Here is a 72089-nt window from a genome sequence, read left to right on the forward strand (position 1 = left end):
AAGGTATTTTGCCTAAACCAAGTAAGACTGTTCAGCACTTTGTCACACAATTACCGTGGGTTGTATCAACACAGAAAGTGTGTTTTATAATTTAGTCATAATGAATTTTTTGACCCACAAATCAATAAACCTGTTACAGACTGAATAATAATATTTGCTTCCTGAAAGCATGTATGATATCAACAAGGTCGCAGTTTACTGTCATTTTTAATAGGGAGAAAAAAACTGTACTCAAGGGGCATTTAACATATTTTGACAAGGTGACCCACAATTATCCATTAACGTTGTATTTGTCTAAGCCCTACTGCATTGATATGCAGGGACCATGTAATAGTTCATTGATGTCCCACTTGGGGGTGGAGAATAAGGCAAGTGGGACCTTTCCAAGGTCTTTCACAGCCAGAATGCATCTTGCTATTGCTGTATTGATTAAACATTTGGATAGTTAATCAAAACGGCTAAGCCCTTTTAACCTGCCATGTGCAGTATACAAAAGAAAGAAAGAAAGGCCTCTAAGAGAAGCCATGAGGCTGTATTTTTCTTATTTTCAAATTTGGTAAAATATATCTTTTCAGACAATAGGATTATAGCAAAATATTATAAAGCATTCAACTTGATCTTGAATTGAAAGACTTGTGGACTTTTCTGTTCATTTCTCAACATTTTTAAAGATTCACTTTGACAAAAATTGTGTATATTTATGGGGTACAATGTGATGTTTTGATGTATATATTACAGAAAGATTAAATCAAGCTAAATAACATATATATCACATCACCAACTTATTTTTTGTGATGAGAATGTTAAAAATCTATTCTTTCAGTGATTTTGAAATATATGATACATTATTATTAACCATAGTCAGAAAGCAGTGCAATAGATGGCTAGAATTTGTTGCTCCAATCTAACTGAAACTTTGTACACTTTGATCAATATTTTACCTTTCTCTCTCTCTCTCTCTTTTCCCCACACCCCAGCTCCAGCCTATGGTAATGACCTTTCTACTGTCTTTGTCCATGAGATCAGCATTTTTAGATTCCACACGTGAGATCAAACAGTATTTGTCTTTCTGTGCCTGCCTTATTTCACTTAGCATAATGTCCTCCAATTTTATCCATATTACTGCAAATGACAGAATGTCCTTTTGTAAGGCTGAATAGTATTTCATTGTGAATATATACCACATTTTCTTCATCCAGTCATCTATTAATGGGGGTTGCTTCCGTATTTTGGCTATTGTGAATAATGCTGCAATAAGCAAAGGAGTATAGATAACTCTTTGACATACTGATTTTAATTCCTTTGGATATATAACCAGAAGTGTCATTGCTGGATTGTAGATTAATTCTATTTTCATTTTTTTCAGGAGCCTCCATACTGTTTTCCAAAGTGGCTATACTAATTAACATTCCCACCAACAGAGTACAACCATTCTCTTTTCTCCACGTTTGCCAACACTTGTTATCATTTGTCTTTTTCAGAGCAGCCTTTCTAACAAGTATGAGGTGATATTTCATGGTGATTTTAATTTGCTTTTTCCTTATGATTAGAGATGCTGACCGTTTTTTAAATATTTGTGTTGGCCATTCATAACTCTTCTCTTCAGAAGGTCTGTTCAGACTGTTTGGCCATTTTTTTTTAACTGGGTTTCTTACTTTCTTGCTATTAAGTTGTTTGAGTTCCCTATATATTTTGGATATTAGCTCCTTATTAGATGTATGGTTTGCAAATACTTCCTCCCAATCCATGGGAGAGTATCTCCTCACCCTGTTGTTTCCTTTGTTGTCTAGAAGTTTTTTAGTTTGATGCAATCCCATTTCTATTTTTCCTTTTGTTGCCTGTGCTTTTGGAGTTCTGTCTAAAAACACCATTGCTCAGATAAACGTCATGGAGCTTTCCCTCTATGTTTCTGTTTTCTTTTTCCTTTTCTTTTTTTTTTTGAGATAGAGTCTCACTCTGTCACCCAGGCTGGAGTGCAGTGGAGCAATCTTGGCTCACTGCAACCTCCACTTCCTGGGTTCAAGTGATTGCCCTGCCTCAGCCTCCTGAGTAGAGCTGGAATTACAGGCATGTGCTAGCATGCCTAGCCAAATTTTGTATTTTTAGTAAAGATGGTGTTTTGCCATGTTGACCAGTCTGGTCTTGAACTCTTGGTCTCAAGTGATGTGCCTGTCTTGGCCTCTCAAAGTGCTGGGATTACAGACGTGAGCCACCATGCCCAGCCTTCCCTATACTTTATTCTAGTCGTTTTATAGTTTCAAGTCTTATGTTTAAGTCTTTCATCCATTTTGAGTTTATTTTGGTGTATCATGTGAGATATGGGTCCAATTTTATTCTTCTACAAGTAGATATCCTGCTTTCTCAGCATCATTTATTGACAAGTCTATCCTTTTCCCATTGCGTGTTCATGGAAACTTTGTCAAAAATCAATTGATTGTAAGTACTTGAGTTTATTTCTGGGATTTCTAACCTGTTCCTTTGGTTGATGTGTCTGTTTTTATTCCATTAACATGCTTGTCTCTGCTTGCTGATAACATAATCTTATATATAGGAAACCCTAAAAATTCCACCAAAAAAAGTATTAAACTGAAAAACAAATTTGGTAAAGTTGCAGGTTAAAAAATCAACATATAAAAATCAGTAACATTACTATATACTAACAATGAACTATCCAAACAATAAAAAAAAGAAAACAATCTTATCTACAATAACATCAAAAATAAAATACTTAGGATTAAAGTTAACCAAGGAAGTGAGAGATCTATGTATATACTAAAAACCATAAAACATTGTAAAGGAAATTGAAGAAGATACAAATAAATAAAAAGATATTTCATGTTCACAAATTGGAAGAATTAACATTGTTAAAATATCCATACTACCCAAAGCAATCTACAAATTGGATACAATTCCTATCAAAATTTCAACGTCATTTTTCACAGAAGTAGAAAAAATTCCTAAAATTTGTATGAAACCAGAGATGACCCTGACTATTCAAAGAAATCTTGAGCCAAAAGAACAAAATTATAGGCATCACCCTCCCTATTTAAAAACATATTAATTATAAAACAATTGTAATAAAAACATTTCTTGACATTTTAAGTGGGTTAAAATCTCACATCTTTGCCAGAATTGAGTCATGTTCTTTACACCCATCTAAGTTCAGTGCACCCTCAGTTTCCTCTTTAGATAGAATACTCTTGATATTCAAAATTGGAGGCCCCCATTTGGGACTCACTGGTTCATTTCTACCCCCTAGATTTTCCCTTCTTGTCACATGAGCCAATATTCTCAGACCCTCTTTCCTCATGTCTAATCTCAAATAATCTCAATGTTTCGTTTCCTTTGTTAAGAATGTAAAGGTATCAGAATTGATTTTTGTACATATAAAACCTTCAATTTTGCTTCCCTTTCTTTCTTCTGTTAAATCTTTTGTCCTCAACTGATTTTTCTTATAACTGAATCATTCTAATTTTCATTTAGGAGACCACCAATCCCTGCCATTCTCCCCTTCAGCTTCTTATCAACCAATAAGTAGCACAGTTATACACCATTCACCTCACATTCTGCCATACAGATCTGTTTAGGACTTCCAATTATATCCTCAATCCATCGTACGTAATAATCAGTACAGTTGTGGTTATTTACACGCTAAGTATTTCACCTGTTTACTTTGTTTAACAATTTCTAACACAGATCAATTTTTCATAAAGTTGTTTGATCATAAGAATCATCAACTCCAATTAGACCTACTTGATCATTATATCCAAGGGTAGGAACTAAAAATGTGTAGTTTAACAAGCACCTAGGGAAGTTCTTAGGATCAGGAAAATGTGTAGTCCACTGACTTAATCCATTCTTCATCCATTTGTTCTGTAAAGCCAAATATACACGAAGTGATAATTAAAAATGCATCTATAACAAGATTTTATTTCATTAAGTACAATTATTGAGCACTTTCTATGTGCAGTAATTTACATATGTTATCTCATTTACCTTGCTGCTAAGTTCATCCTGATTTTGCTTTTTATTGGGATGTACATGATTGTGTGTGTGTGCATGTGTGTGTGTGCACAATTATGTTACATAGATTGTAATGTCTATTTTGAGAAAAGATTTTCTCTCCCTTTTTGGCTTTGACAAAGCAAGTTGCCATGTTGGGAGTTGCCATATGGAGAGAGGTCACAGAGTGGCCCTCTGCCAACAAGCAACAAGAAACTGAGACCCTCAGTTTGGCAGCCTGCAAAGCATTGAATGCTGCCAACATTCATGTGAACTTGAAAGCAGATCCTTCCCTGGGCGAGTCTCAGATGAAACTGCAGCCCCAGCCAACACCTTGATTGCAGCTTTGTGAAACCCTGAAGCAGTGAATTCAGCTAAACTGTTCCCAGACTGCTAAAACCCATAGAAACTGTGAGATAATAAACATGCTAATTTTAGAGTTTGTAGTAGTATTATTACACAGTAACAGATAACTAATACATAATACTTTTATTTCATAGCCATTGTTATTTTGAGTCCCATAACCTTTTAAATTTAGGGGTTCTGATTTAATTACATTGCTAGAAAGTGCTACCATCTCAATTTACCATCATCTGTGCATTTACATTATCATCTAATATGCACCCTAGGAAGTAAGTATTTTATCTACACATGTTATAAAAAAGAAATCCCTATTTTCCACCTACACTTACTCCTAAAAGAATAAGCGCATCATTCATAAGCTAGAACAGTAAAAATGAGTTTGCTTTCAGAGGTGTAAGTTAAATGCAATAAAACAGACTCTCTGCTTATTAAATCAAGGATAATAGGCTAATTTTTATATACAAAAATGGCATTGCAGGTCTAGACATTTGGGCCATGTTACATTTAGGGTGCTTTTTCTATAATTCTTTCAAATTCATTATCCGCCTCTGTGTGCACCCTGAACTCATTATGACCAATGGGTGTACTTTTGTAAAAGCACTGGTTGCAGATGAACCTTCCAGCAGAAATCCAGACATAAAGTAAAACTATTGACACAACGAGGAATAAAATCGTCATCATCTATGTGGTACCTAATCAGCCACAGCTGAGGAGGAAGTGTAAGGAGTGGGGAGAAATAAGACATAAAATGTATGCAATGCAGCAAGCTCAAGATCACAATGGACAGGTTCCTCCGTTTGCTAAAAATAGGGAACCCATTGTGTGGTAATTATCTCCCTAAAGGTTTGGAACAAGATGAGAATCTTGCTCAAAAATAGGTCACTATTAACTGGAAAATATGATTCTAGTCTTAAAAAAAAAAAGACTAGAAAATTAGTGGCGGGCATTAATTTCTTGTTATTTATGAAAGCACTTTGGGAGCAAGGTCCGTTGAGTCTTATTTCCTTTTTATGGAAACAGACACCATTATTCAATTTTGTCCTATCTTTTTATTAATAGGTGTAAAACATCCCCAGGGAGTTTCAAAGCTTCAGTGGAAACCAGAAGCAATATAATAATTCTATACCTAGGTGGCTCTCACTCAGTCTAGGAGTTCTCCAAACCAAAGGAAGCCCAAGCAAGTCTCTGCCGGGCTGGTTCTGTCTTCTCAAGGGGCAAAATGACAATATTATTTGAGCAGTGGTTCCTAGGCACAAGGATTTAACCCATTATCTCACATTCCTTCTATAAGAGTTTCCTTGTTTTGAGTTATGAAAGCCTTCTCTTAGGTGCCTCCTTTAAGATGCACAGTACGCAGGACAATAATAAAGTTCCAAACTGAACTTTTTAATAAAAATAATTTTTATATGCCTGTCTTCCAGGTTGAAAATGTGGGTCAACAGGGGATAGTGGTTTATTGAATGAAGAAAAGAAAAACTAAACCACAAAAAAAGGAGAGGTCACAGAAATACCAGAAAAGATCCTAAAAGAAATTTGCCTGCCTTCACTCTGGACTAACTAAATAGATAACATAAGATATTGTTCATATTTGAATGTCAGACTCTGTTGAGGTCAATCCGCTGAAGAAACCAAATTCTTTTCAGGTGTCATTCACAGATAGTAACCCCGACACTGATGTTAACGTTTATTGTAGCTATTACATATTCTTAGGAATTACTGAAATTTGTGAGTATAAACCCATATAGCATAGAAAGATTAAAATAGTTTAATTAAAGTAAAATAACATCCACTCAGCTATATTAATAGTTGAAAGGGTTCCAGATTTTGTGCCAGAGAAAATGACTGATCTTATCTACTACGTAATACATCTTCTCTAATGATGAATTGGGACAAGATAAGCAGGCAGCCAGAAACTTAGAACACTGATCATAAGGAGATAATTTTGAGGAACTCAACAAAGTTTATTGAAGAAGATAAGAACCTGGACCTCTGTCTCAGGAGGTTACTATTTGAAATTTTAGGGATATCAGTCACCCTTCTCCCTTTGAAGCAGAAAGAATAAAAACAAATAAACAAATAGATGACAGTAGCATGGAAGGAGAAGAGACTGAAAAAGGATGAGAGAGGAGAATATAAATAATTTAGGAGAAACCCAAGAGTTAAGGCACTTTCAAACTATAAGGTTTTATTGGACAGCTATTGTGTCCAGATTGAATGGAGCATTGTTAATGATATCAAAGTAGTTGCAGACTTGATATCTGAACCAAAGAAATTGTCATCTTAGTGGTGTGATGAGCCTGTTATTAACTTTAATTTTTAAAATATTAAAAGAATTGTGATTATGCCATATGGTAGAACCAGACAGAAACGCCTTGATGAGACACCATTTTGTACTGGATGCTTCATCTTGTTCTGCAACTTTGTGATCCAAAATTTTGAGAGAAGTTATCATTTGAGTCTACCTGGTCCATAATAACCATGAAATATGAAAATATATTTACCCTGGGACTTGATTTTTAAATAATTTTAAAATATTGGCTAAGAATAACCAAGAAAATATGACAAAATTAACACAAATACTTGGCTTTAGGGTTTATGTAATCATATATGTTTAAAAAAACACAAATAGTATAAAGTATTGCTTTGGTATTAATTTAGGAAGCAAAAATCTCAGCCATGTACAATTAAGGGTTGCATCCTCATTGTTGTTTTACCCTGAGATTCTTCTCATTTCATGATCCTCTTCCATTTCACTCATTTTAAATATGAACACATAGATAACCTGAGTGGTTTCACATTTCAAGTTGTTCCATGCTGTCCTGTATTGGAATATTACTACCCACTGGGCTCAATCTCTGGGGCTAGCCAAGCTAGGGTGCAAGCCATGCAGGCCAATTTTACAATTTTAAAAGCCGAGTAAAATGAGAGGAAATGTGTAAGGTGAGAATCAGGGAAAGCAAAACCTACTGTTATACCCGGGTGAGACTGGGGAAGCAAATGCAGAAACAACTCTTAAGAGTGTCAAAAGTGAAGCTCAAGACAGCTAGAGAGTCAGGACAGGAGCACTGTAAGAAGTGTAAAAATGTCGCTGCCAGTAATTTGTTGTTACAGGTTCCGGCCACATGGCATAAGACATGGTATATATAGCTCAGTGGTTTATAACCTTGGCTATACAATATAATCACCTGGGGAGCTTCTAAAATCCCAATTCCCAGGCACTACTTCAGAACCCTTTATGTCAGAATCTCTGATTGCTAGGACACAGCAGTAATATTCTGAAAAGTAACAAATCCAATTCCAATGTGTAGCCAATGTTGAGAATCACTGGTATAAAAGTATATTCAAAATGAATTATTTTCTTTTATTGGTAATTAAAAGGCAGTAATTAAAATCCCAAGTCTTTTTGTGATTGTTGTAAATTCATACTTTGAAGAGTCTTCAACATTTGGTTTTTATAGCTCCTCTACTACTGCTCTTAACCCACTACTGGACTCTTGAAGATATCTACCCGCTTCCAATGCACTCTTGGAGGCATACCTGTTGTCTGTTATTTAGGCACAGTCTCTCACTATTTCTTTCTGTACATACTTTTCTCCAGTATCAGTAAGAATAATCTGTGCAAACCAATCTTTTGGTAAAAAGAGAATATTCAAGTTGAATTGTACCCCCCCACCAAAAATCTCACAATGAGCCTCAATCATGGCTGCAATGTTACTTTCTGCATTGACCAAGCAGACGTCCTCCCTGACAGCAGCCAACAATTACATTATTAAATAATTTGAACAACTACAGGTGGGGGTTCAATACTAAAGTCACATGTAAATCAGTGAGCTATAAGTGGCATGAACTATATGCATACTTTCTGAACAAAAGGAAACTAGAAGAACGATAAAATAAATAAATAAAAGCAATTGGAAACAAAGAATCATGAACTATACCTGAAAAAAAACGATAAGTCTGGGTCCTTTGGACAAAGCAAGTGTTATTGGCAATGCATTGTAAACAGATTTTTTAATTATAGTTAGTTTTACTAAAGATAGTAGAAAAGCTAATATCATGTTCCTTAAATAATAGTGAGACTTACACCTTCCATGAGGCCAAAAGCACCTCCACCAAAGATCAGTTGAGCAACGCCTCCACTTCCAGCCACTCCCAGGCTCCGATCTGACACTAGGTAGGAAAGTCCTTGGAACCCTTTACCCATGACTAGCTCATGACAGAATGAGCCCTTGGACAGAGCCTTCATTCACTCCAAAGAGGCTGGGAATGGTAGGTGGGGAGGAATTTTCATGCCTAGGTCGGCTCTGGACCAGCCCAGGCTTGTGGTGCAGAGAAAAACAATAGCAGCTGAATAGCTTGGAAGAGTCCCATGCAAGCCCTGTTTAACACCAGTACCAATTTTACCCCCACCCCAAGGGCTGATATACATTCATTCCATATCCTTTTTCCCCACCTAAGTGACTTTGGCCTCACTTCCCTGTACCCATTCACCATAAGTCATTTCACTTTTCCTCTTATTGTTCTTTCATTTTTGCCTTTATTGAGTAGTTCCCAGTCTGTTATATCGTTCTTAATTTAAATCATAGAGCATCAAACTATGCCATAATCCTGTATATTATGCTATTTGCACCCTCCAGTATCACGCATGCTTCTTTCTGGTACAACTTGTATTTACCAGGTTACTCGTATTTAGTGCATTTCATATTTGTCTACCCATGCCCCTCTTTTTATCATTTTGCCAATTGTTCAAACCTCACTTGTTAAGCCACACAGTGGATGTAAACCTGATCATGAATGGCTCCTCTGCTGACTTCTCAAGGTCATCTTGAATTGTAAGTCAGTCTTCCAAGGTTCTTGTTACGTCTCCCAACTTAGGGTCCTCTGTGAAACTTTATGAGCATGTTCCATATTTTATCATCCAAGTCACTGATAAAATGTTAAATATTACCATCCTAGACAGACCCCTGCAGAACATCATTTTATGTGTCCTTTTAGTTGCCTCTGAAACATTAATAACTTCTTATTGAATATGATCCTTGAACCAATCTGTACCCAACTAAGAGCCAGAAGTGTACTTCCCTAGATTGATAGTGCTATTTTAAATCTATATGCTACAACCCTGAGAAAGGAATTTTGTACCCTTCTAGCCTCTTCAGAGATAGAAAAGATTTTAATTTTATCAGCTTAAAACTGACCAGTCAACACATGCCAAACAATAACCCTGGATAATTTAGCACTCTTCATAAATGTGATATTTTCAAAAAGCTATAAAAAAGAACTCCCTATTAATAACTCTGACTATAAAGGTTCATCACAGGCTACTATTCTTCCCTCTTTGAACTTAATGACAACTCAAGTCAATGCCCTCTTTTTTTCCTTTGTTGCAGCTGCTATTGGGTTGGAAAAGACTGTTGTTGGAAAGGACTGTTGTCCAGGCTCCAAGAAGTCCAGACAAGGTCTCCAGAGACTCTCTATTTTTCCTCCAGATCCTTTTACTGACATTAATGATGAAGCAGCTTTGTCTGTGTCTCTGCCTTGGTTAGCAATGCCTTAGTGACAGGGCAGCTCCAGATGCATTAGATCAGCAGCTGATGCCATCATGCGAATGTCTAACACTTACTTTAGGTAGGTGACACTTCTTAATATTCAATCCTGTCTTCACAATGTCGACTTGTCCCACCATAGATGGCTGTTCTTTTTATCATTATTTTTGAGACTGTTAATGTTTTTGCTTGTGATTCCTCTAAAGAGCATTTAAGAAAAAATAATTATTTATAACCTTTAATGCTAGGAGGGCAGTGTAGTTTGCCTGGAAGAATATGCATCACAGAGTTCTTGTTTAGAAATGGTAATTAATTTTACAGTCAACAGTAGTGTGACACACTGTCTCTGACTAGACGTCCACCATGGCTTCCTGCCAGTCCTTTGGAAGAATATTAATTGACGTCCAGCGCTAAGCAGTCTCTTTGCTGTGTATTTAAATGAAACAAAGTGCTTTAAATTAAACAAATACATTCTAAACTTGCATATTCAATACAAGTTCTGTATCTTGATAGCGCCAAAATACACAGTTGGTTTATATCTTTATTTTTCCTCTTTTTTTTTTTTTTTGTTCTCGTTCTTATACTCCTGACTCACAGAGCCCTACTATTTGCCTTTCTTAATTTTAACTCACTGCTTTTCTTCTAATTTCTTACAATATCTGCTTGGGGTGCATTTCTACAACAAATACTCTATTTCTCCAACAATCCTGAACAATTTACTCCTAGGTTACTGCTCTTTCTCTTTGCAAGGTTTTTCAAGTGACAATCTTCAACGATTTTAGTAACAATGTGCATAGTGTGCTTATTAATTTGCCAAGGATGCCAGATTAAGTTACATGGTGAACATATTTTAAAATAATAATAACAAAATTTTAAATGACCTTGACAATTAGAGAATTGGGCACATAAACCACATTTAGTTTCATGGGAAAATTACATGATCATTCATGCTGAGGGGAGAAAAACAGTCCACGAATTGAGGATGGGAAGTAACAGTTAGATACAATGAGGTTGGGGTAGGGAGGAAGAGGCCTGCTTCTATATAGCCAATGGCCAGGATGATGAATTGGGTATGATGAAGCCAAGATACTCAGATGTGGAAATTGGAACATCACATGGCATGTAAAAAAATACATTCTCTATGTTATTAATTTGTTAGGTTTTTTAAAAAAAACTAGTATTTTTTAAAACAAAACTAACAGATTAATAAATTAGAGATTTATTAATCTCTAATGTCATATAAGCTGCTGCAGTCCCCAGCTTATACGATAAGAACCCTGGAAAAATTCAGGTAGAAAAAGCAGAATTTAAAATGAAGGTTCATTGGTTACAGGTATGTATATTCTCTATGTTCACACAAAAATCAGGTGATGGAGTTTTTCATAATATTCATCACCTGTTTTAAAGCAAACACAAGAGTCATCTGTAATCTACATGATTTTGTTTGGAAAAACATTTTATGAATTAAGTTGTATCATCTGAATACATTATTCACATAATAATATAATTTTAGATCTGGCAGTAAATACCTTTCTTCTTCTTCTTTTTTTTTTTTCTTTATACAGCAGAAGACTTGCTTCATTTAAAATCTTACAGGAAATCCCTGTGTTCAAAAGGAAAAAAAAAAAATCAGTAGGGGATCTGGAGCCCAGCCAGCACTGTCCTCTTTCTCCCAAGAGGGGAAAACTGATCCAAACCGAGGTCTGAACTGGATGGACTCCTCGAGAATCAGAACTTCAATACCAATGATGTAATTGGAACCCAGGTCCCTGGCCCCCCAGTTCCGGGCTCTTTCTACTATTCGACCCTGCCTCCTGCAAAACGTGTCCTATTTTGAGGCACCCTTGTTTATCACAGATTTCTTGTACTCCCCTTTTTTGCAGTCTTTGAAATTTCTTTTCTCGTGTTCTCTCACTTATTTCCCAAAAGCCATTTGTTATGTAACAGATGCATATGTGTTCCTGTTTATAAATATTCTACAGTAAGTCAAGAAAATGTGGGGAAATAAGGGGAAAAGGCTAATAGGACCTTCAAACCCTCTATCTGGAAATGTCGGGAATCTAGGCTATGTCTAAGGGGCAAAGGTCACAAAAGAAGAACAAACCCAGGAAGCTGAACCTGGTCTTGTATGTTTGGATCCCATCTCATTCGTTTTTCCCTTCATTTTCAGTCTGTCCAAAATTAGGATGTTTGGTGTTATGGAGGTTCACCTGGGAAAATCAGGAGGCCGCCAAGTGTAGCTGTGGGATGGTATCACGGTAAGCAAGAAGCTTAAAATCAAATCCGTTACCAGGGAATTGAATCCAGGGAACATGGTTTCATTAAAGAGTATGACTTTATAAATAACTACACATAAATAGACCGCTTTGCCTTAGAGAATAATGTATTTCAAAATTATTATCTACTTAAAATATTTTACCTAAAAGAATTCACAATTAGCTTTCAATATTTAAACAGTACATTAGAAATGGAATGATTATAAATATCAGAAACAAAAGCCACTTCATTACAGTATGAACATATGCTAACATACCACATACTGCTTTTGAATTTAATAATAATATAGTTTATCTTTCTTTAACTGACATAAGGGTTTTGATAATAGCTAATATAAATATATGAAATGTCAAATTTAGAAGATAGTGTTTAAACATTTGTCTTTTAGAGAGTATTTTTAAACTTAACTTTTATTAACTCTGAGAATCAAAGAGAAATATGGTGATGCTAGTGAACCTTTGAAAATCTTTTATTTTATCACTTTTAATGCATGTTTAATATTTAACATTCATCTTATTACAGACAGGAATTGTGAAATGCTTGTGCTGTTTCTAAACAGTTTTAAAGTTCAATGCATAGTCACAATTCAGAGGGGAGATTTCACACATTTATGGAAAATAAGCCATTTTTGCAGTAAAGTTGCAAAGTGTGAAAGAATTCTTGTTTTATCTGCCTTACTTATCATGTTTATGAGTTATTTTGCCTGGAAGTAAATTGACAAGTTGTCAATGAACAATAGACAGTGCCCCAGCTAGGCTTTTCACAGGTTCAGATGCCTTTGGGCAAAAGGGCTGAATCTGTAGTTGCAATCTAGCATATGGAGCACTGAAAAAAGTGGCAACAGGGTGAGAGACATTCCCTGCAAAATGCATGCGGTTGTTGATCTCTAACCAATCTGCTTGGACCACTGTACATTATGAATTCAGGTACCATCATCTTGCCATACAGGAATAGGATTCCTTGCCTCCATATAATAACTTGTTTCTGTTTTATCCTAGTTCACTTTGGTCTACTTTGTCATTTTGAACTATTTTATTTCTCCAAACAATTATTATTAAATATTCATCTTTAGTAATAAAAAGCCATTTCCCCCTAGGTGATTCTCTACTGGAAACTTCCCACAGAATCCCACAGGAAGGAAAACAATCTCAGAGAGCCTTTTTTCAGTGGGTAAGGGTGGACCTTGACTTCTACCTCTAACCACCACATTTTAGGATTACCTGGCTATAACATTTCATGTCCTTTTCTCCCATCTTATGTTTTTCACAATGCTATTGTGAGACTATTTTATGATAACTCATACAGCTGAATAAATTACTAAACAGCTAAGTGGCCTTTCAGTAGATGGCACTCTTTGTTCTGAATCAGCCCAATATTGTTTTGCCACTTCACTGAAAGGCCAGCTGTTCTTTGAAGCTCCTGCCTTCCAGATATGCCACTCTCTAAGACACAGGGATGTGGTTTAGGGTAAAAGTTATGGCTGGGATTTCTAACCCAAGAAACAAGGAGGACACAAAAGACAGCCTCATGAATAAGAGTTCATTAGAAAAAAAAAAAAGCTGAAGTTTGAATATGAGAAAAGCCAAGTCCAGTGTCAGTTATGGATGTGGTTAGATTCATAGAGCCAAGGGTTTTAATGTAGACTTGAAATAAGTTCAGAGAAAGTGCATGTTAGAAAGAAGTGACGTGGAAGGTGACTGGGATTTTATAGGAAAATCTAAAAGTGATGATTACTGACCTTGATGGGCCAGCCAGCTCATGGTGTATGGGAGGGTCAGGCCAGACAAAGCAGGAGTTATATTTCTGCTCTCTAGTGGCTTCTTGTTTATCACACACCCCTTTCTATCTGTCTCCACAGTCATTGATGATTCTTGTACCTGGTTTGCACTCTTTTCCTAATCTCCAGGCAACATCTTGTGTCACTTCCACACTAAGTAGATGATCTCTTCAGTACTTGTAATTCTCCTCCACTGGGAGCTTCTCTAGCCTCTCATCTTCATTTCATTATAACAATGTCTTGGCCACAACCTGGATCTTGTCTCCACTTACGAAATAATTCACTCAGAGAGTGGGGTCTGCTGCTCTATTCACAGTGTTATAATGTATGCATAGTGTTATAATGGGTTCCTGCTACTGTGTTTCCTCAAAACCTACTCTTCACGTTTAATATATTCCCCAACACCTCAACCCCTGCCTATTTTAGTTTCCAACTCCAACTACCTGCATTAATCTCACTGTTAATGTAATAATTTTAGTGACAATATTACCAAAACCTCCAATTCACTCATTCCCATAAGGCAATGTACAGTGGAAAAGAACATTCCTGGAACCAGAGAGAACTATAGGCTTTTGCCACTTTTGAAAACCTGCTATTTCAAACTTTGTTCATCTCTAAATTAGACTCAATGTCTAATGAATACCTTTTTTATTGAGAAATTGCTGCTGCTTTAATGAAATAACACAGATAATATCTCTTCAGATCAGTTTCTTCTCCATCGTCTTCCCTTACTCTTCTGCTGTAACCATCCTGAAAATTCCACATGAGGGATGATCCCTTCTATTCATTTTTATATACTCCTGCTCCTAGGCTTCTGAAGGCACCCAGGAAAATCTCTTAACTATGCTAATAGTTTTTGCAGATTTAGGAATTTCTACTAATTCTTTTTTTTGTGTGTTCATGAATTTATTAATTTATTTATTTATTTATTTATTTATTTATTTATTATACTTTAAGTTCTAGGGTACATGTGCACAGCATGCAGGTTTGTTACATATGTATACATGTGCCATGTTGGTGTGCTGCACCCATTAACTCGTCATTTACATTAGGTATATCTCCTAATGCTATCCCTCCCCACTTCCCCACCCCAAGACAGGCCCCAGTATGTGATGTTCCCCTTCCTGTGTCCAAGTGTTCTCATTGTTCAATTCCCACCTATGAATGAGAACATGCGGTGTTTGGTTTTTTGTCCTTGCAATAGTTTACTGAGAATGATGGTTTCCAGTTTCATCCATATCCCTACAAAGGATATGAACTCATCCTTTTTATGGCTGCATAGTATTCCATGGTTTATATATGCCACATTTTCTTAATCCAGTCTATCACTGATGCACATTTGGGTTGGTTCCAAGTCTTTGCTATTGTGAATAGTGCCACAATAAACATGCGTGTGCATGTGTCTTTATAGCAGCATGATTTATAATTCTTTGGGTATATACCCAGTAATGGGATGGCTGGGTCAAATGGTATTTCTAGTTCTAGATCCTTGAGGAATTGCCACACTGTCTTCCACAATGGTGGAACTAGTTTACGGTCCCACCAACAGTGTAAAACTGTTCCTATTTCTCCACATCCTCTCCACAACTGTTGTTTCCTGACTTTTTAGTGATACCCATTCTAACTGGTGTGAGATGGTATCTCATTGTGGTTTTGATTTGCATTTCTCTGATGGCCAGTGATGATGAGCATTTTTTCATGTGTCTGTTGGCTGCATAAATATCTTCTTTTGAGAAGTGTCTGTTCATATCCTTTGCCCACTTTTTGATGGGGTTGTTTTTTTCTTGTAAATTTGTTGGAGTTCTTTGTAGATTCTGGATATTAGTCCTTTGTCAGATGAGTAGATTGCAAAAATTTTCTCTCATTCTGTAGGTGGCCTGTTCACTCTGTTGGTAGTTTCTTTTGTTGTGCAGAAGCTCTTTAGTTTAATTAGATCCCATTTGTCAATTTTGGCTTTCGTTGCCATTGCTTTTTGGTGTTTTAGACATGAAGTCCTTGCCCATGCCTATGTCCTGAATGGTATTGCCTAGGTTTTTTTCTAGGGTTTTTATGGTTTTAGGTCTAACATGTAAGTCTTTAATCCATCTTGAATTAATTTTTGTGTAAGGTGTAAGGAAGGGATCGAGTTTCAGCTTTCTACATATGGATAGTCAGTTTTCCCAGCACCATTTATTAAATAGGGAATCCTTTCCCTATTTCTTGTTTTTGTCAGGTGTGTCAAAGATCAGATGGTTGTAGATGTGTGGTATTATTTCTCAGGGCTCTGTTCTGTTGCATTAGTCTATATCTCTGTTTTGGTACCAGTATCTTGCTGTTTTGGTTACTGTAGCCTTGCAATATAGTTTGAAGTCAGGTAGCATGATGCCTCCAGCTTTGTTCTTTTGGCTTAGGATTGACTTGGCAATGTGGGCTCTTTTTTGGTTCCATATGAACTTTAAAGTAGTTTTTTCCAATTCTGTGAAGAAAGTCATTGGTAGCTTGATGGGGATGGCATTGAATCTATAAATTACCTTGGGCAGTATGGCCATTTTCATGACATTGATTCTTCCTATCCATGAGGATGGAATGTTCTTCCATTTGTTTGTGTCCTCTTTTATTTCATTGAGCAGTGGTTTGTAGTTCTCCTTGAAGAGGTCCTTCACATCCCTTGTAAGTTGGATTCCTAGGTATTTTATTCTCTTCGAAGCAATTGTGAAGGGGAGTTCACTCATGATTTGGCTCTCTGTTTGTCTGTTATTGGTGTATAAGAATGCTTGTGATTTTTGCACATTGATTTTGTATCCTGAGACTTTGCTGAAGTTGCTTATCAGCTTAAGGAGATTTTGGGCTGAGACGATGGGGTTTTCTAGATATACAATCATGTCTTCTGCAAACAGGAACAATTTGACTTCCTCTTTTCCTAATTGAATACCCTTTATTTCTTTCTCCTGCCTGATTGCCCTGGCCAGAACTTCCAACACTACGTTGAATAGGAGTGGTGAGAGAGGGCATCCCTGTCTTGTGCCAGTTTTCAAAGGGAATGCTTCCAGTTTTTGCCCATTCAGTATGATATTGGCTGTGGGTTTGTCATAAATAGCTCTTATTATTTTGAGATACATCCCATCAGTACCTAGTTTATTGAGAGTTTTTAGCATGAAGGGCTGTTGAATTTTGTCAAAGGCCTTTTGTGCATCTATTGAGATAATCACGTGGTTTTTGTCTTTGGTTCTGTTTATAAGCTGGATTATGTTTATTGATTTGCATATGTTGAACCAGCTTTGCATCCCAGGGATGAAGCCCACTTGATTATGGTGGATAAGCATTTACTAATTCTTGAACACTACCTAACAATTATTGTATCTTTACTTGACTCCTTTTCCTACTCTTCACACCAGCTGATCCAAACCCTTCTCATTCTCTACAAGCCAACTCCTGCCCCACTGTCCCTGGGAAGATGGCTATGTCTCTTCCTTTTCAGAAGGAAGAAAATAGAGTCCATCAAGCATCAAGTACCTCAACGTTGTCCCTGCCTTCTCTTGATAGGTATCTATCATTATCCGCCCTTACTGTTCACTTTTTTTTTAGATGTGGTGCTGTATTCCTTCCCAAGGCCAACTTCTTCAACTACATCCTTTACCCCTTTATCTATCTATTTAGAGTTGCTATGTGGAGCTCATCAATATTTTAAGATGCCCTCATGGCTATGTGGGACCAATTTTAATGTGCAAAGTAGGAAAAGCTTTATCTCTTCTGGTCTGTAACTTAAACTTTACTTGGCCTTTGCTTTCAACCTCTAACCTTTGCCAGTTTTTGCAATAGTTTATAGGAATTAAGTGATTTATATTTTATTTATTCCCTTATCTTCCCACTAGAGGTTGGTGCTAATAAATTGGGAAATGGCCAGGAAGGAGGAAGATGCCAAGCATGGGAGAGAGGAGTTTGTCAGGAAAAACCCGTAAAATGAAATATGTAAGCCAGATAAGCAAAAGCTGACTGTTAATCTCTTTGAAAACAGATATACTCTAGGATGATGTAAAAATTAATTAAGACACAGAAAGCAATCAGAATTATAAAATATGCTCCCCGTTGTTTGAATCCTATTTTCCCATTAAAAGAGTGTTATCCAAGGTGGATAGGTTACCAAAGAACGAAAAGCTCTTGTAATCTTTATGTCTAAAATATAAAAATGAATACCATAATTTTATCTGGATCCTGAAACCTGCATTCTAAGTTCCATCTGAGACCCCAGAAACCCACATTCAAGGAACACTCCTGTAGGGAATTGAGCAGGATGCTTTTTATGTACATGTTTTAGGAGCATTCTCTCAAACAGGGTTTTTTTCCTGCTCTCACACCACAACACGACAACAATCATCAGCACAGACTTCTATGACTAAATTATAGCAGTTTTTCCCCACACACCAAGCATTGGGCACCAGCTGGATGTCCTCCAATGTGATTCCAACAAATCTACCTGTAGATAGATAGTGTCAGATTCGACGGATTGGGGGATCAGTCCCCAAGACTGCCCCTCTTCTGCCACCCAACTCACCAGTCACAAGCCTGAGCCTTCAGAACTTCTGACTGACTGGCTTTAAGTTGGGGTTTTCGTGACCCCCTCTTTGGGTTTGACTAATTTACTAGAGCAGCTCACAGAACTCAGGAAAACACTCACTTACATTTACCAACTTATTATGAAGGATATTAAAAAGGATACAGATGAAGAGGCATGGGAGAAGGGGCAGGGAGCTTCCATTCCCTCCCTGGGCGTGCTACCCTTCAGGAACCTCCTTGTGTTTAGCTATCCAGAAGCTCTCTCAACCCTGTCCTCTTTGGGTTCTGTGGAGGCTTTATTACATGTATATGATTGATTAAATCATTGGCCATTGGTGATCAACTTGACCTTCAGCTCCTCTCCTAGGAGGTAGTGGGGTGGGGCTGAAAGTCCCAAATATTTGTAAATATTTAATTTACAAATTAAATATTGTATTTAATATATAACATTAAATACAATATGTCTCTGTCTATCTGGTGACCAGCCCCATCCTAAAGCTGTTGGTCAACTTTGGCATACAAAAAGACAGCACTTTGGAGAGCCTAAGAATTCTAGGAGTTGTACACCAGAAAACAAGGAAGAAGACCCACTATATGTATTTCACAGCATACAGTGCTGGAAAGCTACAGCAAAAGTAGTTTTCCAGAAATGTAAAAGGGGAGAAGGTAATTGCTCATCTATCTATGGTTATATCTGCATTATATTGGAATACTTCCTGGTTACTTTTACATGTGTCTTCTTTTTTCCTTCATTATTTTTTGTCCCTTTCTCCCTTTGTCCAAATACTCCATTCCTGTTTTATTTGACTTTGTTTTGCTCCATCTCCTCTTGCCTTCTTATTTCTACCCCACTTTCCTATGTGCTCCTATGGACTCCAAGAAGGAGAGAGTTAAGTGGGATCATATGTCTAACTCTCTCATTTTGCAAATGAAGAAATTGAGACCCAAAAGGTTAAGTGGCTTGCCCAATGTCTCATAGTAGTTAGAAGCAGAACCCCAAGGCTACAGTGCAAGTCTTTTGAAACTAATTCTGAATTATTTCTATTACGCCCATAACCTCTGCCATCTCCATCCTTCACAGTGCAGATTGGCTTTCGGACATTTCAGGCATAAGGAGAATAAAAGCAGTGAAGGGCTAGAGTAGTGGCATGGTATGTGTCTCAGACATGTTTGGGGAGTACAATGAGCTCTTGCATCAGCCCACTTTTTCCTGTCATGAAAGGATGCCATACGTCACACCAAGCCCTTTTGCTGTGCCCTTCTTACATGTGACTTCCTTTTCATTAGCATTTCCACCCCTTCCCTCACTGCTGCGCACACACCTTCAGAGACCCCTGTTCAACCATGGACTGCTCTGCCCCTCTCCGTGTACAAGACCCTCTCTCTGTTCTTATTCTCTATAGCATTTATCACCTTGCAAAAGACCATATCACTTATATGTATTATGTGTATTGTTTGTAGTCTGTCTCTTTCTGCAAGAACATAAGCTCCATGAGGGCAGGGATATTTTTCTCTTTAATTCATCAATATATTCCAAGCACCTAGAACAGTGTCTGGTGCATTACAGATGCTCAATATTTATTAAATGAATTGAATGAATGAGCCAGAACAACTGGCACATATAAGACTTCTTCTTCAGGGTTTCTAGAGACTCAAGGGTGTGATTGCAACCAAAACAAATTTAATATACAAAATAATTAAATTGTTCAACTCATCAGCTCTGCTTCTGTGCTCTGTGGGGGGGGATGTGTGTGTATGTGTGTGTGTGTGTGTGTGTGCGTGTTAGTCCATTTTCACACTGCTATAAAGAACTGCCTGAGACTGGGTAATTTATAAAGGAAAGAGGTCTAATCGACTCACAGTTCAGCATGGCAGGGGAGCCCTCAGGAAACTTACAATCATGGCAGAAGGTGAAGGAGAAGCAGGCACCTTCTTCACAAAGCAGCAGGAGGGAGAGAGAGTGAAGGGGCAAGTGCCACTTTTAAACCATCAGGTTTCATGAGAACTCCCTCACTATCACAAGAACAGCATGGGGGAAACTGCTCCGATGATCCAACCAAACCGTGTGTGTGTGTGTGTGTGTGTGTGTGTATGAGAGAAAGAGAGAGAGGGGGGAAGGAGGGAAGAGCTAAGGAGAGAGAGAAAGGTGAAAGAGATAGAGATGGGGTGCAAGAGAGGTGAGAGAGAGACAGAGACAGAGACAGTGAGAGGAAGTGTAAATAAAACACTTATTTTGAAAGCGGGGCAATGTATAAATGATGCACTTTTAAATTTTAAACATGAAAGATGAGTTTTTAGGTGCAACAATTTGTAGTGCTCCCTGTTGGGGTTTCTGGTACCAATAAATCAAACCCCTCTCTTTAGAAACAATTGAGATTTAGTAGGTGGAAATAAAAAGACCATATCTGTTTTATTTTACTGCCAAAAATATGTTAGAAAACAGTCTAGAATGAAAGTATAGATGAACTTGCTACGTGTTGCACCCTGTGTTGAGATTTCCCATCTAGTCACAGGAGGAGCAGGTGGACAGTGCTGGCCTCCTGCTCTGTAGGCAGGGATTGCCCTCAGCAGGGTCACTGGCAGGAAGGAAAGAGGGGAGAGGGGACCAAGAGCTAGAAGCCTGAGGGACACATGCTCACTGATCTTTCCCTCCAGCTCTGTGGGAGGAGGGGACAGGAAGCTTTCTGCCAAATATTTCCAACAGAGCAAAAGTTTCTATTTAATGGGTCATAAATTCCTGAAGTTCTCTATGACATCTCACCGGGTCATAACTTCTTAAAAAAATAAAGAAGAGTCTACAGTCATAAGATGCAGCAATCACTTCAGCAGTTCACCCCAGGCCATGTCTACACCAACCCCATAACCCTCCTCCTCAAAGGAGGAAACTGGAGCCAAAAAAAAAAATCCTCTTCACAGACAGCAAGACAAACCCACTCAGGTCCACTCGAGGGCCAGTCAGTCAGCCGTACATCTGGAGAAAGCCTAGATAACACTCCTTTCCATAAATTATAGAAAATAAATAGAGGTGAAGTATAGCCATAACATGACATCTAACAGAAAAACAACAATCACAAGTAACTGGTGCAGAATTGTCAATGTTGAAGCAAAGCTGAGAGAAGAAATCAAAAGTCTTTTTAAGAAATAGTTTGTAATCACCAAGATCCTCTTTTTTCTTAGAGAACACTTCTTTAAAAATCAACAAGGTTTCCTGACCACGGCTTCTTGGTCACTTTTATGGGAAAGCATATAGTTGGTTTGAGTCCAAGGATTCTGACACAGGCAGTGCTCCTTGAAGTCATTTGAAGAGCAGACTCAAGTCCAGGACTCAGAATGGCTATGTTAGTTCAACATGGTTCCAGTTTTTGTGTAACATTATTCTGGAGTAGGAAGTCACAGGAAAATCAGTATCCCCTGGAATTTTGGAGCTCAAGACAGGTCTAGCATTCACAAGGTGAAGTGTCTGTGGTATAAGCAAAAATGGTGACTTATAGTCATTCAAAACAGTAAACTACTATTTAATGTTCTAAAAAGCTATTTATACAGGTGTGATAAGCTGAATAATGACCCTCACAAGTGTCTATCCCCAATCCCTAGAACCTGTAAATATGTCACCCTAGATGAGAAAAGAAACTTTGCAAATAGGATTAAGCTAAGTATCTTGAGATGGGTCAATTATCCTGAATTATTCTGGTGGACTTGATGTAATCACAAGTGTTCTTATAAGAGGAAGACAGGAGGGCAGAGAGAAGAGAAAGTGACGTAACTACAAAATCAGAGACTGGAATGAGGAAGCCATGAGCCAAGGAATGCTTGGCAGCTGCTAGAAGCTGGAAGAGACAAGAAACAAATTCTTAACTGGAGCCTCCAGAAGGAACTAGCCCTGCCAACACCTTGATTTTAAATGTCTGACATCCAGTTATAAGAGAATAAGTTTGTATTTTTTCCAGCCACTAAGTTTGTGGTACTTTGTTATACAAACTTAATACAAGAGAAAAGTAAAATTTCACAGCAAGTTTTGTCCCAGAAAGAAATTACCTCAGCAAAAGATCCTTTTGGGGAAGAAAAATACCTGATGTGAATTGAACAGTTACAAGAAAGCCTTAAGTTCTTGATCTGTGTTGTGTAAAGCAACAGTATGGATTGTTCTAAGAAGAAATGCAGAAATGAAGATACATCTGGAATTTCCTGGCCTAACTTTACTGATTACAACACAGGCATACCAGAATGCCTTCCAGTCTCTTTGCCTTTCCAGGAAACCATCTTTGGAGAGCAGAAAATACCCACTTTAAAGCTTCCCCAATTTGCAAGGTGGATATTTAGAGAATCATGCCTGAGTCTAATAAAGAAATCACATTTAATCAGATCTCAGGCTCACACTTAACTTCCCCCCAAAGAGAAGAAGGTATATGAATAATCCCCTAGTGTACCAGAGGAATGGCCATGAATTGCGTCTCCCTGCCATGCAATTGAATTACTCTAACCATATGAATATCTGTACAACATGTGTGAGCCAAATTCTTTGCACATAAGGAAAGGTATTTACTTTGTGATGAAGCCATACTGAGCATTTACAATGCGCATCACAGGTTTTGCTAACTTGAAAAATGAAGACAACAGCTATCGCAAATCTCCTTTTGAGAAAATAATGTGGGTATATTCAACAATTATGGCTACATTGCAATTGAAATTAATTGCAGTTTTGCAGACATGAACAAATGTTGCTAACTTTATAGTGTCCTGGCCCTAGAGGTTGACCATGATGATCATATAAATAATTACAAATGTCTCATAACAAAGTGACTCAGCTTCTTTTTTATGATGGTCCTTTTTTTTTTTTTTTTTTTTTTTTTTTAACATGGATTCTCACTCTGTCGCCCAGGCTGGAGTGCAATGGCGCAATCTCGGCTCACTGCAAGCTCCACCTCCCAGGTTCACGCCATTCTCCTGCCTTAGTCTCCTGAGTAGCTGGGACTACAGGCACCCACCACCATGCCCGGCTAATTTTTTTGTATTTTTAGGAGAGATGGGGTTTCACCGTGTTAGCCACGATGGCCTCGATTTCCTGACCTCGTGATCCACCCGCCTCAGCCTCCCAAGTGCGGGGATTATAGGTGTGAGCCACCGCACCTGGCCTGATGGTCCTTTCTAAGATAAATTTGTGTATGTGCTTGAATAGACATAGGCATTATTGCAGCCCCCCTTTCCAGAATGAACAGAAATTAGAACTGAATTTATTAGATAGTTTTCTTTAATATGCACTTGCTCTGCTTTGCTGACCCTTTTATCAAGAGTGCCTTGTTTCTGCCTGCATTAGAAGCATCTGTAATTTCTGTGACATGTGTGGTTCCATCTCACTAGCTACGGCTCTTGTTGGGGCTACTACAAATTTCTAAATTAGTTCAGCCAGAAGGTGCTGTTGGAGAACTGCATCATGAGTTCCAGTAATAGACTGTTCTCCATCACCCAAGAAATCCCCACAGGAGAGAGATCAGGTAGCTCTGAAACAGAAGCAGTTGTGTCCACATCTGGTGCATGTACATTTCTAAATAGTGATGATAACTATGTAATCATTTAATTTCATTTTTTTAGTCCGAAACAGTGAAAGACACTACCGGGGGCTTATATTTGAGCCCTACAGAATGTCAGGAGTTTAGTGGGGTCTTTAATAGTTTAGAGGAAAACTTTTTCAGTCAATGCATATCAGAAAACGTGTGGACTGGCACCCGTCTCCCCAGTCATATATTCATTCAATGAATTTACCAGTAATGCTCGTCTTATTCTTGTTTGAAATATTACTTTTTATCACAAGCAGATATGGATAACAAATGGCTAAGAGCAAAACAGTCCAAAAGTGAAGTCAATATTTACTGATGCAAGATTAATTTATGGGTTTAGAAGGGAGATTAGTAAGTGTACTAGTTGTGTAACTTCGGATAATTTACCTAAATTCTCTGAATCTTGTTTTCCTCATCTATAAAATGGAGATAAAATATAAAATGTATAGGACTGTATGGGATTATAAGGATTAAATTAAACAATACATGTAGTGTTGGGCACTGTGCCTTCCACATGGAAAACACTCAAAAATCATAAATGTTACTAGTTACAATATTATTAATAATAATATTTTACCATTTTAATTGTACTGAATTGGTCCCTAACAAAATTAAAAATTTTATTTTTGTGACTTTATGAAAAGTCCAGGCATAGGGAGACCAGGAGCAGTGTACCAGCTACAGTGTCCTCAATATCCCAGGTTCCTACTATCTTTCCACTCAGACAGCCTTAGGATATGACTCTTGTCCTTGTGATTGCAAGATGGCTCCTTCTCCCTGCCCCACCTCTCCAGTATCATGACAACATTTCAGACCAAAAAAAAAAAAAAAAAAATTAAAGGGTTCATGACCTTTTAAGCCTACCCCGTTTTTAAAGAGTTTTACAAGACGCCACACCTGATGACTTCTGCATGTATCTCTTAGGCCAGAGCCATGTCACATGGCTGGCTTTAGCTTCGAAGAAGGCTGGAAAATGTAACTTTTTAACTGAGCACACTGCCACCACCAAGAAGATTGGAATTCTATTAGTGTACAAAATTGAATGAATTAATATTAGATAGGCAATCAATAGTCACCACTGTGTCCTATAACCAGAGGAATCCAGATGCAACAAAACTATCAGAAAACCAAAGACCCCTCATATAGTTAACACTCTTTTACTTGACCTCTCTCTGACCTCAGAGAGACAATTTTTCATATTTTTGTGGCTTTCTTGTTAATTATTCCACTCCCCTTAAGGGACCTTTTCAATCTGATGGCCCATTAGCACTGAACTGTATGGTTCAAGCCCTAGTTCTCTTTCGAGTCCCTTGAAGAATTTTAGTCATTGATGTCTCGCTGTGACTCTGGGTTCGTATTTGCTGCTCCTTGTAAAATATCTCCATTTGAATTTCCTAAGTTAAATGTGTCAAAATCACCTTCTATTACTCTCTTTCTACCAGACTGCTATCGCCAGCACCCTCAATAGAACAAATAATATGGCCTTTTATTTCTGAACTCTTGTAGTCTTTCTGTGTTTTGTTATATTTTGTTTTTAATCTTTTGCGTGTAACCTCTCACCACGTCTATTACCTCAGCCTCGTTCTGGACCCCTTCTTTTCCCTCTCCTTTTCTCCAACACCGTACCAACTGCCAAGCTTACCACGTCTTTTTGCTAAAGCTCTTAGAGCTAGGCCCTTCTCACTTTCCCCACTGTCCCCAGCCTACACCAGGCAACCATTCTATTCTGTCAAGAATATTACACTGCCACCTCCTTAGCTTCCTGCTTTTTTTCTTGCTTGCCTCTAATCCATTCTCTACACTCAGACAGAACAATCTTCCTAAAATGCAAACTTCATCATGGTGGTGTTCCCCTGCTTAAAAGTTTCCGAAGCCTCCCCAGCTCTCTCAGGATAAAGTTCAAACTTCTTTACATGACATTAAAAAAACCTACATAACCTCATTTTTCCCCACTCACAACCTCATCCTCTAAATTCCAGTTACATGAAATTTTTAAAATCTCTTCTAAAGCACCACGCTCTTTACCTTAGATCCTGTTCATAGTTCTTTCCTTCTTTCTGGGCCATTTCTCACCTTTCTTCTTCCTCTCCCCTTGTCTAACTCACACCCATCCTTTGAGATCCAGCTTATATGTCACTTTCTTCATGAAGCCAGTAGCTGCAACCCTAACCAGATCCTAATATCATTGTACCTGGGTGAACATTACTTCTTTCCAGCCTGATTTCTGATGTTCAGCAATTCCTTCATCAAAAAAAATAAGTCTGACCTTAGTATTACTTTGGTGACTGCATATAGTAAACTCTAGTGATTTCTAATTTGTCTCCCAAAAGTAGGAATAAACTTTAATTCACAGAGGTCAAAACTTTCATTTCCATTTGAGAAGTTTCCCTACACATCCTTTTTATTTTACTTTACTTTACTTTAATTTCCAGGATACATGTGCAGAACGTGCAGGTTTGTTACATAGGTATACATGTGCCATGGTGGTTTGCTACACCTATCAACCCATCATCTAGGTTTGAAGCCCCACATTCATTAGGTATTTGTCCCCCTATACATGTTTTCTAAGTTTGTCTGACTCAGGCAGGCAAACCCAGTGCTATTCATTGCATAGCTAAACTCCTCCCATTTCTGCATACTCTAGAATGTTTTATGTGTCTCAAGATGCCTTCCCCCACCTACTATCCTTAAACACTCCCCCTTTATTCTGATACTTCATAAGGCTTCCTTGTCCACTTAAAGAGTCCTATAAGGGGTTATAGATTAAGCGACAAAATCATTTCAGCACTGTAGGAATGCAAAATAGTAGATGGTTGCAACTATATGTTCATTTTCTTTTCTTCTTTTGATCTGTGGAGGGATTTTTCCCCCTCACTATAACTCATTAAAAGAAGGGATCTTGTCTTTTACATATTTTATAATATAAAGTATATACTACTAAAGAGATCAGTAATAGTGATACAGTTCAATGTTCTAGCTCAGTTGTTTTGTTGAAATCCTTCTAAAAATTAAATAATAACATGGCACATATCTACACGGCTGAGAATATTGTTGTTTTAATATGACTCGAGGGTTTTTTTAGCAGTTGGAAATGCCACACTTGTTTCTTAAGAAATATTTATGCAACCATGAAGTAGGAAACATGATAATAATCAATTAACATAAGAATGGATAACAGGGAATGTAAGATTTATGATAAACGATGTACGAAAGAATGCTAAATTAGACTTGTTGTCGGGCACAATTAGAAGACAATTGTGATGTTTCTCGATGTCAGTATCTTAGATCTGACAAGGATGAGACACCTATATTAGCTGATATCTTCTTAGCCAAAAAGCATACAGTTAAGCATAAGGAATTATGTAATGCTCTCAATAGATTTAAGGAAAATAATGAGCACATTATATTTTAATGTCTTATAAACTGCCAAATTATTAATGATCTGGAGAGATTATTTGTGCTTTTTCATTTAGAAGTTGTTCTGACTTTAATTAAATATCTTCATGCAACAACGAAGCACTCTCTCTACTTCTCTGCTTTGCGTGTGTGGATTAACGGGAGGAATACCTAGAGAGATCTGATATACCCTTTCACTGAAGGAACTAAATGGCTTCAAAATGAAATAACTATGGTGATGGGATCAGGCCTTCAGAGGAGGAGTTAATGCTGAGAGAATGTTGAAAAGAAGAAAAGAGGAGACAGTACTGATTCCTTCCCTAGCAAGTTATTATCTAAAGTTGCTCGCAAAAGTACTTCTAAATAAAAGCCAATAAAGTTCAGGATGTCTTGTTTTCTTCTAATTACTGTCGACCATGTTTTAATGCTTAGAGTTGTTAACAATATGAACTTAGACATATTTATAACTTGTGTGATTTTCCAAAAGCATGTATCAGCCATTTCAGAAAATGTAAAACAGACTGTTGGCAGATTTTTACACAATATTTTTAAAATATATTTCCTTTCTGATTCTTCCAGAAATTAAGTTCTCTTGGATATCACTTTTCTTAGAAGTATTGAAATATTAAAATTTACTTCCTGAGAGTGTAAATTATAGATATTTTTAAAGGAAGACACTTAGTAATTTGATTAAATTACATTGCTAAAATTAATTTGAAGCTAGCAAAAATTATGAAACATTTTGCTACAGCAATTATGGAGAATTGTATGTATCCCTTGACAAGTTTTCAAATTGAACAGAAATATCTGCCTTGTTAGAGATTTTTTAATGTCCTGGCTAAGTTTTCCTTAATTATTTCTCCCCTTCTGTCAGCTGTGTTATTGCCCTACTGGTTTAAAGGTTAAACAAAGTACTAGATCTGTCAAAGTGAGAGAAACCAACTGGTGAGCAGCTATCAGAAGGTAATCAGGGCTAATAGGTACATAATGGCTAGCAGGGTCCTGTTTGCACTCAGCTACATCACCACAGATGGAACATAATTTTCACTGATGTCCCTGTTAAAGAAAACATGGAGCAACCCTGACATTCTGTGGTTAAAACCAAGCAGGTAGGCAGTTCTCATCCTCCTGCCCCCACCCCGGGATACAAAACTGACAAAACTCAAGCTCTGAAAAGACTAGAGCGAGATGCATTTAAGTGGTAAAACTATGATTTCAGAACAGAAATTGCAAACGATGCCCTTACCTGTGTTAATTTTTAAATTAGCAGAATTCCCACAAGAGACATTGGTTTCTTTCATGGATACATGACAATATAGTGTCTCGCACAGGCACTTTTCAAGCAGTATTGATTTAAACACCTGATTTAAGCAAAATAAATCACATAGAGGGAGATAAATATGAAAGTTTAGATAAGCAGAGCTTGCAGGGTACTTGGGTCCTGAAATAATTCTTTCTGCATGTTTTTTTTCTTTTTGTTGTTTATGATGCATTTTCATAAATTATTGCTTTCCCTAACCAACTAACAAACTAAGTGTAAGCTCTAAGTCTTATGAGCTGTTCCGCGGAACAACATCTACACTGTAACTGCTGGCTGTGTGTGATTTTACTGCTTCATCATTTTGACAATTATCTGTTGTGGCTTAAGTGCTTGCAAAGCTTAGTGTAAACAATAATGCAGGGCATTAAAGCATTTATTTACTGTGTGGTAAAACTAATTCTTCTCAGTAGTTCTTGCAACAGCTGACAGGAAATAAAATCTAAGATACATGCAAGAAACAATGGGCTGCTTACAGTAATAGTTTAATCTTTTGGAGGCCACTGAGTAAACCTAGAATAAAGGTTTATTTTTCAATTATATGTATCCATGCATCTTGGAGTTTAACATAATCTTCATGAATAATAACAATACAACATGTGTCTTTGATTTAAATCAAGTAAGGTTGGTACAGACAGTTTCAGAACTGAGTTCAGAGTCTGCAGAACTCAGGAAATGGTAGCACAGGCCTTCTCAGCACAGCCTGGGAGAGAATTTTTTGAGCTCGCCCTTTGGCTTACAAATCCCAGGAAACTTTGTTGAAATAAAATGATCTAAACAAATCAGGAGCCAAAACAGGGACTAAGAGGAGAGATGTCTAACAGTACCAACTCTCCCATCCCATCCCATCCCACCACATCTTGGGGGTTACTGAAAAACATGCAAATCAAAGCTGCAGTAGCTTTCATTTGTCAGCTTGCTTTCTTAGCTTCAGATTGTTCTCCAAGTCAATAGGTTTCCAAGAGTCGTGTTTCCAGCATAGACATTACTATTCATTTTTGTGTTGAATTTTATAATGGAATTGGAACCCTAAGGTTCCCTCTTACCAGTTAAGCAGAATGTTTTTTTTTATGGATTTTGTTCTGTTGTGTTTCCAAGATGCTTCCACGTTGTTTGGAACCTGACTTAAATGAGCCCTTCCAAGCATTCTCAAAAGAAGTTCAAGATCTTTATCTCATGGAAGGGTTCAGGTTTTTCTTTTGTAGAGTCATCGACAATTCTCCCTCATCAGATCAAAACCCCAAAACACCCAATGACAGGTTGATTTTTCAATTTTATACTTAATTTACACAACATAAATTTTTTAGATCTGGTTAGAATTCACACAAAAAGAATTCATCATGGGTGCATTACAGGGAAGTTTTAAGCAATATTATCTTGCAAAAAAGAAATCTGCTTCTTATCTTCCTCAGGTTAAAAAGAAAATCTAGATTTAAAAAGACTGCTAAGTATGGCTACCTTATTAATTGTTACCGATAGACTACACGCAGGTGTTTATCTCCCCCATCCGTGTGTGGAGGGGTGTGCTTGCATGTGGCAGTTGCAGGCCTAGGAAGGACAGTCCTAAAATTTAGGAAGAATAAAAAAAATTCTGCAAGATGGGCTAGAAAGGGCATCAAAAATCTGTCTACTGTCTCACACTGGAGGCTATTTGGTGCATGAAATCCCCACACACTTTAGAGGGTATGGCCATGATCTTTGGAGAGCTAATGATGCTATTCAAATGTATGTTCTCTGGGGAATCCATCACCCATTTTCACCTTGACATGAATTAGTTTATTCGTTGCATGGTTCTGAGGAAATGGAATAAAGATAAGGATGCTAGTAAAGGTCAAGAGAAGGAGGTTTTTTTCCAAGAGGGATTGGCTTGATTGCACCATCTCACTGAAGAGGGCATGCAGGGGCTCCACACATAGGAAAAAATTGAGTCTAGATTTGAGAAAGGAGTGTAGAGTTAAATGAGGTAATGATTTACCAAAAACAAATTCCCCTACTTCATAATTTTCCCTATCATTATGCATAGTTTTTTCTTCTCTCTTCCCTTCTGCATATGTATCAATCTAGATACATACATATACTAGTGAGACAATAAACCCATAAATATTTGTATTTTCACGATATTTTTATTTTCATGATTGCTATTTGCAAATATATTTCTTGATTATACCTGTGAAGTAATGTATATGCAAATAGCAGTAACATTACATAGGCCAACCTGTCTATTTCTCTTCTAAAATAATATACAAGTTTATTGTTAGCTCTCTTTTTTTTAAGAAAGAAATCAGTTATTAATATGTGGATGTGCCCTTATTGACATGAACTAAAGTTTTACAAAAGATGGTAAGTTAAACAGGTAATACAACCTGATTTAATTACAATTACTGATTTTCAGTAAACACTATTTAGTGACAGTGACTTTTTTCTTAAAATATATCTCAGATATTTATTTATAAATATTAAATTCTTTGTTAGGAGAAACATGTATTAGACCATTTTAGGAGTTTATTTATTAAGGTATTATAGCTATTGATGGCAACCTACTTTTGGTAACGATTTTTTATTTTAAAATATATGAAAGCATTGTGAAGTTTTCATCTTCCCAAAAAATATTTACTATCTCTCCTGAAAGATTTAAATAGGGAAAAACTCCTGACTTGTAAAACTCAGTGGTGAGAAAGGACAATGATAGGTTAGTTATTAGGTAGTTTTCACTAGTGACAATTGCAATGAAAGCATGCATATCACAATTTATAATTTCACAGAATTTTACTCACTTGCACAATTCTGCAGTGTTTTCAAAAACAGGAATCCCATTAAACACACCAACAATATAATTTTAATACTTACTCAGGGGCTACATTATAGGTTATGAAATTCATTGAGAAAAATTGGCACTCAGTTTTGGGCATTTTGTTCTTTTTTTTTTCTGGACATAAGTTCTGAAGGAGAAGGAGAAGCAAAATAGGAGTGTTAATCATAAAATCAGTTCAGTATGTTTCATAGATAAGTCTCTCCAGAATATTGGTCAGTTTATAACAGTTAAACATCAAAAGATCTGAGCCTTAAGTACAGAGACCCCAGAGTGAAAGAGCTCAAGTTATAAATGGAATAGCTCCCATATATCAAACATAAGAAAAAAAGAGAAGAAAAAGCTTTTATGTAACAAAGAAAAGTAGAAAAGGTTTTATTTATTTATTTTTAAATGGCCTTTTGTCCTTTTTTTTTTTTTTTTTTTTTTTTGTAATGTTCTCATTGGCATTACCCTTGAACAGGCTTGGGAAAATGTTGTTGTCGCCGGGAAAAAAAATTTTTTTTGCCACCTGTAAGCCATTAGGCCTGGAATGAAAATCAAGCCTGAAAGCTGCCAGTGGCTCTACGTTTAATTTTAAATGAGAAGGGGGGCAAGTCAGAGGCAGAGAGTGACTCTATGAGTCCAAGACCCAAAACAGAACATTTGAGACTCCATGCATTTAATCAGTGCCACCATGTTGCTTGAGCCTACACCTGCAGAATGTGTTGTCTTTGTCATTTGTTCTCGTGGAGAATAAGTGGAACTTCTGGAAGTGAAGCTTCAGGGATTGGAAGCATAATACAGTAGTTACATTAATATTTAATCAACAAAAGCATAACTATATCAACCGTTTTCTGGATGAGAATAATCCTGAATTTAGAAATATACCCCAATTTGCCATCTCCCATCATTCAAGTTAAAATTTTCAGGATCAAAAGTTTCCACAATTTTTTTTCTTGCAGATTGATATGGTATGGTAAAGGGAGGTAGAGTCTAATGGTAGAATTTTGATAGCTTCTGGAATGCTGAGTTTCTATGTGTGATAATTGCCCTTTCATCAAATATAATTGCTTGTGACTAGAAAAACAGTAAAAAAAACTACTGTATAAAACATTCATATAGAAATTAAAACAAGTCAGAGCAAAGAGCAATTTTGTAGCTTTTCTTGTGTCAAGCACTTCAAAAATTGCATTTGCACTTTAATTCTACCTCAGTTGCATTTAGAAATTACGAAATCAGCTTCCAGCTGTCCTTATTATCTAGCATGGGGTCTCAGAGGTGTCTTAACAAAATGAATGTTAAACCCTGTTAAGTGCATTGTAGGAAATTGATCCAAATTAAATGCCTCTATTAAGCAATGACCAATGTATTCATCGTAACACTCTCAAATTTGTTAATGAAAACTTTAAAAATGCTTATAAATATTCTGGTATTTTTTGACTCATTTGTTGAGAAATACTTCCAAGATTTGGTCCTTCTTCATAGTACATAACATATTTAGAAGAACTAACACCCTCATTTAATGTAAAATATCCAACATTCAGTAAAAGTGCAGTGTCTTAGTAGAGCCGATAGGTACAACCAATATGTTTCTTCCTCTATTTCTCAAATCCTTTCCAAACAGACACAATGGTCTTCAATTTTTCCCTTTTTATCTCCTACAAAACATTTCTCCATCAGTTATTCACCTCTATGTTGGTATCTTCTTAATCTCACTGGCTCATTCCCCTATAATCATAAGTAAAAACTGATTTCTTTCTTTCAAAGAATTGAAAACAGGTATTCAAACAAATATTTGTAAGCAAATTTTTATAACAGCACCATTCACACCAGCCAAAATGTGGAAACGACCCACATGTCTATCCACTGATTAACATATAAACAAAATGCAGTGTGCCAATAGAATGGATATAATACTCAATTCTAAAAACAAATAAAGTGCTGATACGTGCTATACATGGATAAACCTCAAAAACAGTATGCTAAGTGAAAGAAATCAGACGCGTATGATTCCATTTATAAGAAATATCCAGAATAGGTAAATCCATGGACAGAAAGGAAATTAATGGTTTCCAGGGCCTGGGGGTAGGGAGTGGGGGAAATAGGGAGCAGTCATTATGTTTTATCAATTGAGTCCCACTCACCAAATCCCCAAGAACATCCATTCCATCTTTAGTTCATTTGACTACAAGCCCTTCCACAGCAGGGACTGTGTCTGTCTTGTTTACCCATTAATAACACAGTATCTAGGACAGTTTCTAGAAAAATAACAGGTACTCAACTAATATTTACTGATTGACATTTAGAAGAAATTTCTTTTCCAGCTTTCTCTCTCTAGAGCATCTGCCATTACTAAGCATTCTCTCCTTCTTGACTTTTATAACATCACCATTTCTGGGTTCTACCTCATTCAACACTGTTTATTTCCATTACCGAATTGTCATTCTAAACCTGTCTTCTCCTTTCCCTGCACATTAAACCTTGATGTCCCCAGGATTTCATCCTCCAGATGTGTTTGTCTCATTTCACTCCATTTCTCACCCAAAGCAATCTCCTGCCCCTTCCCACTTTCATCTACTATTTGATCAATCTCAAATCCATTAAAATGGTCTTTTTCTCACTCATCACCTTAATAAATGTTACTTACCTTTCAGGCCTCAGGTCATTTGTGGCTTCCTAGGAAAGCCAACTTGGAGTTTCCTCCCATTAGCCTTGAAAGATTAGATATCCCTTTTTTTTCTTTATATCACCGTATACTCACCCTTTTGAGAATGCAACCATATTGAGGAGTGTTTGAATACTTATCTTTCTCTCCAAGTAAGCTTCATGAGTGAGAATGAGGAATATGACTTACTTATTGCTATTATCTCCAATGCCTAAAACACAATGAAAAACCAGTTAAAAAATGAATTTATCTGTACCTCCTCCAAACTCTGTTTTTAAGAACATATCCAACACTTAAAACTGCTTATTTGGCCAGCTGTGGTGGCTCATGCCTATAATCCCAGCTCTTTAGGAGGCAGAGGCAGGAGGATAGTTTGAGCCCAGGAGTTCAAGACCTGCCTGGGCAATATAGTGAGACCCTGTTCTCCACAAAAAAGAAAAAAAAAAAAAGAACAACAACAACAACAACAACAACAAAACCCTGCTTATTTGATCTCCCCTGGAGGATCTGCAAGCACTCCAAAGTTGCAGATAAATTCATTATCCCTCTCACACACTAACCAGGCTTTCTAAACTCCTGACATAATAACAACTTCATTCACCATGTTAACCAAACTAAGTATTTGTCAGTCATCTTGACAGTTACTTCTCTTTTGCTCCTAACACTGAGACTCTAGATCCTGATGTCCTGCCTCTTTTTACAATTCATTCTCTCTTCCCAGTTGCTTTGCCACTACATCAGCTCTGATTCTCATCCACCATACTGGCCTTGAGTCACCACAGAAACACTTGAAATTTGTCTTCCTTCCCCCAATCTATACCCCTCCTTTCCAGCCTCCTCACTGCCACCAGAGCTATCTTTCTAAGCAGATCACATTATGTCACTACTTAAAAATCTTCAGTGCCTCCCTGTCACCTACTGGATGAAGTACAAATATCTTCCTGTAATACAAAACATGCTCTGAAACCTAATCATTTACCGTGCTTGCTGTATCTCCCATTCATTCTGATCAAAATATCTCACCCTCATGCCCATACTTAACTAGTCTTTTTAAACAAACCTACAAGTTTCTTTCATGCCTCTATGTCTGCACATGTTCTTATAAAAACTTACCCATCTTTCAAGGTCCAACACAAAGACCCTAACCTATTTGAGGCATTCCCAGCTTCTCCAGAAAGAGTTCCTTCCTTTTTTGTTCGCTGGTAGAGCTCCATCACAATGCATTCTAATTATCACTTTGAACTGATCACATTAAAATTATTTGTTTCTAAGGATTTCTCCCCACCCCCTCTGAAAGCCAGCTCATTTTGTACAAGTCTTCTTGGCTTCTACTGCAGTGCTGGATATAGACTAAGACACTCAATGAATGTTTGATGAATGAATGAGTGTATGTGTGTATACATACATGTATTTATTTACATATATACATATATATAATACATTGAATATGAAAGTAAATTTGATTATATTTGATTTAAAGTATATTTGTAATTTAATACATCTGTGAATTTCCAAGTAAATGTTACACATTCTGAAGTAGTTATTAAAGAATTCACACTATGGACAGATGGTAAAGAATAACTGAGAATCCTGAAGGATACATATGCGCTCACACATTCTCCTTCATTCTCTCTGCCTCACTTATGCCTTCCTGGCCTCACCAAGCCTGTCACTTTTCATCTTCCCACTCTGCCAATTCCCATGATCAGAGAAGGCAAACTGAAAAGGGTGCCATTGGAGGGGGTAATGGGTACAGAAGGGCCATGTAGTCTCAGAGGCTTGGAAAGAATGCTGTTCTATATAATAAAAAGCAAGTATTGTGAAAACCACTCCAATCCACCAAACCTGACAGTTAATGAGTTTCCTGATGCCCATGCATCATGTCAGATTGAGATATGTAGGAAAAGTAAAGCCCTCCAGTTTTCTCATCTTACCTGGGACTGTTATCATATGGAAGTGCACGTTTGTTCTTCCAAGTAGCACCGTTAGAGAGAGTGGTAGCTTTTGTTTGTTTTTCTACCTATGACACTTTATTAGTCACAAAATAGTTGTTAATGATAAAAATGTAAATAAAGCCATATGCCTTGATAATGTTTCAGTATCATCCCAAATCTCTGAATTCAAGGGAGTCCTCTTTTTGTTTTCAAATAATGAATATCATGATAGTCATTATAGATGATAAAAACATCCAAGGAGAAATATGAATGTTTTGAGGGAATAAAGTTTGGAACTACATAAAACACACCAGGAAAATAAAAACTCCTAATTAGAGGCTGTTAATCAATAGTTTTAAATCTGTAATTTAGATATCAAAATATCTAAAATCATCTAGATTTGAAAACCCAAGGATTATTGTGGGAGATGAAAACCAAGCTAACATAATCAAAGTATCAGATATTTACAAAAACACTTGATCACCAATTGATTTGTTATTAATATACTATAACCATAGAGGAAGAGCTCGAACATTTAATACTGCTGATCAGAAGAAAAACGAACATCCAGAATAAAAGTATAAATATCCAAACCACTGTCTTGGGAAGCAATTTAGAAAAGTAAGGCATAATTACTTGAATTATTCAGTTTTCAAGTCACTCTTAATTACTGTCAACACAAATTAATATGTTCTCATTTGTCTTCACGTTTAAATAATAACATCAACAATAACAATGACAAACTCAGAAAGACTCATGGCACCCTGCTCTCTCAAATCTGATGTTGCCCTGAAGAGACCAGTTCATACCTGTAGGCCACCTGTGGATAGGACGATAGATCAACTATTTAGTAGCATAACTACTAAATAAGTTCCCCAAAAGAGGCTATTGAAACAAAGAATAAAAGCAATAAAATTAGATTTATTTCTGGGCAGAGAGAATGGAAAGCAGGAGGGAGATGTTGTGAAACTGAATTTCAGGTAAACCTATTATAGATGAGGGGACTTGTTAGCACTGTGATCTTTCCTCATACCCTATGTCCTTAACTTCTATTAGTGTGAACATTCCAGTTCTTTAAAATACAGCCATATCATTTTTTCAAGATTAATATATAAAAGAGTAAAAGATTGCTCCTGGGCTAGGATCCTGTATGCTAAGTTTCAGCCTGGAGCACATTTTTATAGCTGAGTTATAAACCTTTGAAAATAGGTGTTTAGAATGGAAATGTTAAGAGACTCCTAACTGTAGTGGCACAAATAGTACTGGCATCATTCATCTGGAAAAGGTACATAGGCAGCTATAGTATTAAAGTTGAGATTTCAGATAAAGGAGCTTGAAAGTGGTCAGATTATATTCCATTGAAGATTTAATTGCTCTTTGGAAAAAAGTTACGGTGAATCGGGGTGGGAGGGTGCCGGGGATGGGGTGTCAAGGAAGAGGGAAAGAAAGGTTGATATGTCATTTGTATTCTTTTTTAACATGTCATGGAAATGTTTTATGACAAACTGAGCTAACTAAAACTGACAGCAGCAAATAATGACTGGATCATTACATTGTAATGAATTGTATTGCTCTCAAATTGTGCCTTGCTATTTAACACATTCTGTAAATAAAGTTATGTTGCCCTTATAGGAAACAAATTTTGATTCAGAACACATTATGTCTGTATACACATAGAAGAGGAAAATTGGAGAAAAAAGCAAATTTCTCATTTATATTAGTTGAAAGAGTAGAGCATTTTGAATCCTCTGGATTGTTTTCCTACCTCTATTTTCCTTTTGGAAATAAATTTTCATGTTCTGAAACACAGCACTTCCACTATAAGTTTTGCCTAGTTTATATTGTGTCTCTTGACATTTGGAATATGTTTTGCAATGCACTCTCCTTCCAAATATCTTTTACTTCTGATAAACTCTTCCCTGAAGTTTCCATGGATTCTCAGAAGTATAGTTTTTCACTGACCTACCATTTTTTTTCCTGGACAGATAATATAATAATATGGTTCACAACAAGGTAAATCTATGAGCGTATCTGAGAGTATGATTACTCAATAAGCTTCATATAAAAATAGCTTATGGTAGTGTAGCCAAAATTAGCAATTAGGATTTAAATACTCAAATGATTGAAATCATTCACTTCTATAGCCATTACTTGTCCATAAAAAGAAGATGTGAAGGAGGAGGCAGAGAAAAATTAATCTGTCTCCATGGACAGATTATTTTAAGTAAATTAAATATGTAACAGAGAAGACTATCAAGTTACCACTCAGGTAGCTGGAGATCCAGACCCAAAGAGAAGGCTCTGGACTTGCACTAGTTGTTACTGACACAGTAAGTTAATGGAACCAGTAGATCTTTTGAACACATTCTGGTACATGAATCCTCTAATTTATCAGAAAACTTAAGTTTGTGAATTCCTGTTAAAAAAATTACAGAGGCTTAAATCATGTGATTCCTTGATTTATGTGATCCTTGAGATTTTTACACTCTCTCAAGTTACAGAGAAAAATTATTAAAGTTACTCAGATATTGGGTACTAATCTTTCAGGTGCATATTCAAACCCGATTGGCAAAATCCCTAAGACTTCCTGTTTGAAAATATAGCAAATCCTTTATACGTAATAATCACATATACACAATACAACAATATTTCTAAAACTAGCTTTTCAAACTGCTAGAAAAAGACATTTTAAAAACCTATTGTCTGACACTGTATAAATAAAACCACATGGGTGTTGGTTTCTGTTTTGATTTTTTACTTTCCTATCCTTTTTTGTCATATTGTACAGCTACAAAAATTCAAAACAATTAAATTAATAGGTTTTAATTAACATGTTGCTGATTTAATGTGTATTTAAAAGAATGACTTAGATATCTAAACTTCCTCAAGAGAAGACATAGCATTTGTGTTCACTGTACTTTTCCCAGAATGACTACAAGGTTCAGTATTCTCTTCATCAACAGATAGAGACACTGAACTGAGACTTGGAAGGTTAAAAAAAATCACCCAGCTGTTCACCTCTCAAATATACTTATTTGTGATTTTCAGGATTCTATATTTATCCTCTCTAGGTGTCTCAAATAGTTAAAAGCAAACACAAGAAGCATTTTAAAGAAATATCTCAATTCCTTAGTAATTTTAAATGCTGCAGATTTTAAGAATGCAAAAGTACAGCTAAAAGATTTTTTTTGGGGGTCACATAACCATTCAATGGATCTATTTGTGGCTCTTAATATTTAATAATGTTGTTGCAGGAATTCATTCCTAATCAGGAAATGTGTCATTTGCCCTTGAGCATTGGTCTATGGAGTCTGAGAATAGTGCCAGGCACATTCCATAGGTCATGTAAGGCGGCCACTTAGTGACTAGCTGTTATAAATAAGGGCTCTGGGGTCAAACCTGTCTGTTCTTTGAAGAGGTTGGGAGGTTTCACCCTGAAAGCAACACCAGCCCTCAGTCTGGAAACCAAGTCCCCAAGGAGACCCTGGGCAAGCCTTTCAAACAGCTAGGAGTGAGATAGGAGGAACAGCAAATGTCAACTTACATAAACCCATAAGATAAGAGATGAGAAAATAATGTTCTTTTTGCAAGGGCAGAAGTCTAACTTTCTCAGAAAAATAATGTGCAAAAATGGTGGCACTCAAAAATGTAAAGATCTGGGAAAGTCTAGTAAATAAATCCAGGAGTTGGACTGCTTTATAGGTGGATGAAGAGTTTGGATTAAATAACCTGCCAGAAGGAGAAGGGACACGTGGAGTCTGGCTTTCCCTGTCCCTGAAAGGGGTGTTTTAGAGAGGCTGTGGGCTTTTATACAATGAGGTCAGTAGGAATAGTTGGTCTTATTAAAGAAGTGCTCTGAATAAATAGACCTATTATAAAGACTTCTGCAATGTCACTGATATTTATAGAAAAACACACACCACGGAAAATGCGTAATTCTATCGTCCAACAGATTATGAAATTTAAATTGCCCCCAAAGGTTACCTTTTCAATGCCTACCTCTGACCAATTCTCTCTCAAATTTCTAAGGCCCAGGACTTTATCTCCACAGTCCTCTTCCAGGACCAGTCCACCATCTCCATGTCACTGAGCTAATAACATCATTGTCTCCATTACCTCTTCCATTACTTGTCATTCTCATGTCCTATTCATATTTTATACTCAGCCTTTCTATACCTTTTCCCAGAATCCTAAAACCAAAGTTTACCAGACCAATTACACAGTGAGAGGTGGGACAATATTATTTATATTGTCCCCACTTCCATTTGTGCTATGGAAACATCTTACATTAGAAAGTATATTTTAACCTAAAAAAGTTTTCTCCACTCACGAACGGCTGATTTCACATTACTGTCCTGAGGAATGTATAAAGTAATATATATGTATAAGTAAATATATATACATACATGTATGTATATAAAGTCAGTAAATTTTTTTCTATTTTAAACTCTACTCTATTAATCACAATATCATCTATATATAGCTTAAAGGTAGTATATGATTTATTATGATTTTACATATAATCAAGACTTTGTCATATATGTCCTTGAGGCATTTGCAATAGCTCTGCCCCAAGCATCACTACTTAACAGCACACAGTCTCTAGGTAGAGAACTACTATATCAAGCATTAGGGAGCTGCCTGCATTTGGTAGTCTAGGCAATAATAATAATAATAATCTGACCTAAATCATTATCTCCATCTAATAGAAGTTCCTGCCATGGTACTTTAACAAAATAACCGGACATCAGAGCTAGTTAGCTGAATCTGAGTTTTACTCTTCCCAAGTGTAATGTCCTCCCTGCCATCTAAGCAGGCCATGCTAGCTCTCAGTTGTGATGCCCCACACCTCTGCACTATTACACTGACCTTTCTTTATAGACATCAACATTTACTTGATGTGGGTCGCAATTCCTTCTGGTTCTATTATGGAAAAAAGTAAAAGGTCATTACAGAGTAACCCCATAGGATGAATACTAATGCTGACAAGAGCAGACATCACACAAGTGGGACAGGGGAAAAAATCCTTTCAGTGGCTCTCTGATCGTCATGTTCTCTGTATAAGCAAGTTGGGTCAAAACACTCTCTAGTGGGAGATACTGCTCTAAACAAGGCAGATGTGAATACAAAGAGAAGTATACGAAGATCTTAAGTCTTGACCTGTGAACGGCTAATTTGAATTTGTACTGACTCTTGGAAATGCTCTCTGTCTTGCTGAATGGGGTGGTGCTAAACAAGAGTTCCTCACTTCAGGAACCCAGTGATAGTCATCATGTTTAGGCAAGAACCAAAGAATTTCTTTGTTTCAGAGGGCTCAGAATGAGACATTTTTGTATGTGCATGTTCACCCACCCTGTGGTTTTACAGATACTGACCAACATAATTGCAATCTCTGGAGGATGCTTATGAGGAAGGTCAACACTTACTCACTTTTCCCAAGACAGTCCTAGATTATACCTGTTGTACTGAACACCCCCCTTCGTACTCAAAAGTATCCTAGTTTTGAGGATAACTATATATTTATGCTAATTGCAAAGTATTCCCAAGTGTTAAGCTCTCTAGGACATCACACAGGACTGCAATGTTTACAGCCTAGTTCAGATTTTTTGACTGATTACAGCAGTCCCAGAAGGTCTCTCTAAAATGCATATTCCTGAGCCCAGTTCCAAGGAGAGACTTAGGAACGTGTTTGCTTAACAGGTGCTACAGTTGATTCTTCTAAACGATAAAGTCCAATCATTGCCATTCTCAACAATTCCCAGGAGTCTTTTCCTGTGTGCTATATTTAACTACATAACTATTTTTTACACTTCCTCTTTCTCCTTTGCCTTGGGAAGATTTCCACTTCCTAAACTTTCCCAAGCTTAATCTTGAATCTGAAGTGCTTCTGCACCTACTTTGCCACATTCCACCCACTCACAGACCCTTCCGCAGGGTGTGTTGGAGGTGGATAGTACCAGCGTGCAAGGGCTGGGGGTGCATGTCTCCTCCCAACTCAGTGATGTCATGTTGCTAGCTTAAAATTACCCATGATGAGATTACTGACACCATTCAGCAAACGCTACAAATAAAACCTTCCTCCTTCACCTCTGAAGTCATTTGTTAACATTAACCAGTGCACCACTAGCTAAGCATTTACTGCTAATTATTCCACTACCCCTTTAGACAAACAAAACATCAAATGTTCCCTATAGAGAGCCAGTCTTTGTTTTACTTATGTTTAGGTAAGCCAGAGAAAAGATTCCACATCAGAAAAATAACACAGTTATCACCTATGATATTTTATCAGAAAATATTCATTTTCTAAATAACTGAAAAAATTATTTATACTATAGAATTTTGACTTCAGGTTGAAGCTATCCTCCTGAATTTCAGATTTCCATTCAAGCTTAGAAATTAAAGAATCATTTTTATTATAAATAAGTTTATTTTTATTAATAATGTATAAAATAGATGTATACTTATTATAGAAATACCACATAAACAATTCCTCTTAGCCCCATATAGCCACAGATATCTAGTATCAACCCCTTGTTTGGTTAGCTACACATTTCACCTAATATTTTATCATGAACGTTTTTCTACATTAGTAAGTATACTTTTACATATATATTTGAGTTATATAATGTTCTGTTCTATACATGTCATTTGGTTTAGCTGATAACCTTTTTCTTTAAAATTTTGGTAGTTTCCAAATTTGTGTTATTTAACATAGCAATAATAGGAGTGTTGCTGAAGATGTTTTTGCATATATCTTTAATTGCACTTAGAATAAATTTATTAATGGATAATTGCTCTGTTAAAGGGTACTTATTTTAACACTTTTAGTAAATAATATTAAACTTGTCTTTCAGAAAAATTGTGCCAGCCTGGTGACCTAAGTCACCAGTAGCATGTTGAATTACCCATCTTCTATTGCTGTTAAGAATATATTTATTAAAATATATATGCATATATAAATATATAAATATATATATAATCTAATTGTTTTTATATGTTTCAGCTTTTTCATTCTTTTCTGTAATTCTGTGATTGTGATTCCTTCAATGAAATGATCAAGTCATTAAGAAAATAAAAACGTTGAACTTTCATGAGAGATTCATTAAAGTGGCTTTGGATTAAATTTGACCTTTTAAATATAAGCTTGAACCCCAAACCAATGCAAATACAGAATCTTTTCTCTTATGATCAGAAGCCTCACATTACTTTTTTCCTCAAGAACATACTCCAAGTCTTCAGCAATAGGGTCATTTGCTATTATTAATATTGAGAGAACGAGAGAGAGAAAATTCTCTTTATTTTTTAAGATAGGAAACTAGAAGAGTTCAGGCTTTATAGAATCTGGAGTCTATAGTGGTGAACAATCGTTCAGCCAATAATCACAGTCTAGTAAAAGGGCAGAGTGTTTTTTCCAAAAATACAAAACAATAGCAATCCATAAATTCTATAAAGACAGTTTAAAAGGCACTTAAGCACAGTTAAGTTAATACAAATATTTTAATCTCTTATATGCATGGTTGAGGTTTCCTTAGATTTCAATCCACTTCATTTCTTAAATAGCACATCATTATTTTGCCTAGTTGAAGAACTATCATGTAAATATTGGTATTGTACTTCAAAGGCAAAAACGGCTGTTGATTTTCAACATAAATATTCAAAGATTTCTGATATATTTGATAGTTGTTCAAGTAGGTAAGCTCTGTGGGTAAGAACATTTTACTGGAATATATCCAGTGGTTAAAAAGCTATCATATGCTCTTATTGGATGTTGCTCATTTAGGCATAGAAGAATTAATACCCTTCTCCTGTCGAATAATTCCAAGAGGTAGTATAAACCTGCCTCCTGGGAAACGCACATCTTCTAAAGGAAAAAAATATAAAGGAAGACGACTCAAAATTGTATTCACCTTTTATATGCATGTGACAAATGTTTCTTTTTTCTTCTTGTATGACCATGGCATTCTGGACCACTTATGTGGATTAGGATGTTATGATTTTTAAAATAAAAATATGTTATGCTTATTGAATTAAAGAATGTTAAAGAGTCAACTCTTTCAATTTATGAAATTATTCATGCTGGAGGCAAATCCCTTTGTACTTCATGTCAGAGACCTAGTGGGAATCTTCAAATAGAAATAAGAAGAAGAAATGTCTACTGATTATAACACATTTTCTTTTGAATGAAAATTCAGTGTTTTGTTTACAAAAAGGAACATCTTGCATATCAAGGAAAAGGCCTGATCTTAAACAGAACCCAGTAATACTCACAGCAAACCCAATTAGTAAACCTCTGAAAAGAGCCAGAAGAAAACAGGACTTCCCTCTCTCTCTCTCTCTGTTTATGTCACATTACTAAGTATATCTAAATCCAAACATACATATTTTTCTATCAGCATTAGTCTATGGAGAATTTAGTAGATAAAACAGAAGACGCAGCTTCAAAGACAATACATTTTGTCCTCTCTATACCACTGTTTAATAGAAAACTAACAATGACTATTAAATTCAATCAGCTGTCTTGGGGTTTAAGATCTATTTCTTCCTTTCCTTTTCATGGGGACTTTTTTAACCACTAAATTTTTGTTTATGACTATATGATAAGGAAGTTAGCTATAAGAGAAAAAAAGTTGTAGTATGTTAAAGAAACTTGAAAACACACAAGTATAACATTTATAATAGATAACTAAATTCGTGAAATTGGCCAGTTGCAGTGGCTCACGCCTGTAATCAATCCCAGCACTTCGGGAGGCCAAGGCAGGCAGATCACTTGAGGCCAGGAGTTCGAGATCAGCCTGACCAACATGACAAAACCCCATCTCTACTAAAAATACAAAAATTAGCCAGGCATGATGGTGGGCACCTGCAATCTCAGCTCCTTGGAAGGCTGAGGTATGAGAATCGCTCGAACCTGGAGGGTAGAGGTTGCAGTAAGTCTAGATCACTCCAGCCAGGGCAACAGAGTGAGACTCCGTCTCAAAAAAAAAAAAAAAATTCGTGAAATGGTTATACAAAATGTCTTTGAATGCCCCCAATTTCTAAACATATGTCACTAATCACAGCTACCAATTATATCTAAATGTTCCATTTGTCTACATTCTCAAAAACTGGTGACAACGAAGAAACAAGTTTTGAACATTTACAAGAAATATTACACAACAGTTTCTATACTCGAGGAAATTCACTGAAAACCTTTTATTCTAATTCTTTATAGGACACTAAACCATTTATTATTTTTTCCACCTCTTTTTTTCATCTGCATAAGGTAATCTGGCTAAATGATCTGACCAATCAGAAGAGATGGTTGATACCCCAATGCAGGGGTCCCCAACCCCGAGGCTGCGGGCCAGTACCTGTCCACAGCCTGTTAGGAAACAGGCCGCGGAGCAGGAGGTGAGCTGCCGGCCAGCTAACATTACCGCCTGAGCTCTGCCTCCTGTCAGATAAGCTGCAGCGTTAGATTGGGAGCACGAACCCTATTGTGAATTGTGCATGCGAGGGATCTAGGTTGTGTACCCCTTATGAGAATTTAACTAATGCCTGATGATCTGAGATGTAACAGTTCCATCTGGAAATCATGCCCCTCTGCTACCCATCTGTGGAAAAATTGTCTCACACAAAACCAGTCCCTGGTGACTAAAAGGTTGGTCATCACTGCTTTAATGTCTTAAAAAGTTGTTTCATATCTAAGAAGAGCAACTAAGGAAAGCCAGGGCCCAGCCAAGGTCCCAGCTAGTAAGAAAACCTGCGCTAATCACTGAACAGAGTGATGATGCCAGACTGCAACCCAAAAGCATCATAAGATGAATGGAGCACAGGTGTGCTCTAGTGAAAGGGGCACAGATACTAACATTAGACCATGTGGGTGCAGATTCTGGTTCCATTTTTTGTCACTGTGTAAATTTGAACAACTTATATAATATCAGTGAGATGCCCTTATTCTAACCTGTAAGATGTGAATAATAACAGTTGTTTCTTGACTGTTTCGAGAATTAAATGAGATAATGTGTGTAATGATGTTAGTGCTGTGGCTGGAATAATAAATGTGAGCATTTATCATCATTAAACATCCAACCTATGGTAGTACACATGTTCAGAAAATCAGCCCAATGCATATGACTTCTTCTTAAACAGAAAATGCTAGCTAGAAAAGTTTTTTGTATTTTTCTAATTATTTAAAACTTGTTTCTATACTTTGGGCTCCAGCAGGTCTGAAAATAGATTTAAGAAAGGGTGTTCTGTGGCAAACAAAGGGAGATTGAGACAGTCATCCATCCCTATGCACCCCATCCAACTTGGACAGAGTTAATTTTATAGAGCCGGGACATTTGCAAAACCCTAAAGGGACTGTAGAGTGGCTGCCCTGAGATGTCTCAGGTTCTGTGAAGCAGGCGGTCTTCTGATGGGCTGATAGACCACAGGAGAGGCCTCTAAAGGCCTGCTGGCTCCAGTGTGCATTCTCTATGGTCCCCCCGAGCGTCACCAACTGATTATACACCAAAAGGTGGGTGGGATGTTCAGAATAGGTGACGACTCATAGTTATTTAAAATGCATGTCTATGTTACCTGGAGGGAGCCTCCAAGCCCCCAAGAGCAGATTAGCATAGATTAATTTGTCAGATTAGCTAGCTGACATTTGGGGCCCTGAGGAGAAGAGCAGGAAACTTTCTGTGAGAGGAGCAGAACGGCAGGGAGAAGGGAGGGTGCAGGCCCAGGATAGAGTAGGAGGGAGAAGCTGTGCAAAGAGGAAAGGAGCAGCCACGGCAACCTTCTCCAAACCACACGGCCCACACCTCACCCTGGAAGGAAAGGACTGCTTCACAATGGTGCAGGAGAATTCAACGAGGTCTTTGACAATGTCCCAGCAACTCAGTAGGAAAAAAGAAATCCTCTGTAGAGGACAATGAGTACCTCCTCACTATGAACCAGAATCAGGACACCCAAGGCAAAGTGTTTTGCTTATATTAGGTTCAATAATTTTTAGTAATAGGAACTAGAATCAATTATAGAGGAAAAGGAGCTTTATCAACAAAGGAAAATAAAGTTCTGGGTAAACAAAAGAGAGAGAACTCCATACAGAAAAGTGCCTCAGAAGCACTGTTATAAATCAGGTACCACAGTCTCTGTTTTGCCCTCTCTGTCATAGTTTTGGCTACTGACAATCCACAAAATACTCAATAGGAATCAAGATGATGTATAAGTGCTAACAGTCCCCAATGTATCCCAGGGAGCTGATAGAATTCTAAGTAATATTAAAAGAGCCACTTTAAAATATGTACATATGTTACCCAACTGAAATTTTATTTATCAAAATTAAAATTAATTTTTTGTGGCCAATAGCTATTTTGCAGCATCTAATTTCCCACAGGAAACTTGAAACTTTGAAATTCATTACAGGCCCTTGTGCTATGAAATAAGTATTAAAAATATGAGAAAATGCCCTTCTTGGTCTTAACGAATTTACCAAGTGTCAAAAGCAAATGGTAAATTAATATTTTGGAGCCCAAGAATCAAAACTTGAGAAAAGGCTCAGTTCTTTAAGAAAAAAAGCATATTTTCTCATTTGTTTATTCAAATACTACTTTTTTCAACTTTATAGATAATCCTGGACATCCAGAACTATTTTCCCCACAAGAAAACTACCTGATATTTAGATCTGAATGAGTTGACTAGTTACGAGGTGAGTAAGAAGTAATATTTGCATCTCTTTAAATATCTATGTATATATTTGTCATCACCAAGAGAACCTTTGTTCATTTATGCAAAGCAAACTTCAGCAGAATTTGGAGAGTGAGTCAGAACATCCCTAGGAGCCAAAAAGGCCATTTGCTCTCTCAATCTTTTATACAGAGGATCAAAGCATAATCAAAGGACAGCAGTACCCTTCACTATTTCAATAAATAAACATGAGTGAAAGAAAAACACAGGCAAAAGAATTTAGCCGCTAAAACTCCTTTGCTACATTACATATTCAGCTTTGAGCACAAGTTTTAAAAATACAGTTCAGGCTTGGGAAACATTAGTTTTCAGGCCATCTAGTCAATTTCCTACAAATGTTGAATGGCTAATCATAGAATAATTTCATAGGGCTTTTTGTTGAGTTATTGTTGTTTTGAATGTTCAGTTAAATGATTTACCAATGGAGTCAGCAGTGAAAATTGTTATCACTGGTATAAAACCTTTCTGTTTTTCATCTGGGAGCATAATTTTGTTATTCTTACTCTCTCAGTTGTGTTACTAATGAGTACTAAAAATAATTGTTGTATAACCACTGTTATTCATCACTAAACTTGGAATTTAGAAACTCTAAAAAAGAAAAAAAGCTATTGAGCTATTGACTAGAAAGTCAAGGCATGAGAAGTAGACTGGAAGTGACATAGTTTTGAGGATGAGCTGCCCAACTGCAGCACATTCAACTTCTGTCATTAGGATTTTAAGTTCATGCCCAGTTTACATGGGTGGTATTTAGGAGTTAATGAATTTCTGCCAAAGTGAGTAATGTGGTCCTTTCTCACTGATAAGATTAAGACCAATACCTTTCCCAAGTAGCGTTAAGTAGCAATGAACTTCTTCATCCTTGTGAACAGAGCTTGACAGACATTGTCAGACTCTCATTCCTGAGGTATCATTGTCATTCACTCTGCATTAACCCTGCTAGGAGCTACTGCTGGATTTAGCCTTCAAAGTCTCCTCATTATTTGACAAGTTAGAAGAGGTAGTGGAACTACTAGTAATTGGGGAACTACAACTCTATCCCAGCAAGTGACCTTGTCCCCAAACTAAGCTCTGGCTGGCCCCAGGTAGAACAACCTTAATTGGCAGAGTAGTTATTATTGCGGCTCTTCAACAGGCGTATTCCAGGGAAGGAATGGGAGAGAAGAATTTCAGCACAATGCAGTGCAGATGAAATGCTGATAACTCCATCTGAGGCTGGCATATTGTGTGCAAGTGTCACTAACTTTGGATTTATCTCTGTCACTTATTTTCCATCTTAAAGAAGGACTTGATTTAGAGCTTCAAATAATTACCTCCAAATGAATGAGAGGTGAACATATGCAAACACAATTTTAAGTGGGAGCTGAGGTTTCCTTCTGCCCTCTGACTTTAAAAATCTGATCCCCAGCACAGAGTCAGATTGATATTAAGTTGATATTCAAATAACTTTGGTAAACTTTTAATTCGCTTTTACATTTTTCAGCCCCATATGCTCCCAAGTACCATCTGAAGCTGGAAACTACAAATAATACAAAGACTATTTCTTGGTTCCTAATAGTTAGTTTTCGTGATCAAGTGGATTAAACATTTTAGATCTTACTAGAAAGCTCTGAAAACGGAAAGGTTTGAGTTCTAATGAAACAATTTTCATAAATACCTTAACCTTGAGATGCCATACTACAATTAAAAATAAATCATCATGCAGAAGTTTGTCTAGCACTTTGAACAATGGAATATCTCTTTGGTTAGTTATTATGTAATATTCAAAAAATGGAATATTTTTAAATAATGCTCAAAATCTGTTTGGTTTCTTAAAGCCAAAGCATTGTTATATTAGTCTTTTGACATATAGAAGAATGTATATCTTAACCCAAAACTAGAGTTCAAATATTCCTTTGTAACGTAATTCCAATGGAAAATAGCTCAATGCTCCTCTCCCTGCTGCTAAAGAAAAAAGATCCAGTCTCGTCCATGTACTTTATCATTATGCAGCACTTGCAGAAGTGTGGAATAGGAACATACACAAAGTGTACATGCTTTTGGCTATTTGTCAAAATAACAACTAAGGAAGGTGGCGCTAGCTTTCTCAAATATTTTCCATAAGCTTCCTAAGTGAAATATGTCTTATATTACTCTTTGTTATAAGTAACTTACTAATCTAAGTTGAGTTTTAAAGATTTGGTAAAACTTCAGTGTTTTCAAAAATTATTTACAGTCTATATGCAGCAAAGCAAAAAATTAGAAATGGGGCCATCACTATTACCCTCTGAATTTGTATATTTGTGTGTCCAAGCAGCCATTCAAAATGAATGAGGCAAAGACTAAAAGACAAAAAATATACTTATCTTCAGATTAAAGTATGAGAATATTCAGATAAAGGTACAAGTATAAATCTAAATTATCCAAATCCACTACATTATTCTGTAATATTTGTTTTGCTATCATCAAATAAATATGACCTGTATCAATTTAATTACAAGCAAATGTATATGAAAAGCAAAAATTTCTCACCTTGATATAGGACTACAGGTGTTATATATTTGAGATCTATTAATTCTAAACTAAATCAAATATATTCTTTAGTCTCTGATAGCTTCTATGATTGGCTCTCATGCATGAGAATTGTCATTAAAGCCATGTTCATTTTCTCTCTCTTTTTTTTTTTTTTTTTGCATTGAGTGTAAATCCTAAGCTATTCCAAAATACAGAGAAAAAACAGCAATCTTTGACATGCCCAAGAAACTTCAACATGTGGGATTAGATGTATTAACAAAACATAGGAACCTTAAGTGGTCAGGGAGTTAGGGTAACCCACAGTTCCTATTTGCCCAAGACCGAGAAGGATTCCTGGGACATAGAACTTTGAGTGTTTAGTGTAAAACCAGAACAAGTTGGTCCTCTTCAAGAAGAGAGTACCTTAGCTAAGCTCATATGGATACATTTGTCAAACTTTCCCTCGGCAAATGTGTAGTCAAGCCAAAACAGTTGCTCTTCACCTTAGGGAAATAAAGGATGCAATGGGGAATCTTTCTACAGTGTTGGTTTTAAGATTGTAGAGAATTAGGACAATGAGGAAGTTTCTGCACTCACTTTAGTGGCTTTTTACAAGTACTTTCAATGCATCTTTCAAACTCCTGTTCTTAAACATTGCCAAGCTTTCATTAAAAATACAAGCACTACTGCCAAGACAAGAGAGCTGCACTTTATGCAGAAGTAGTAGAAAGCTAAATACAGTTGTATATATTTTACGTTTTCTATCCCAATAAAACACAATGGTTAGTTATGTTGTTTGCTTTAAAAGTCTCTTAAGATTCTATTTTTTCCTCATGTCCATAAGCTAAGGAATTGTCTGGAGTAATCTATTGCAACAAAATAGGCTGAACCCAGAAAAAAGAGTATGCCAAGGCACTAGGTAATGGTTAAAAGATCGATAAGTATAAGGGTTTGAGCAGAATACATAATAACTTCTCAGTAGTCTTCTAAAGTATCTGAAATCCACAGCTATAGCCCTTGCTGAGTTAAACATTTCAGCCCAGCTTACTAGCACCACAATACGCAGGTAGAAGTAATAAGTAATAATGAGTTTTGGGCCATTGAACACTGTGAATTTTCCCAGTGTACTGCAATTATAGAAACATCTGTGCTAAATAAGTTCCTACTGAAAGCTAGGAGTGTTTAATAATCCTCACAATTTCTCATTATCAACCCTAATAGAAGAGAGAGTAAACTCTGCAAAAGTTTACCATTTTCAAATTGCCAGGAATGTGATCATTTCTGGTACTACATTTCCCTGGACGATAAAAACACCAGAGACAACCTCCTTGGAAAAGAACGTTAAACAGCAGCCTTAATAACATGTACCATAGCACAAGGCAAATTATGCCACTTTCAACAGCCAAACCATTCTTGCTAGAGTATCCCCTGCACTACGACCTGACAACTAGGAGATGGATGTTGCTTCTCAGCTTTCTCTACTGCCTCTGACAGGAGAATGTGGCCTAAAAATACACACAGCTTTCCTCAGATCTGTCCTGACCGCTGAGGCCTCTATTGAGATGGCTCCACACCAGCTGACTGCTTCCCACAGGGCTCATTCCAAAACAAGCCTAGATTTTAGAGCCAGCATCTGAATAATCTTAACAACCACAAAGGGTCGGCTATTGCTACTGAAGGGAATGTCACTGCTCTAGAGGAATATGAGTGACTTGGATGTGACTAGCAATAGCTGAGTAGATGCCTCTTTAATTAGTTTGGGAATAATGCAGCTGATATTACTTTGGAAGAAGGTAGCATGTGAGAGCCAGTGAATCTCCATGGCTGGAACTAGTTTATGGAAAAAAAAAAAGTGGCAAACAGAGCCCATCACAGAGTATGACTGCTTCATTATTAGCAAAGAGAAAAAAAGTTATTTGCATCCAACTCTGTCAAAATAAGAGCTGGCTTGAGTCCTGTGACTGAAGTGATGGCCTCACTGATACCAGACAAGACACTGAAACTTTTAAAACATGGTTAAGATGCTTTGGAACTGTGCTGGTTAGATTTATGTGCTATCACGGGTGGGCCAAGATACTCAGACATGTGGTCAAGCACTGTACTGAATGTTTCTGTGAGGGTGTGTTGAATGAAATTAACATTTTAAGCATTGGACTTTGAGTAATGCAGATTGCACCCCATAATGTGGATGAGCCTGATCCAATCAGTTGAAGAGCTGAATAGCACAGAAAACTAACCTCCATCAAGCAAAGAGGAATCCTCCCGTAGACTGCCTTCCAACTTGATCTGCAGCATCAGCTCTTCCCTGGATCTCCAGCTTGCCAGCTCACCATGAAGACTTTAAATTCACTAGCTCCATAATCACACAAGCTAGTTCTTTAAAATAAATCTTTCTTTAGTTCTGATTCTCTGGAAAGCCCTGACTAATACTGGAACAAAAACAATATTTAGCCTCTATCCAATCTTTCTATTCATTCTACTAATTAATATCAGCAATATCTAATATTTATGTACCAGATAATATGATAAATGTATTACACGGCATATATGATACCGTTACTATCTTCATTTGACAGCAAAAGAGATTGAGGCTTACAGAAGTTGGTTAAGTTGTCCAAGCCCACATCGCTAGTAAGTGATAAAGGCAGGATGCCAGTCCAGATCTGACCCTTCCAGCTCCTGCATTCACCATCTCCATTATCGATTGCCCCTTCAATAAAGCGATAGCAACAAGAGAGATTATCACCAGTCAACGTGGGTTCAAAGCAGATACAATATGTGTTCGAAGTACATATTTTGGTTAGGGGAAAATATTTTCTCTTTGATCACTTTTGTTACTTTTTTTGCAAAGTGGAATCCCAAGGCTGGGATTCAAGCCACAGTGCATGCTCAGTTCAGCTTACTCAACAACTGGATACATTACCTTACTGAAATTATTTATGCTTTTAGACCAATGTCTTACTCATCTGTCAACTGTACACGACCCTGGACAAGTCTCTAAACTTCTCTGAGTGTCAATCTTTTCTCTATTAAAAACATAAAGTATATTCAGGCTAAATAATCTTTCTTATAACCTGGTGATAAAGGAGCCTCAGTTTGAATAGGGAAATATTACTTGCTTTAAAAATTCTCTTGAGAACTAAATAAAAATAAATTTGTAAGTGTAGGGGGAAATGAAAAGGCATTAGGCACATATTTGATCTTCTAAAAATCACTTAAGAGAAAATACTGCCTTGCTCAATGTGGGAACACAAGTAATAATTGGAATAAAGTTTTTATTCCTGTGATTTTGACTCATGAAGCATTTTAACTGGAGAACTTGGTTCAAAGAGGATTTTTTTTTTCTGCTGCTGCTTTGTGGAGATGCTGCTTCCATGAACTCTTATTATAACACATTTCCATGAAGTCTAGTCTTGGAACAGACCAGAATGACCTACAGTTTGTCTCCTGCCCCTGACTCTCCACTCCCCTAAATTGCCCTATCAGGCTCAGCCACTCTGAGAATACCACTAGCACTACATTTGGCTCTGTCATTATTTACATGCTTGTCCCTCTAACCGCGTTCCCATTTGATGATAAGTGCCATAAAGGCAGGAACGATACCTTTCATCCTTCAATACTGACAGCCTAACAGAGTACCTAGCAATCAATTAGATAGTAAGTGCTCATATTTGTGAAATGAGTAAATAAATGATTTAGTGGCTCAAATTACTCTTCAAAATGACCCACGTTGGTATTTTTAAATTATCAAGATAGCTAATTTATCGAGCACTTATTTGTGCTGGCTTTGTTTTAAATGGTTAACGTACAATGTCTCATTTAATCATACTCTATGAGGCAGGTGAAACTTGGGGAAAATTTCATTCACAAACCTGTTTTAAGCAAGTGTGTTTATCTCACTGGCAGCCTACCTAACGGACAACAGGCCAAAATATTTGGGCAAGACTGTTCAAATTCACAATCTGAAATGCTCAAACTACAGTGGTTATTTGCTACTTTCTGGTTGCCCAATATCCATTCTGACTGTGTTGGACAATGAACCCAAAATTCCTTTTAAGAAATTAATTATCCCTCACTGTTTAATAGGAACCTTTTTATAGGAATATAACAGAAAAATATGTGACCGAAGCTCAGCCAACCAAACTCTTTTCTTTTTTTTTTTTTTTTTCAATCTATAGCTTGAGCAGAATGAAGCAAAGACAGCAAGTATGGGAGCATGACAGTTGCAGCCTATACCTTCTAGCAACAATGGTTCCTTCTACCAGAACCTCAGAATTGTTCCCTGCCCTTCCTAAATCTGGTTCTTCAAATTTCCTTTCCACCATAGGAGCCAGTCCAATATTTTTCTCATAAGTTTTCCTTTTTCTTCCCCCACACTGGATAAAGTCAGTTCTGTTGCTTACAACCATAGGGTCTTAATTGACGTTGATGCCTGCCCCTGGAGAGCAGAATCCTCTCCCCACCCCAAGTAACTGCTATTATTTTTGTGGCCCACAGGCAGAAGCATAATAAAGATGCAATTCGCATTCTTGGAAGTTTGATGTTCTCTTTGAAAGATTTGCTTTCAATCAGGGTCTGGGACTAGGATGAAACAAGCAAGTACCAAGAGTGCAAAATAGAAGGCACAACCTTAGGGTCGTGCAGGTCCCAAATCAGCTCCTGAGAGTGAGAACCTCCTGACATTTTGCACCAGTGTGCCTCCTTGACTCACCCTAGTTCAGCTCTGTTCTCAATCTATGTTTACAGACAGAGGTGTGTTTCTTTTATGAGGAAATGTTTCTGGCTGTAGGTCCACGGGACTTCATATTGCACCAATTCTCTCCCAGATACTGCAATTTCAAGGCTGCAGAAGCAGTTGTTGTTTGAGGACTCTCCTGTTAGACATTCACTGAACTTATTATTTTGATTCCATAGCTTAAAACTCTTGAGTGGTAGCCACGTGCTTGGTGAGGGTTCAAGACATTATTAATACTGGAAGAAATAACTGCGTTTTAATATATATATTATATATGTCATTTCTATAATGTTGAATATACTGTTTGCCATGATGTTTTTTAATATCATGTTGGTGATGATGTCTATTTCATACATTATTGGTTTTTATCTCTACTAAAAGAAATCCTACAGCTGAAATTTTCCATGGATCAACAGAGCACATATGGAAATAAAATATGTAGGTCTTGCATCTGTAATAAATAGTTTTTGAAAGAAAGAGGTCATTTCTTCACTTGGTGCAGGCAGCTGGCACAAGCAGAGTAGAAAAAATCAATTTATTTGAATTAGAACTTTGCAAATCCGGGGACTGTTGTGGGGTGGGGGGAGGGGGGAGGGACAGCATTAGGAGATATACCTAACGCTAAATGATGAGTTAATGGGTGCAGCAAAACAACATGGCACATGGATACATATGTAACAAACCTGCACATTGTGCACATGTTCCCTAAAACCTAAAGTATAATAATAAAAAAAAGAACTTTGCAAATATGATTGTATCATAATTACAATGATTCTATCATAGGATGGTGTTCAGCACAGCACTCCTAAGTAGGATATACATTAAAAAAATTGAGTCGTAGCTTTATTCAGAGGTTCTATGTCTATGAATAATTGACTAGGATCTTTAAGAGAATTATATTCTTTTGATTCCTTTCTGTTACTGTATTTGCTTTTTGTTCTGAATTTCCTTTTTTAAATAGTAAACTTCTTGTGTCCTCAGAGTCATCTTTTCCTTCCTTCTTGCCCTATGGCCTCACACTCAATCACTTGCCAAGGCCTGTTCATCGTTTCACTCTCCCAACCATGCCTTCTTTCCATTTCTTCCACTTGGACAAATGCAATAGCCTCCCATTCCCTAACCATCTGAGCCTTCCTTAAACCTTACTGTCTTTCCTTCATGCTCTGAAGCAGTTAATGTATCCCCATTACCTCAAAGAGAAACTACAAAACCCTTTAAATAGCTTTAAAGCACCTCCATGATCTGGCCTTCATTTATCTTATATTTCTGATTTATAGTTTAGTGTTTCTATTCATAAACTACTTGCTGTTCACTATTTGAACTCTCACTTTTCTGCCTGCATAACTTTATCCATGTTATTTCCTTCAATAGGAATGACCTTACAAATTTCCCACAATCATCAAGTCGCAGCTAAAATATCATTTTTTCCATAGAGCTTTTCTTGATCATACCAGCCAGAGAAGTCCTCTGAACATAAAATTATTCCTGGACTTGTTCATGAAGTAGATATTACAAAATTGCCATACCTATTAGATTACATGTACATTAATGTAAAATTCCCTGATTAATTAGCCTTCACTTTCTAATATGGTAAGCCAGCAATGTACTTTGTACACAACAGATGAAGCATGAATATTAATGTATAATGAGTGAATATAAATGTATATTCTGTCATATATATATATATGGCTGGTCCTTATATTTGTTTACAGTTTCTTTTTCTCCTTTAGTTTTACTAAATATTGGCATAACCATCACACCATTTATTCAGCTGTGCACATTCTCAAATAATGTACATTTCCTTAGGTCTTACATGGGTAAATTATTCTATTTTCATGGGATCATATAAAGGAGGAAAATCTGCCACCTCATTCTCAACTCCTTCCACCAGCCCTAGAAGTTCATCTCTTCCAGCCTAACATTAAGATTTTTAGTCAAAGTGTACTATTTCAGACCTGTGGGGTTGCCCCATATTTAGGGGACTCCTGAAAGCTGAGGACTCCCCAGGACTCAACGGGACCAGTGCCATTGTGTTGGCCCTGCCTTTGTTCCCCTGCTGCTCAGATCTGTAGGTTGTCAGACATAAGCAGCCATTTCTCTTATAGGTGCCACAGAACTCAGATTCTAGCAGAAAAGATAAATGCAAAAAGGAAGTATTAGTATCCATTATACTGAGACTGATCCTCAACATTCCAACTTGATAAACATTTAGCTCCACTCCCTTCTGTAACTCTGGTGTGTCAAAGCTCAAAACGGAGCCTGCCACGAGCTGTGACTACAACCTACCAGTGCCTGGTTGTGAAAACTACAATCAGAGCAGTCAAGGACAACATTTCTTAAAACCTATTTAATTCTAACATTTTTGAATGGGTGCTTTTGTTCTGGGTGGAATTGTATCATTTAGAAGGTGAAGAAGAATTTTATTTAATTTTTTTAAAAAGAACTTAGAAGGGTCTTCTACAGTTTCAAAAATTCCCCACAAAAGCTTTATCTTGCGTTTTTAATTAAATTGTACAATATTCTTTTAAGATAAATATTGTAACTTGTAAACTCTTTTTTTTTGCTTTAAGAGGTTTCCTTAATTTTTATTTTATTATTTTATTATTATTATACTTTAAGTTTTAGGGTACATGTGCACAATGTGCAGGTTTGTTACATATGTATCCATGTGCCATGTTGGTGTGCTGCACCCATTAACTCGTCATTTAGAATTAGGTATATCTCCTAATGCTGTCCCTTCCCCCTCCCCCCACCCCACAACAGGCCCCAGTGTGTGATGTTCCCCTTCCTGTGTCCATGTGTTCTCATTGTTCAATTCCCACCTACGAGTGAGAACATGCGGTGTTTGGTTTTTTGTCCTTGCAATAGTTTACTGAGAATGATGGTTTCCATTTTCATCCATGTCCCTACAAAGGACATGAACTCATCATTTTTTATGGCTGCATAGTATTCCATGGTGTATATGTGCCACATTTTCTTAATCCAGTCTATCGTTGTTGGACATTTGGGTTGGTTCCAAGTCTTTGCTATTGTGAATAGTGCCGCAATAAAAATACGTGTGCATGTGTCTTTATAGCAGCATGACTTATAGTCCTTTGGGTATATACCCAGTAATGGGATGGCTGGGTCAAATGGTGTTTCTAGTTCTAGATCCCTGAGGAATCGCCACACTGACTTCCACAATGGTTGAACTAGTTTACAGTCCCACGAACAGTGTGAAAGTGTTCCTATTTCTCCACATCCTCTCCAGCACCTGTTGTTTCCTGACTTTTTAATGATGGCCATTCTAACTGGTGTGAGATGGTATTTCATTGTGGTTTTGATTTGCATTTCTCTGATGGCCAGTGATGATGAGCATTTTTTCATGTGTTTTTTGGCTGCATACATGTCTTCTTTTGAGAAGTGTCTGTTCCTGTCCTTCACCCACTTTTTGATGGGGTTGTTTGATTTTTCTTGTAAATTTGTTGGAGTTCATTGTAGATTCTGGATATTAGCCCTTTGTCAGCTGAGTAGGTTGCGAAAATTTTCTCCCATTTTGTAGGTTGCCTGTTCACTCTGATGGTAGTTTGTTTTGCTGTGCAGAAGCTCTTTAGTTTAATTAGCTCCCATTTGTCAATTTTGGCTTTTGTTGCCTTGCTTTTGTGTTTTAGACGTGAAGTCCTTGCCCATGCCTATGTCCTGAATGGTAATGCCTAGGTTTTCTTCTAGGGTTTTTATGGTTTTAGGTCTAACATTTAAGTCTTTGATCCATCTTGATTAATTTTTGTATAAGGTGTAAGGAAGGGATCCAGTTTCAGCTTTCTACATATGGCTAGCCAGTTTTCCCAGCACCATTTATTAAATGGGGAATCGTTTCCCCATTTCTTGTTTTTGTCAGGTTTGTCAAAGATCAGATAGTTGTAGATATGCGGTGTTATTTCTGAGGGCTCTGTTCTGTTCCATTGATCTAAATCTCTGTTTTGGTACCAGTACCATGCTGTTTTGGTTACTGTAGCCTTGTAGTATAGTTTGAAGTCAGGTAGCGTGATGCCTCCAGCTTTGTTCTTTTGGCTTAGGATTGACTTGGCGATGCGGGCTCTTTTTTGGTTCCATATGAACTTTAAAGTAGTTTTTTCCAATTCTGTGAAGGAAGTCATTAGTAGCTTGATGGGGAAGGCACTGAATCTATAAATTACCTTAGGTAGTATGGCCATTTTCATGATATTGATTCTTCCAACCCATGAGCATGGAATGTTCTTCCATTTGTTTGTATCCTCTTTTATTTCATTGATCAGTGGTTTGTAGTTCTCCTTGAAGAGGTCCTTCACGTTCCTTGTAAGTTTGGATTCCTAGGTATTTTATTCTCTTTGAAGCAATTGTGAATTGGAGTTCACTCATGATTTGGCTCTGTTTGTCTGTGATTGGTGTATAAGAATGCTTGTGATTTTTGCACATTGATTTTGTATCCTGAGACTTTGCTGAAGTTGCTTATCAGCTTAAGGAGATTTTGGGCTGAGACGATGGGGTTTTCTAGATATACAATCATGTCATCTGCAAACAGGGACAATTTGACTTCCTCTTTTCCTAATTGAATACCCTTTATTTCTTTCTCCTGCCTGATTGCCCTGGCCAGAACTTCCAACACTATGTTGAATAGGAGTGGTGAGAGAGGGCATCCCTGTCTTGTGCCAGTTTTCCAAGGGAATGCTTCCAGTTTTTACCCATTCAGTATGACATTGGCTGTGGGTTTGTCATAAATAGCTCTTATTATTTTGAGATACGTCCCATGAATACCTAATTTATTGAGAGTTTTTCGCATGAAGTGCTGCTGAATTTTGTCAAAGGCCTTTTCTGCATCTATTGAGATAATCATGTGGTTTTGGCTTTGATGCTGTTTATATGCTGGATTATGTTTATTGATTTTCATATGTTGAACCAGCCTTGCATCCCAGGGATGAAGCCCACTTGATCATTCTTGATAAGTTTTTGATGTGCTGCTGGATTGGGTTTGCCAGTATTTTACTGAGGATTTTTGCATCAATGTTCATCAAGGATATTGGTCTAAAATTCTCTTTTTTGGTTGTGTCTCTGCCTGGCTTTGGTATCAGGATGATGCTGGCATCATAAAATGAGTTAGGGAGGATTCTCTCTTTTTCTATTGATTGGAATAGTTTCAGAAGGAATGGTACCAGTTCCTCCTTGTACCTCTGGTAGAATTTGGCTGTGAATCCATCAGGTCCTGGACTCTTTTTGGTTGGTAAGCTATTGATTATTGTCACAATTTCAGAGCCTGTTATTCATCTACTCAGAGATTCAACTTCTTCCTGGTTTAGTCTTGGGAGGGTGTATGTGTCGAGGAATTTATCCATTTCTTCTAGATTTTCTAGTTTATTTGCCTAGAGGTGTTTGTAGTATTCTCTGATGGTAGTTTGTATTTCTGTGAGATCGGTGGTGATATCCCCTTTTTCATTTTTTATTGCATCTATTTGATTCTTCTCTCTTTTCTTCTTTATTAGTCTTGCTAGCGGTCTATCAATCTTGTTGATCTTTTCAAAAAAACCAGCTCCTGGATTCATTAATTTTTGGAAGGGTTTTTTGTGTCTCTATTTCCTTCAGTTCTGCTCTGATTTTAGTTATTTCTAGCCTTCTGCTAGCTTTTGAATGTGTTTGCTCTTGCTTTTCTAGTTTTTTTAATTGTGATGTTAGGGTGTCAATTTTGGATCTTTCCTGCTTTCTCTTGTGGGCATTTAGTGCTATAAATTTCCCTCTACACACTGCTTTGAATGTGTCCCAGAGATTCTGGTATGTTGTGTCTTTGTTCTTGTTGGTTCAAAGAACATCTTTATTTCTGCCTTCATTTCGTTATGTACCCAGTACCTCAGATGGAAATGCAGAAATCACCCGTCTTCTGCGTTGCTCACGCTGGAAGCTGTAGACCGGAGCTGTTCCTATTCGGCCATCTTGGCTCCCTCCCCAACTTGTAAACTCTTGAGCTATTTAATCATTGATACAAAATAAAAATAGAAATCCTAAAAACCTCCAGAAAAACGTAAACAAACTATGTATCATTTAACTGGATTAACTAAAGTTAAATGAGAACAAAAGAAAAGATTTTTCATGGGTTAATTTGAGGAGACAACATCAAATAATAATTGACAAAATGTTATAATAGAAATATTGCAATGATTTGAGTGTGAAGGAACTGGTGTTTTTAAAGGAGCATCAAAATTGCTTGCATACCATATGTCAATCTATTATTTGAGTGACATCTGTCAATTGCCTATTTTCCTTTGATGACATTAGATTTAATCAATAACATTTATCTAGATATTATATATGGCAAAAATGTTCCAGAATACAACTATTTATTGGGGAAACACTTTTATTTAGAACAAAATATCATGAAAATTTGACCTTTTTCAGCTTCAAAATGTCTTAATACTGAAGTTCCTAGTGTTAGACCCAAATGAACCCACCATAGCTGACTTTATAGTAACATTATTCTGTAAATGTTGTACTTAAAATCGTAGGTTTCTCCTTCTTAGGTGCTGTTTCATAATCAAGGAGCAAAAAATTTAGTACTGTATTAATTAGAACTCTTTTGAATGCACATGGTAGATAAACCAAGGAAACTCAGCTCTAACAAATGTTTTCTTTCCATCACTTCTGTCTGGCTTCTGCTGTGTCAGCTTCAGTTTCATCTCCACCTATAATTAGGATGACTTCCACAGGCCCCACTTCACTATTTTCCTCTGTCTTAGAAGTCTTAACAGTCTCTTGACATCTTATTCTCTATGATGGGATCACATGCCTATTTCTGAACCAACTCCTGTGGTCCTAAGAGATTCAGAGTCTCATTGGTCAGGTCTGAATTACATGTCATCCTTGGAGCTGAGAATCGAGTCAGCTCTACTCAAATCACAGAAACTGGTTGTGAGAAGGGGAAGAGCCCCCAAATAAAATGGAAGTGGGATAAATGGATGATGTGAAGTTCAAAAAGCAACAAATACCTGTTATGACTAAGAACAATGCAGTCCTGTTCATCAAAGAACCTAGAAGTAATGCCAGTTCTACCACAGTTCTGCAGCCTTGGGAAGGTCACTGCTGGGCTTTTGAGATTTTTTTGGCTCACTCACTGTTTTAGCCTCCTAATCCATAGGAATCCCTCTCCAGTGTCTTCTGCACTGTTCCCAGGATAAGGTCCAAAATCCTGAATACAGCCCTACATGAGCAGCCTCGGTTTACCTCTACAGCTTCATCTCAAAACTCACTCTGAGTGGCACTCTCAGCTCAAACCACCCAGGCCCTTTGTTAATTTCTTGAACAGGTCATGATCTTCCTGTAACAGGGCCTTTGCACACTCTCTACCTATTCCCTAGACAGCTCTCCTTTCTCCTATTTGCTCAGTGAAGCCCTGTTCAACCTTCAGATATTATTCAAGCATTGTTTCCACAAAGAAGTTTTCCTAACACCACTCCTATTGGGGTCACACTCTCCTATAATACTCTCTCATAAATCTTATCATTTAATAACATTCATCATAGTTTTTATTTTATACATATTTTTGTGATCAGTTGATTAATGTTTTCATCCCCCACTAAAGTATAAGCTCCATGAGGAATAGATCTATTTTTGCTTACCACTATTTCCCTGTGCCTAGCACATAGTCAGTACTCAATAAAGATCTGTAGACTCAATGAAGGAATAAATAAAGACACTTTATGACAATGAGTCTCTGAAGTAATCTCTTTCATCTCTGAGTTAGTAGGGTTAAACCAAAAGATTTCAAACCATCAATTCCAGCTCTAAAATTCTCTGATTCTAATTAAACTCTATAAATGCTTCATATTATTAAATGGTTAAATGTTTTTGAATTATACTTCTGAAGAAACCGGTAAATAAATATGCTTATTTAGCCAGTGGATGTTATAAGTCAATAAATTAAGTTGGTGAAATATTGCCATCCAAATTATAACAACCAGTTCTCCATTTCCATTGATTTAGAATTAAATAAATATCCTCTACCCTCATATAAGACCATTTAAGGTAGTTTAAAATCACTGTACGAGTGGTGATTAACAAAATGAACTTTTTTGGAGGACTAAGGCCAGGGCTAGCAATATTATGAGGTAAGGAAACGTTGTCATCCACACGTTTCCTTTTGTCTTCCATTTCTCTTATTTGGGGGCCGTGCACACCCAACTATCTGAGATAAAATGCTCAGTGTCTTCTTTCTCCCCACTGGTTATCCCTATATTAGATCCCCCATACCCACATAAGACCCGTATAATACCCCAACACACACACTGTGAATCACTGTCTTCTAATTCTCCGTTAAAACTTACCTGCCCTTGCCTCTATTTCTTCAGAGCCCTGATCTTTACTGGGTGTCAATGGTTGTAATGGGTAATTAACAAGAAAACTCATCCATTCTAATATGTTATGTAGTTAATTAATGCTACCTCCCTCAAGATAATAGGGCATATGTCCGCTTAAAGGCTTTTAAGAAATGACAGTAATGGCGGAAATTTCAGGCACCACTGCAGGCTGATGAGGGAGATGGATTTTAAAGCATGGGGGCCTCTCATTGATTCTCAAGTTATTCCATGCAGGCAGCTGCCGACTCTGCCCATGAATAAGCCAGTCTCTCTCTAGAGAACTTTATAAACAGCATGAATTTCACTGTTTGACATGGGTAAAGCATAGTTCTCCCAGCAAATAACCTCTTTTAAGGTATCATCTGTTTATGAAGCTGTGGTTTAGATGTTCTCAAGACTAGGATGATACTTTCAGCTTCAAGATTGAACAGGTCAGCCTGCCCTGGGAAATAGATGAATTTGAAGGTATTTTTAAGTAGCTAGCTGATTTACTTATCATTTTCATTTTGGATTCCTATTCAAGCTGTATACTGCTAGAAATGAAAGAGAAAGCTGAAATCTCATTGTGTGCCCTGCTCTCCCAGAATATAATTTTTCCCTCCATCTGTGAATATCCTGTTGATATCAGGGGGAGTCACCACGTGCAGAGAGGGGAGACACATGCCAGGAGAGAGAAGCCCATTATGTAGTTGAGAGCTAATTTTGCTTAATCTTCTTGATCTCCATAAAGAGCATTCTAAGACCCCACAGGATTTAAACAAAAAAGATAAAGATGAAGAGGGACTGCTCAAGCAGAGCCAGTGTAATACTTATTTATTAATGTCGTCCATCACAGTGTGTTTACGCAGCTAACCAAAATTTAAAACTGTCTGATTGAGAACAGAGGAGGAAAACAGATTGCTGTATCAAGGCAAAAACAGTCACTCCATCGCTAGTTACTTATATTTGGAAAATGAAAAGAAATAATATGAGTGCCACATTAAAGACTTCTGCTTCCATTTAAAATGAAAAGAACAATACGTAAAAACATAAATCTGTGACCCTAGGTTTATCTTTAATTAGAAAACTCCTCTTGATAGAGAAACTCTCCACGCTTAATACAGAATTAATATTAAAGGAGGCTTATCCTTCATTTTCTCCAATTTCTTCTGGGGAGGAAGGAGCTGGAACAGGGGATCTCAAAATGGCAGCAGGAGAAGGAAAGCTCACAGCTTAATGAGACCAACTTGGAGAGTAGACTCATTGTATCAGTAATTCAGCTTTGTAAAATACGGTAAAGGCCTCCAGTTCAAGCAAGAGGTAGTGCATTTTGTGGTTGAACTCTTCCAGTGACAAGAAACTCATCACCCCTCAGGCAGCCTATTCTAGTTCTGGATAGCTTAGCACATTAGAAATTTCTCCCTTGTAATATTCTGAAATCTGTGCCCTTGTAATTTTCCTTTATTGCTCCTACTCTGCCCCATGCAGCCAACCACATAGAATGAATCAAATGTGTTTTTCACAGTGTGGGCCCTCAAATATCAGAAGATAGTTTTCTCTGAACACTACCACCTTTTCTTTCTCAGTGCTTTAATCTGCAGCTTTATAGCTATGAGACCATTTCTGAAAATTTTCCTAACTTCCTGAAGCCTTCTTCCTTCCACAGACTTACATCATGAAGCCAAACTTACCTTTTTACTAAATTTTGAAATCTGCTCTCTCTTATGTGGGCTGCTGGTTTACACGTAAGATTGTCTACTTAGGCTAACAATTTTGGATGTTATAAAATGAACAGGCACCTGTCTGGAGAGGAGAAAAATTAGGTCCTTATGTATCTTTGAATCCTCTACAGTGGTCCTCAAAATTTTTGGCACCAGGGACCAGTTTCATGGAAGATAATTTTTCTATAGACCGGGGGATGGTGGGGTGTAGGGGACAGTTTCAGGATGATTCAATTGCTTTACATTTATTGTGTACTTTTTTCTATTATTATTATTACATTGTAATATATAATGAAATAATTATACAACTCACCATAATGTAGAATCTGTGGGCGCCCTGAGCTTGTTTTCCTGCAACTAAATGGTGGCAGATCATCAGGCATTAGATTCTCATAAGGAGCACACAACCTAGATCCCTTGCATTCACAATTCACAATAGGGTTCATGCTCCTGTGAGAATCTAATGCCACCGCTGAGCTGACAGGAGGCAGAGGTCAGGCAGTAATGTGAGTGATGGGGAGCAGCTGTAAATACAGATGAAGCTTTGCTCATTCACCTCCTGCTGTGTAGCCCGGTTCCTAACAGGTCATCAACCTGGGCCCAGGGATTGGAGACCCCTGCCCTATAACACCCGCACCTACTAGCTTTCTTACAAACAAGGACTTTAAAATGCATTAAGTGAATAAATGAATTAACGAAGAGTCCTTATATTCTAATGTTTGCATAAGGCTTGACATCTTATAACTTTAATTCATTATTTATCACAATAAATTTAAGAGATCAGTGAAAGAGGTATTATTATCCTTATCCTATAAATGAGAATATTAGAACCCAGAAATAAGTGCATTTTGAAGAAAATTTTTTACTGGGATAAAAACAACTTTGGACTTAACTCTATATTACTGCAGCATGCCTTTATAGGCTCTGAAAAAAATAAGATTTCCATAAAATATATTTGTATTATAAAGTCACAGTTAATTTATATTTTAGTACACTTCTTGGTTAGAAGGGAAATACCTGAAAGTATTTTTCCTGATGTAATGAAAAAGCCCCAATAACAAACTATGCCTGCATTAAGGAGGCCATTAAAAAAATCTCAATTTTTTTAACCATTAACACTACATTTACAATAAGAAAACACCTTCTTTTTAGATGAGATGTAAGGAGCAATACAAATACGATCTTATTAATCTGCTAAATAAACATTTATTGAGAATCTATTGTGTCCAGAATAGCTTAGCATAATAAAGAAAGCCACAAAGAACAAGATGGGGCCCAACCCCAAACAGAAGGATAGCCTAATAGGTATGTGAAATAAGAGAATAAAAACAAATGTATGCTAGTGGGATAAATTTATAAAGAGTGAAGACTTTCCATGGAAAACCTTAAAGGAATTGTGTTGGAGGATGGAGATAAAGTACATTCCAGGTAATTTATGTGAATTGCTCAGCCTTAGATAAACCGTGTAAGGGGATCCAGTATGTCTGTGCGCCCTTCATTTCCCCTCTCACATCTCTTTCAGGCAACCTTGATCAGACCTAACTTCTTGCTGCCCAAGGTCTATTGGTGGAAAACAATGGAGGAAGAAAAACTTACTTCACAGTAGCAGAGACTTCTTTTATTACCGCTTCCAGGAAATTTAGAAACTTGCGGATTTATGAACCTAATTACTGTGATAAAGGATTCCTATCTCATCAGCAGAGTCCACTGGGAGCTTTTCTGGGTGCCCAGGAGTTCCTGCCGCCCGTCCTCCTGACCCGCCTGGTGCCCATGCTCCTCCTCCAGCCCTGTGCGTGAGCTGCCTGTCTGGCAATGCGCCCCGCTCTGCCCCTGCTCCACTCTGCCCCTGCTCAATGTGCCCCGCTCTGCTACTGCTCAATGAGCCCCACTCTGCCACTGCTCCACTCTGCCCCTGCTCACCGCCCCCCCTCCCCCCCCTCCACTGCTCCACTCTGCCCTGCTAACGCGCCCCGCTCTGCTACTGCTCAATGCGCCCCACTCTGCCACTGCTCCACTCTGCCCCTGCTCAACGCGCCCCACTCTGCCTCTGCTCCACTCTGCCCCTGCTCAACGCGCCCCACTCTGCCTCTGCTCTCCCTTGTACATCCCACTGACACGGGGAGAAAACCCCCTTCCAGCCGTGCTCAGGCACAAAGAAACCCTTCATAGGCGACATCTATCCATCCAATCACTCCCTCAGTTAAATGGCCCCAGTGAGGGAGACCCTTGTAAGGGCCACCTACTCAGCCTACGACTTACTAAACTACTTTTCAACCTTCACTTCTTGTCTGATGATCTCAAATCCTTTACCTTTTAGTCAATGTGCTTTACAATTCTTAAATTCTATTTGGTGTTTTTTCTATATCTCAGTGAAATTTTCCTGAGTCTAATTTGAAAATCAAACCTGGACCCAGTGTTCTCTCAAAATCCCTACTAGTACTATGTATTCATGATGAATTTTTTTTAATTCCTACAAATAAAAGGATTTCCATAAACTTCCCCAACAGTCTACAAATATTTCATGAGTGATGCATGCCAAAATGAGACTCTCACTCTGGTAAATAGTGACTTGGCATACATGCCATCAAAGCATTTGCAGATTGATCTCTGTTAGATACTCAGGGCCTGGTGGACTGACAACTGCAGCTGTAGGGAAGAGGGGAGGGAATGTTAGGCTTACTCCCAGCTCCCCTGCATACACTCAGTGTTCCTGAATGAGCTAGCAAACCTCGTATGACAATTTGTGGTAACAAAATTGTGATCTTGACACAGCTCCTAGAACAACAGAGTACTGAATAACAACAAAAATTGCAGTGAGTGCCATCACCGTGAAATGATGATTCATTTGGCAACTGCCATACAATATAATAAAAATGTACTCAGATGAAATGAAAGTCACTTCAAATTTATAAAATACAAAAAATCTTTAACTACCTATTCAAACCCCAATATCATATAGTTCTAGGATAGATTATATGATATACAATGATCTTCTCAAAGATGGTTTAAAACTTATGATGTCATGATTCCCTATATTTCAGGAGCTTGCTTTTCCATTCTCAGCTTGACTCTGCTTAAACTGGAAAGGATGGGCTGCAGACCTTGACATATTCTGTGAAACCCTGAAGTAGTTGCATCCCCATCTTCTGTTTTTTTGAGCAGCATATCACAGACAGATCTGATGTCCACAGTCACCCCTCCCATTCATGTGCTCCATTTGTCAGCATTCTCCAATGGCTCACATTTTGGTTCTAGCTTGTCTTAGTCTGTTTTCTGTTGCTATGACAGGATACCACAGGCTACGTAATTTATGAAGAAAAGAGACTTATCTGGCTCACAGTTGTAGAGGCTGGGAAGTCTAAGATCGAGGGGCCTCATCTGGTAAGCGTCTTCTTGCCACGTCATAACATGGCAGAAGGGTAAGCAAGCACCAAGACCAGAGAGAAAGGGGCTAAACTCTCAAGATAATGCACCCACTCCCATATTGACAGCACTGATCCATTCATGAAAGCAGAGTCCTCATGACCTAATCACCTCTTAAAGGCCCCAACTCTCAACACTGTTAAAATGGAAATTAAGTTTCAACATGAGTTTTGGAGGGGACATACAGACCATAGGATAGCTTTTCACCTGTGAGTCCCTGATTACAGAGATTCCCATTCTGTCCCAGGAAACTTCTGTGGACCTCTGGGCCCTATTTTCCTTTAGGTATCATCTTTTCAATGAGTCTCTATACTCTACATCAGAGTTTATAATTTCCAGAGCACCCACTTACTCTAGAGGAATATTTTTAAAGATCTGAAGACTTTGTGTCTGTTTCTACTCAACCTTACAGTAGTCTATCAGTTTATTAGGTCCTGGGTAAAAAAAAAAATTAGAAACCAATGCACAATGCTAATAACTATGAGATAACTTAATAGATATAAATGTTTCACAAAGGTGTTGCACAAGAAGAGGCCCATTAAGTAGATGTGTGAATCCGGAAGAAGAGAAAGGGTAATTCTGTTTAATAAGATGTTTCCAGCATTATCTTACTAATTTGCTGAGGAGCAGGTACAGGCCATACAGCACTTATAAAGTAATTAGAAATCCTTGATAATTGTTTTTTTAATTAACAACAAAATTTGAAGGAAAAAAAACCCGATATCCATTCCCACTTCTCTTCTGGATTAATTGTATTAGATTCAGGAAAAGCAGTTTATGCACAAGAGATTTTTTCATTCCAAATTACAGGGTGAAAAGGAGACTACTGGATACTCATGTGATTTATGAAAGCAGAGGGCCCCTTTATTTCTACTCCTTTTAATGTTACAAGAAAACCTGCTGATCATTTCTGACAAACTGTTGGTCTCTTATTAGGGGAGAGAAGATCTCACTGTAGACACTTACTTTCCCCTTAGCCCTTAATATCATGTTCCATCCTCAATTATTGAAGGTTACTGAGTCACATAAGTCCAACAAAGAGAATTTTGATCATCAGCAGTGATGACAAGGCCATCAGCATAAATATAATGAGCCCTGCATGGTCTACAGAAAGCAAATAAGAATATTACTGTGATAAATCTAGGCGGTTCATACTGTAAGCAAATGACTGATCACTCAGCTAGAATTGCCTCCCCATGGATTTAGGCTTCTATTTTATTTCATGTCAAGCATTATGCCTACTTCTATGTTCCTCTAAGTCAAGATCAAATAGCCCTTCCAGTGAAAGAAAAAGTGCTGAAACGTGTTCCCGCCAAAATTGAGCCCATCCTTTTCATTGGAATCTTACCAAATTTTAAAGCTTACCATTTAAAATTCCAGTCACCTCCTGAAAATCAGTTTTCTCTAAGAATTTTACCTGCTGCTTGGCTTGAGGTGCATCTGTGTAAATTTTTGTCTTCTGTATTCTAGAATAAAAAAGAATGCCATTTTTATTTTATTCCCTTCTATGCCTAGGAATTGACATTTTGTTCTGAGGTGGAATGAAGGATACAGGAAAGACCCCGATCTGTTGCATACATTAAAAAGGCAATTTGGGGAAGTGTAAAATGTCCAAATTGTGTCATTTCTGGCCTCTTTTATGACCACTGAAGGAGATGGAAGACATATTGTCACACTAAAAACCAGTCATTCAAAAATTAAAAATACATGTTTAGCTAGGTGACCACACGTTCTTGTTTGCCCAGGGACAGTCTTGGCTAGTGCCTGTGGTCAGGCATAATTATTAGAAGTGCCATTTTTCACCTTCGAAAGTGTCCCATTTTAGACAATAAATTGCATGGTGATCCTACTTACAACCAAGTTGGAAGAGAGAATTCCTCAAGCTTCCTAAAAGTAATCTTCCAGGTAAGTATGAGGTTCTACTGGTACTCAATCTAAAAGATAAAATATAATACTTCAGGGATTAGGGTCTATTACATCTATCTTTCTGCAGGTTTTTATTTTAAAAAAATCTCGTCTTTATAATTAAATGTAGAAATCATCCCCTATGATGAGGATGGACTTTTTTAAGTGTTCAAACCAACTAACAATCAGCTAACTAACAACCTAACTAACTAAATGATAGAGATTGAAAATCACAAGACAGCTTACCTGTTTTCACCAGTGTGCCTAGACCCAGAGGATTTGAATAAATGTCTCACATTCATTCATTCATTCAACAGATATTCAGTAAGTATGAAGAACTGTGTTAAGTGTAGGAAATTAGATTCCGACACTGCCCTCATGGACTTTATAGTCTAGTAGATAAGATAAGGGACATATATGATAAATGTCCACAGGAAAGGAGACTACACAGTACTAATTGAGTCTAGTGGGAAAAAAAGATGACATTCTTGTCAGGGGACCTGGGATATATACTGACATAATCATTCTGGTTGTTTAAATTTTGAAATAATTCCCAAGCAGTTGATAAAAAGAAATTCTCCAAGCCACCTTATGGTGTCCCCAAGTCACTTATTTAGGCCCCCAGGTCATCTTATGGTGATCCAACATGAGCCACAGCAGCAGGTGAACAAGTCCAGGAGCATTTCTGGTGAAAATAAGGATGGTCCAAATCACTGCAGAGTAGATTGAGACAGCTGCAGAGTAGATTGAGACAGCTGCAGAGTAGATTGAGACAGCTGCTGGGGCAGTGGAGACGACCCAGATTGGAAAGGTGAAGGACCCATACACTGCTCAGGAGCTGCCCAGTGTCCATGGGCCTGCAGAGCAGTGGCATTGATATCAACATTGTCAGCAGGAGCCTGGCCATGGGCTGTCTAGATTGGTTCATCTGAGAAATGCTGGTGTTCTGATGCATCCCCAGTCAAAGCATAGACAGCACGCACAGTCACCTCTAGCTGCAACAAAACACCAAGCTCCAGGGGACCTGGTGACTATTTCATTCTATTCCCTATGGAAACGCATTGACATGATTGTAATACAGCATTATTCTCTTGATTTTTACTAAGGGTCAGCATAAGAAATGGCAGTATGAATATATTTTCCATATCTTCTTTAAAGGCCACTATTAAAGAGAAATTGATTGAAAATGAAAGTGAAGTGTCTTGAAGAAGATGGCCTATAAGCCTGACAGTGTGAACTAAAAAATAAGGTTAAAAAATATAATCAGAAAAAGCTGGCCTCTATGAGGTTAAAATAACTCTTTGGCCCCTCACTATAAAAATATTTTCAATATTTTCTTTTATTTTAGTAATTCATGGTTAGGTTCTTGTTTATTTCCAGGAACATTTTCTCCTTACCAACTGGTATATATCCTTTTATTAGAAAACGAATACTACATGACTCACGGAATTTCTTTATTGGCCTTTGTGACCTGCACAGGAACTAAATTTAATGTGCAACTGTAGAAAATACCCCTAGCTTAGATTTCAGATCTAATGATCTCCTCTGTTCCTACATATGGCCCTTAATATTTTAGCCTTATGTTAACATCTTATTGTATATGTGTAACC

General features: G+C 37.3%; 1 long non-coding RNA gene across 1 annotated transcript; it reads left to right on the forward strand.

Annotated features, from left to right (window-relative positions):
- The first annotated feature begins 12086 nt into the window (after positions 1-12086).
- On the forward strand, positions 12087-54788 carry LOC115837517. Its single transcript, XR_004032534.1, has 3 exons — positions 12087-12166; positions 47751-47831; positions 54538-54788. It is a non-coding gene; the product is annotated as an uncharacterized LOC115837517 (long non-coding RNA).
- The last annotated feature ends 17301 nt before the right edge of the window (positions 54789-72089 follow it).

Source organism: Nomascus leucogenys, chromosome 2 (genome assembly GCF_006542625.1).
Source record: "Nomascus leucogenys isolate Asia chromosome 2, Asia_NLE_v1, whole genome shotgun sequence".
Classification (NCBI taxonomy): Eukaryota; Metazoa; Chordata; class Mammalia; order Primates; family Hylobatidae; genus Nomascus; species Nomascus leucogenys.